Source organism: Arvicola amphibius, chromosome X, assembly GCF_903992535.2.
Source record: "Arvicola amphibius chromosome X, mArvAmp1.2, whole genome shotgun sequence".
NCBI classification, from domain to species: domain Eukaryota; kingdom Metazoa; phylum Chordata; class Mammalia; order Rodentia; family Cricetidae; genus Arvicola; species Arvicola amphibius.
The window spans coordinates 85705034-85777122 of record NC_052065.1 but is presented as its reverse complement, the minus strand read 5'-3'; the positions used below and the strand labels follow the sequence as shown (position 1 = coordinate 85777122).

Below are 72089 nucleotides of genomic sequence, written 5' to 3'. Positions count from 1 at the left end.
AGGTTTCTAAAAATTTACTGCACAAGTGGTGGTCGCTTATACAGTAGTTGAATATTCATGTTTACTTCAAAAGTGAATAATATATCAATTTACATTTCATCAATGTTTGGGTAAAGCCTTTTCTAGCATTTGGCATTGTCAGTATTTTCTTTAACTTTATTCATTTTTCTATAAATTTATGCAAATTATATATAATTTAATAGATATGTATATATGCAGGATGATATTTCTGCCTACGTGTTTATGTGCATGTGTGCCTGTGAGTGCATGTACATGTCTTTGTGGGTGTATATGGAGGCCAGAGGTCAACACTAGTTATTGTCCTCAGCAAATCTCTGTCCTATTATTTAAGATAAGGGCTGTCATCTAACCTGGAACTCACCCTTCTACTACTCTCAACCTCTTTAACATATCTTGTTCCTGATCTCAAAAGAAATTAGTCATTGTTTTATTTTACATGTATGAATGTTTTTCTTCACATGTGTCAATGTACTACCATGCATAGTGTCCCAAAAAAGGGTGTTGGATGTCCTCAGGACCAGAGCTACACAGAGTTATGAGGGACCATATAGGTGCCTGGAACTGAACTCTGGTCCTCTGGAAGAGCAACAACACCCAAACAACAACCTCAACCCTTAGGAAATGAACTTGTGAAGGATTCTGAAGTTATAATATAGTAATTCCAAATCTTGATTGTTTATCATAATTATCCAATTAATTTAAAATATGCACTGAGGCTAGAGAGATGGCTCACAGTTCAAGAGCATTCATTGCTCTTGCAGAAGATCTGGGTTGGACTGCTAGCACTCATATGGGGGTTCACAACCATCTGCAGTTCCAGTTCCAGAGGATGTAATATTCCCCTCTGACTTCCACCAGTACCGGTAAATCACACACATGGTACACATACATACATGCAGACAAAAAAATCCATATGCATAAAATAAATAAATCATTAAAAATGTGTATGGAAGCTGAGAATGGTGGCAACATTAAAAAATTAGAAGGAACCTATCTACCTACCTACCTACCTATCTATTATTTATCTATCCATCCATCTATCTATCTATCTATCTATCTATCTATCTATCTATCTATCTATCTATCTATTATTTATTTATATGGATGTTTTGTTTGCATGTATATATGTGCATCAATGTATGCAATATGCATGCAATGCCTGTAGAGATCAGAAAAAGGTGTAGTGTGCCTTTGGACTAGACTTACAGACAATTGTGAACAACTATGTAGGTGCTAGGAATCAAACCCAAGTCTTGTGTAAGAATAGAAAGTGCTCTTAAGTTCTGTGACATCTCTCCAAGCTCTCCTCTCAACTTCTTATTTTTCTCTTGCTTTTTTTAAAATTGATTTTATTGAGCTCTACATTTTTCTTTGCTCCGCTCCCTCCTTCTCTCCTCCCCTTCTATCCTCACCCATGGTCCCCATACTCCCAATTTACTCAGGAGATCTTGTCTTTTTCTACTTCCCATGTAGATTAGATCTATGTATATCTCTCTTAGGGTCCTCATTGTTGTCTAGGTTAGGTTCTCTGGGATTGTGATTTATAGGCTGGTTTTCTTTGTTTTATGTTTAAAAACCACTTATGATTGAGTAAAAATGGTAATAGTCTTTCTGTTTTGGCTTACCTCACTCAATATGATGTTTTCTAGCTTGATCAATTTGCCTGCAAAATTCAAGATGTTGTTATTTTTTTCCTGCTGTGTAGTACTCCATTTTGTAAATTTACCACATTTTCCTTATCCATTCTTCAGTCAAGGGGCATTTAGGTTGTTTCCAGGTTCTGTCTATGACAAACAATGCTGCTATGAACATAGTTGAGCACATGTTCTTGTGGCATGATTGAATATCCTTTGGATATATACCCAAAAGTGGTATTATTGGGTCTGGAGGTAGATTGTTTTCTAATTTTCGCAGAAATCGCCATACTGATATTCAAAGTGGCTGTACCAGCTTACATTCCCACCAGCAAAGCAGAAGAGTTCTCTTTACCCCACAACCTCTTCAGCATAAGTTGTCATCAGTGTTTTTGATCTTGGCCATTCTTTCAGGTGTAAGATGGAATCTCAGAGTTGTTTTGATTTTAATTTCTCTGATGACTAAGGATGTTGAGCATTTCCTTAAGTGTCTTTCAGCTATTTTAGATTCCTCTGTTGAGAATTCTCTGTTTAGGTCTGTACTCCATTATTTTTTTTTATTGGATTGTGTTCTTTTAGTGACCAATTTCTTGAGTTCATTGTATATTTTGGAGATCAGACCCGTGTCTGATGTGGGGTTGGTGAAGATCTTCTCCCATTCTGTAGGCTGTTTTTTTTTTTTTTTTTTTTTTTTGTCTTGTTGAGTGTGTCCTTTGCTTTACAGAAGCTTTTCAGTTTCAGGAGGTCCTATTTATTAATTGTTTCTCTCAGTGTTTGTTCTGCTGGGGTTATATTGAGGAAGTGGTCTCCTGTGTCAATATGTTCAAGTGTACTTCCCACTTTCTCTTCTATGAGGTTCAATGTGGCTGGCTTTGTGTTGAGGTCTTTGATCCATCTGGACTTGAGTTTTGTGCATGATGATAGATATGGATCTATTTCCATCACCCTTTTCAATAGCCACAAATAGTAGAAAATATCTTGGAGTAACTCTAATCAAACAAGTGGAAGGTTTGTAAGACAAAAACTTTAAATATTTGATGAAAGAAATTAAAGAAGACACCAGAAAGTGGAAAGATCTCTCAATCTCTTGGGTAGGTATAATTAGCATAGTAAAAATGGCAATCTTAGCAAAAGCAATCTACAGATTCAATGCAATGCCCCCCAAAATCCCAGATTTTTCTTTCCAGACCTCGAAAGAATGGTGCTCAATTTCATATGGAAAATCAAAATCCTAGGCTAGCCAAAACAATCCTGTACAATAGAAGAACTTCTGGAGGCATCACAATCCCTGACTTCAAACTCCACTATAGAGTAACAGTACTGAAAACAGCCTGCTGTTTGCATAAAAACAGACTGGAGGAGCAATGGAACTGAATCAAAGACCCAGATATTAATCCATACACTTTGAACACCTGATTTTTGACAAAGAAGGAAAAAATATCAAATGGAAAAAAGAAAGCATATTTAACAAATAGTGCTGGCATAACTGGATATCAAGTTCTTGTTCTTTAAAGAAAAATAATCTGAGTACAATTAATGTTGCCCACATGCACATGTGTTTGGGGCCATCTGCTGGGGTCATGGGCAATCTACTAGGGGCCATGCCCTCAAAGAAAACTGACTTTGCCTCCTTCAGGAGCCATCAAGTACTAATAACTCCTGTGCTAGCGGGAGGGCCTCAATAGACCCTCCCTGCTCCATGCTAGAATTTTAAATGGCTTCGTGTTGTGCAGACTACCACTGCTGCAGTGAATTCTGATGTGTCATGTCCCATAAGGCAGCATTTCATTTTGTTATTCCTTTACACATGCTTATCTAATTGTCCCATTACTATTATATCATTTGTTACTTGCCAGACTTTCTTCTATTGACTGTCTTTTGCATTTTTGTGATAAATCAGTTGAGCATGTTTGTGGGGCTCATTTCTGGATTCTCCATATACTTCTGTGAATTGCTCCTTGTTTTGATTACTTTATTGATGAGGGAAGCCTGAACAGCAGGAAGAGTGATTTTTTTTTGCCTTTAAACATTTTTAAGAAAAATTCTATTTTTCACTCTTTTTTTTTCTTATTCCAATCAAGGGGAAACTCATCAGCAATTTTCTTCCTAGTAGTCTGGCTCTGGCTGAGAGTTCATTCCTTCTCCCATGAATGAATAGAGTGCTTTTTGAGAGTGGGCAGAAGAGGTGATGTGATATTGGGAACTGCCACAGGCACAGCTTACCTTCCCCTCAGGGAAGAGAATTAGTCAAAGGGAAGGTATATTCCGATTGTTTCAAGTCTAACTCTTCAGAATATACTTCCAAGCACCTCAGCCCAGAGCCACAAACAATTTAACAAACTAAAAGAGATGCCTCGTTTGGATAGTCCTCTCTATGGCTCTTATTGAGAAGAGTCCCCAAAAAGATCTGTCTGATTTTTGCCTATTTTAAAGTTCATCAACTGGAAACTAAAGACAACAGGGGTCAAGCCATAGGCCTAATTAAAAAAATCAAAATAGTTACCCACCAATAATGATATCTTTATCTTTATGACAGTGTCCAGTGAAAAGTCAAAGGAATAATTACTTCCTGTTGATAAAGCAGAATCTAGGGAGTACTAAAAGGCGAATATGGTCCCTAGTGTTTTCCCGCAATCATTAACCTTAAGTGTAAATTGCTTAAATCCTTTTAACATGCAGGCATCCCTTGGAGGGATAATACTTCTAAGATTTTTTTGATGGTTTATATTTGTGAATACATATATTTCATCAATTGTTGAGTTTATATTTTTAAATAAGGATAGGAAGGAAAGAGAGCCCATGAAGATCCAGGTCACTGAAAGCTTGAGAGGGCTAAAGGCTTGCGTAGAATGCAGAGGTCAGTGGTTCTGGGAACGAACTTTGTCTTGTTTACTGTGCTTTCGAATAGAAACTTCACCTTAACATAATCTCTTGTGGGTTTTTTGTCTGTTTTGTACCAGTGACATAATTACAATTTGTATTTACATGGTTATCATTATAAAGACAAACTACTAGCCCATTAATTGTTTTTCATGTATGCTGAATTGTATCGATCATGCATTTATTCTCAGTTTGTCTGAGGAAGTTGAAAGAGGACACTTGGAAAGCTGCCATGTATACAAAAGGAAAGTCCCAGTTTAATAAATCCAAAAGAATTGAATTCTATTCATTTCCATTTTATTACATGCCACTTAGTTCAACTCAGTTCAATTTAATCCACCATTTATTGCTAGTTAAGCAAATGCTAGACTCTGAGCTCTGGTGCTAAGTGTGTGTGTTAAGACAGAACAGAATCACTTCTGTGATATGGCACTGGCTTCTGAGTTAGTCACTCTATTCATAACAAGCCAGGAAGCTGTGCTTTAAAAATAAAGACAAAGGCAGGAAAATGATCAAATGAGGATGAACAGGAGATAGCTGAGTGAAATACATCTTTTTTTGCATCAAACTTCTACATGTTCCCTTGATGGCAAGACCATAATTTCCTGGCTGTTCCTTGTCTGACATGTCAGCAGTGGATCAGAGGGCTGCAGAGAGAAAGAGTGGGCTGAGACATGATAGTCAGACTAAGATTGTATGATAATTGCACATTCAGCCTCGGAGTAAGCATCTATTAGAGGGATTTATTCCTGAGGATGACTGCAGGCTGATGCCTCCATTATAAGCCTCATACTCTTGGTTTCAGTGAGCTATATAACAGAATGCCCATTATGTTTTAAAAGAGATGTGAGCTTGTGCCTACTCAGTGTCAAGCTGGGTACGTGAAAATGGGCCGGAATCTTAAAACACCTTTGGTGGCTTTTCCTGTCATGTTGAGCTATTGTGTTGCCTGGCTACCACAACAGTGGCCTTGCTTCAGAAAATGATGCTGCTTGGCTCTTGGATCCAATTAAACTTTGAAAAGTAAGCAAGGCAAATCTAGATCAAGCAGAAGTAAATTTCCGCTTCATATGCCCAACATCTTCAAGCCCCTCCTGAACTTATTCTCAGAAGTCACTCCCCTTTAAAACCAGCAATAATTAAGACAAAGTTACCTCCTTCATTCATGCGCATGTGTGGCTGGGCTTGACGGGCCACCACTGTGACAAACCTGCCTGGTTGACGTCTAAAACTTCCTAGGGACTGGCTTGGTATGTCTCAGACTAAATAGGTGGAAACTCATGGAGCGATTGGCAAGGTCTCTTCCCTCATTTTTACTTTTCTTTTTTTTTTGTTTTTTTTTTGGTTTTTCGAGACAGGGTTTCCCTCTTCCCTCATTTTTAAAGCATAGACATTTACTCAGGATAAGCTACACATCTCCACTCCCCCAGTCGTGGCAGAATGGTTAGGCAGGGAGGTCAACCTAAATCACACTTCCGGACATGACACTGACGACTGTGTGGGTGTGATTCAAGTGAGGTGAGAGGCAGGTGTGAGACATGTCAACTAGAAGCAACAAGACTTATAGTATATCTTGCATTCCTTGTAAATCATGAGGGTTCTCAGTGGTAAAAAAAAAAAAAAAGCTAAAAGCAAACACGATGACTTATTTAAGTGACTGTTAATCAAGATCTTCAAAGTTGAGGTTTCCAAAGCAGGCATTTCTTGGGTGTTCTTTAATCAGCCGCTTATAGGCTGTGTTTGTGAAAGCCAGAGGCAATGGAAAAGTACTTCACTCTCTTCTCTCCCAGATGTAGTTCAGTCAGTAACTGAAGTGTTTATGGAGTATGGACTTAGAAGCAAGCATCACTGTGGGAAGAACCTCTGGTCAAATATTCGGATAGTCAAATTATTTAGGTGCCAACTTAGACCTCCAAAGCTTTTCTTGAGTATTGTTTTGGCTTCCTTTTTCTGAATAGAAGCAAGTAGAATGTGAATTATTAAGATCTACAATATGACAGCATCTCTGATCAAAAGATTCAGTGGGAACACATGGAAAAAATAAGCTTCTTTGATAATCAAAGAAATGAACATTAGAGTATTAGAATCTCAAGATCCAGCCCCGACTAAAACAGCAGAGAAGAGAAAATGAAAATATGTAGAGCTTGGTGAGAGCATGATGAAATAGGCACATTCACATGTTGTGGGTGGGGCTATAAATTGGAAAAACATTGGCAGTGTTCATAACTTTTGATGTAATAATTCAGCTTCTGCATATCCCCAGGGGATTGTATTAACTCCATAAAGGTTTCAGAATATATATACTCTTTTCGACTTATTTACTTTAGCTAAATATCAGACAAAACCAAAATGCATTAGTGTGGGAATACATTTAAGTACATTATGGTTTCTACAGATTATTTGCTACAAGGCAGTCATTAAAAATGTGTTTGCAACGAGATTTTAATAACATGGGAAAATACTTACATTGCAACTTTAAATGGAGAAAATAAAGAACACAAGTCTCTATATACAGGGCAAACACAATTAAATCAAAATATACATATATAGTAAAACAGATGGAAGGAAATCAGTGATTCTTTGAGTTCATTGGTTGGGTATGGGTATTATATTTCACTTTACATTTTGGGGGGATTTTCCCCTAATTTTTTTTACACAGAATAAGGATCATTATTTTTGAGTTAGAATCTCAGATATTTTATTCTCCTCTTGAATTTACAATGTACCTTGAATTTCAGATACCCTGTCTCCACCGATCCAGTCCTGGGATTATAGGCATGTGCTACCATGTCCAGTTCATGAAGTGTTCAGGATTAAGGCCCAGCTTCATTCATTTTAGGCAAATATCCTACAACTGAACTACATCCTAAGCTCCATACAACTGTTATATTTGGGAAAAATTTTTAATTACATACATACAGGAAAGAATAGTTAGAAACTGAAACTATTCAAGATGTCATTGAACTGGCCTTGTCCTGTAGTCAGACTGATCTTGAATATCACCATAAAACCTCCGTCCAGCGACAGATGGAGATAGAGACAGGGACCCACATCGGAGCATTGGACTGAGCTCCCAAGGTCCAGTTGAAGAGCAGAAGGAGGGGGAAGAAGAGCAAGGACGTCAGGACCAGGAGGGTTTGGTCCACCCACTGAGACAGTGCCTGATCTAATGGGAGCTCACTAAAGCCAGATGGACTGGGACTAAACAAGCATGAGATCAAACTGGACCATCTGAATGTGGCTGACAATTGGTGCAAACTGAGAAGCCAATGATCATGGCACTGGGATTTGTCTCTACTGCATGTACTGGCTTTTTGGGATCCTATTCTATTTGGATGCATACTTTCCTAAGCCTGGATAGAGGGGGGAGGACCTTGGACTTCCCACAGGGCAGGGTACCCTGCCCTCTCTTAGGACTGGAGGGGGAGGGGAGGAGGATGAGTGGGGGAGCAGGAGGGAATGGGAGGAGGGGAGGAAGTGGAAATTTTGAATGGTATTATTTATAAAGCAATGAAAAAAGAAATTGAAATTATTAAAGAAAATAAATTTGGTAAATTACAGGGGTTTTGTTTAACTATGTACTTCCTATTACTCTCATCCCAGGAGTTAAAAAGTAATTATATTTGAGTTTCTGGCAAAGTGACCCTGTCAACACATTCTATCGACTTTTTCCAACTTTGTGTATAGCTTCCCCAGGATATACATAGAGAAATGAAAAATATCCACTAATAGTTGCCTTCTATTTACCATTTACTGAGTGCTCAGAATTAGGCTATGTACTTAAGATTCATTGTTTCATTTAATCCTCACAGTACTTTAAAAGAGCTTGTGCAATTATGATCATTCTATAGACCTGAAAACAGCCATAGAGAAGTTAGACAACAATCTCAAACACATGGCTAGTCAGCAGTAAACTGGAAATTCAGGCCAAAGTCTACCTTAATTATTGTAAATTTAATACGTTTTTGCTTTCAGTAAGTAGGTGAATAATGAGACCTGTGAAAAATGTTTCAGATTGGATACTTTAGCTTGATGGTGCTAAGCATGGAAATAGGTAATTTTCACATTATAATGTTTGGGGACTGGGTTGCCATACCTGAGAGTCTTTTATGCTGCAGTTTCATGGTGGCTGAAAATAAATTAAGCATTGTTGTCTTGTTTGCAAATGCTCTAAACAGGATGATAGTCAGGAGGTCATATTGTGCAGTATCTTCTTATCATTATGGTTAAAAATCTTTCATTGAAGTCTCTACTACACATTTCTTCTTATGGTTCTCTTAGGAAGCAATGTTCCCGTGGCCTTTCCCATTTCAATGTGTCTTATGAACAAAGATGATGATGCTTTTATGCTGGAATATTTTCACTAATTTTTGTTTAATTAAATAGCTTAGAAAGTAGAAGAAATTTCTTCCAGTACAAATGTCAGGCATGGTTGCTGTTTCTTATGAAGGATTTGAGTTTCCTATACTCAGAGTTCTCTCATGCTACAAAACACTGTATGCCAAGTGCCATGTGTCTTTGTATCAACTTTTGAATTTTAGGATCTAGAGCACATGTTCAAGAAAATCTTGATATGTTGGTTATTGCTGTTGTTATGAGAAATAATGTCCTTTGCTTCTGTTCAAAGAGTTATATCTTCTGCTAACATTCAGAACATGATGACAAATTAATTCACTAGTTTGTTAGTAGGATAAAGTCTAAGACACTTCACAATTCTCTAGTCTCATTGATCAAATATCACCATTCCTGTCTGTAATGGAGGATGTCATATAAATTGTAGAGCAAAAATGGAATATTTGACTTACAACATACTGCTCTGTAAGACTGGGCTTCTCCTTTAGTTGAGGCTTCTTTTTTGACTGATTTTGTTCTTTGACAATTTTATTCATGCATGCAGTACATTCAGATTACTGTCCCACTAACCCTCTTAAATCTCCAGCCCTATTACCCCACCTTCTTCCCTACAGAGCACCTTTCTCCCATTCATGTCTTCTTATCTTGTTCTGTGACTCGCTGAGTTTAACCAGTGCCATATTTGTTACCATGGATTTGGAGCTAGCAAGTGCAGAAAATTGGTGAATAGGTAATCAACAGGGCTTGTCACAACAAGTGCCATAGTAACAGGGAGAAGTTGACAATTACTTGCATACAGTTTCAGCTGAAGACTCTTAGCTTAAGAGAAAGCATCATTTTATTTGAGTGCTTGGTATTAGATATGACTTGTGCCTCAAAAGTCAGAATTTTGTTAGATAATAGTGGGTATGGCTTAACTGATTGGAAGATATCATAGGCAAAAGAATAATACATTTCAAGAGATCATGTAAAGAGATTAACATGTATGAATACTGGTTGCAATCCTGAGCACCACAAATTAAAAAAGATATAGTAAATAGTGTGAGAAATTCCAGCATATTTAGGGAGCAGTAAAGATGGCCTAATTTTTCTATCGTGTCTAACCTTCTCGTAGCTCATACAGCAGAGATACATTATTGGAATTTATAATGAACTCTGTGGATTTGGAAAAGGAATTTCATCAAAGTCCTACAATTGTACAACATGCTGCATGTCAAAATAAGATGTGCTGCTTAATTTATTGTCATGGTATATAATTATATAGTGACTCATGAATAACATGGAAGTAAAATGGTTCAAATATATTATAATACATTGTGTGAAAAATGTTTCAAAATTGAAAAAATATATCATTACTACAAATTTTGTGGTTAAGAGAGCAAATCAGCTGAGAACTCTCTCCAGTTGCTGCCCTATACTGCAGAGAGATGAGCTACACAATCAAAAAAACCAGTGGCATCTGTTTGAGAACCGAGGTACTAAGAACCATTTTTGCATTTGAAAAGAATCCAACATGTGCTATTCCTTTGAGGCCATGATTGTCAAAGTTGGCTTTTCTTTTTTCAATTCTATTGACCACTAGAACAGTAGAAATTTGATGTGAATAGTCACTGAATACATTTGTCTCATTGGCCTACTTTGAAAAAGTGATTTTCTTTTCCAATTACGTTTAAAACTATGCCATATCGTTCTGGTAAAGTGTTACTTAATATGCAAGATGCATTGTTATTTATAAAGTATGTTTCTTAAAAAAAAAGTCTAAACAAAAAAGTGAAAAAAAAAGAACTGGTACACTCCGTTATGCATTTTCTCATTTCTGGAGGATTTTGAACTTGATGTTTGTTTCTAGGGTTTCTACATCTGATACATCATTAGCCACAATAGTTACCTCCAATCATATATAAAGTATCTTGCTTTGATCACTGCTTTCTTCTTCCATTTAACACACATGCATACCACATACAGGCAATATGATGTACAGATAGGCTAAGACAAAAACTTCGACCCTGCTTATATTTTCATGTTAAACTTACAAAGTTAACTTTTAGTTTACCTCTTGTATGTGCCGAGTCACTCTTTGGGGGACGAGGATGGAAACAGGAATCAATATGTAACTAGAAATCAAAGATTTTAGTTTTAGAACTGGCATTTTGCTCAATAACTGTCAGATTATTTCCTTATTCTATGAATTCCATTAGGGTGAATTTTTATTTCTAGAATTTTTCCCTATCTTCCCTTTTAATGGCCTATCAAATGCATTATCCATTTGTGTGACCTGAGATTGCTCCTTTACTCAGCTCACAGAGGCACGAGCTGAGCGTGAGACCAACTGCAGAGAAAACTCCAAGTTGTCAGCTTTCATTTCGGGGCTAGTCTTTGTCAAGTCCTTCACCATTCTGTCACTGAGGAGTGTTACCGCAGTGCAAAAGGGTGGGATGAAACCCAGTCTATTTAGAGCCTGTCACTCTTTATGTCTTCCTTTGTGATAGACAGAAAATAGTAGTAGGCAAAGAATCCTGTTCTGAAATCCTAGTAAGGGAAATGCATCGAGGACAGAAGTGGAGACCCTGGTGGAGGTTCTTTTATCTTGAAAAATACTGCACTCCACATCTCATATAAGTTTTAATAACCTCAGAAATTAGCAATGCAAGTCATAATGCCTCTGCTATACTGTGTATCTATCGGTTTGAGGCACACAAGATGAGGCGTAAGGATAAAACACTTGGTCAGGAGAAGTTTGCTATGCCATTCACAAAAGGAGTATTTTAGGGGTTGACAAGTGACTTTCAATATCATTTGCAAAATAACCTACAAGTGAGTGCAAGTTCACGTGGTGCAGCTGGACTAGAGAAAGCCCAGGGAAGCCCAGAGTGCAGTGTTCTGCTTGACATCTCACTTGCATGTCTCCCTGGCTTCTCCAAATTTAAGATCTGATCACAGTGAAGCAGTGTTAATAAGAAAAAAATCTTTTCAGTTTTTTTTTGGATTTCAAGCTAAGTTTTGAATGATGAATGTTCACAACACGTTTACACATTGCTCCTGGTGCCATTTCCTTATTCAGTGAAATATTTGTCTACCATCTGCTGTACTATAGCACTATGCAGGGTGCATTGGGGATGCAAGGAAGGTGCAAAGCTCCAGCTGGGCCTCTTTCCCCAGGACCTTCTGATCTTCTAGGGAGGTTCACTCACTCTCCATTCCTGAGCATGTATGGGCAGGTACAATACAAATATTGGTATACTGTCATGTTCTCTTTAAGCTTCCTGAAAATAGACTTTGGGCAGAGGCCTTCCTTTGTCACCTTTAAAGCCTCCTATTCAGTATCAGGCTATCTCCCTGGTTCCACAATGGGGAAAGGAGGAAAGAGCAAACAGCTAAGAGTTCTAAAAGCATTGCACCCTTAAAAGGAGCTAGATTAAAAAATTCATATTCAACAGGGGTACTGTTGTTTATTCCATGGCATAAAAGACCTACAGTAAGAACAGAAAGGAGGAATCTCATCCATGAAGAAACCCAACTGGGAACTGTAGATGACAGTATCAACTTCCCTGGTTAATTTCCGCGGGATGTTTGCAAACTCCCGATTTAATAATGTTATTTTTTTTCCAGTTATTCTCTTATCCAGGCTACTCTAGTGGTCTTTGCTAAATATCAAAAACTGCCGATTTGATGGTTTTCCATTCATCTGCTGTTTATGTCTGCCTTCCATTTGCTATTTGAGTTTTTACTTTTATTTGCTATATACTTAATAAACTCACTCAGTTAAAACCCCAAGTATAGCTATTGGAGTTTGGTTTTGTTTTTGTTTTCTTTTCCACAGCAAGTGATATTCGGCTGAACTTTCTAGCTTCCATTTGAAATCTTGTTGGCTGTTTTTCAGGGAAAATAACATACATTCTGGTCTGTTCTTGAATGCCTAAATCTTCTCGGAAGGTGTAAATAGTCACATGGGGAGGCCTCTTACCTTTTAGTTACATTTATTAATGGTAATTCTATTAAGAACTGGGGTTAGAAATTAGGTAACATACCTAAGCTATGTCGCTGACCCTAGGTTTTAGCATTAATTAGTTAATTCAGGTATACTGGTAGTAGTGTTTATTAGGCAGCTGCCTGAGAATTCAGAGGAGAGCTATTCAGCTTCCTTATCACTAGCCTGCTAAGAAGTGTTCCACAAGTTCACAGAAAATGTTAAGGAAAGGCAAATATGATAAGTTCCATAAGATGGCTTGGATTCTTAAAAATTTACTTCTTTTTTATTTTATTTTATTTTTTATTTTATTAAAAATTTCTGCCTCCTCCCCGCCTCCCAATTACCCCCTCCTTCCTCCACTTCCCCTCCCTCTCCTGTCCAGAGAGCAGTAAGGGTTCCCTGCCCTGTGGGAAGTCCAAGTTCCTCCCACCTCCATCCAGGTCTAGGAAGGTGAGCATCCAAACAGGCCAGAACCCCCAAAGCCAGTATGTGTAGTAGGGTCCAAATCCAGTGTCATTGTCCTTGGCTTCTCAGCAGCCCTCATTGTCTTCCATGTTCAGGGAGACCGGTTTTATCCCATGCTTTTTCAGTCCCAGTCCAGCTGGGCTTGGTAAGCTCCGAATGGATCAGCCCCACCATCTCAGTGGGTGGGAGCACTCCTCGCAGTCCAGACTTCCTTGCTCATGTTTTCCTTCCTTCTGCTCCTCATTTGGACCTTGGGAGCTCAGTTCGGTGCACCACTGTGTGTCTCTGTCTTTATCTCCATCCATCGCCAGATGAAGGTTCCCTCACGGTCCTGACTTTCTTTCTCATGTTCTCCCTCCTTCTGCTCCTCATCAGGACCTTGGGAACTCAGTCCGACGCTCCAATGTGGGGCTCTGTCTCTAGCTCCATCCATCGGCAGATGAAGATTCGATGGTGATATGCAAGATAATCATCAGTATGGCTATACGATCTGGCCTTTTCCGACTCCCTCTCCTCAGCTGCCCATGGAACTAGCTGGGACCGTCTCACTGGATACCTGGGAACCCCTCTACAAAGCCTGCCTCCAATATAGAGAGGAGGACCTTTTGAGATGTTCAATATTTATAGAACTGCTTTCAAGCTGGTACTATTTCACTTACTTTCAACTATTTCTTGACTTCCTGGTTGTTGACTTTCACTTTTCCTCTCATTTCTGTCTTCTAAGTCTATGACTTTGTATATGAAATTATCCATTTGACATTTTCACTGGAGGACTGCATAGCTTTTTCCAGAGTGGCCAAGATTGAACTATCAAGTCCTTGTTGCTCTAGTCCAACCTGCACTTCTCCCAGTGTTTTTCATCTAAGACATCACTACCATCTATTTATCTTCTCAAGCAAACAGTCTTTGTGTGATCTCTATTTGAATTTTTACTTTGTTATCATTTTTTCTAATTTTTCTACACTGTGCTACTTAGCATGTCTGTCACATAGTGAGGGTTATTAGATATCTGTTGAATAGTATATTCTACTAATTAATCCCAATTCTAGCCTTATGTGGCTAGTTTTATGTGGCTTTGGACAGGAAGGTGTTTTGCTCCTTATTTCTAGTATTATCTTTCCCTCCCTTGTGACTACTCGAGTAACCTGGTCCTGGGATAGTACTGTTAGATTACTGTAAGGATTTAGAGGAAGGGGATAGGATGGGAGAATACAGGAGATTCATGGAAGAAGACCATTTTTTTTTTAAATAGGAGAGGTAGAAACAAAGGAGTGATATTTCTGCCTGAAGAAATGAGCGAGGGAAACTGTAGAGCTAGGAAAGCACTGAGTACTTCGAGAACATGGTAAATAGACATTTCTGAAAAGGGGTGGAATTGAAGCCTCAGCTAGAAAAGTAGGCTACTGGCATTTTGTGGAGAGAAAAAGTTCCTTAAATTCATCTGGGAATTATGGCCGTACTTGGTAAAAGCATGCAATATGAACTCTGCACTAAAACTGTTAAACCGTAAATGAGAGCTGCATAGACAGTATGAAATTAAAATCTGTTCCATTAGGTTATGACCAATTTCCCTGTGAGATGAGTGTGGCTTAATTTTAAAGAATTTCATAGAAACATGCTTCTTTTGACACTGTTAATATTTCTTGTTAAAATTCTTCACATGCTCACCATGCACTTGAATGTACTGTGAAATTCTATAAGTGCAATTACCCTCCTTGTCATATTACCAACATACATGTGTGAGAGTCACCCACTCTGTGAACATAACACTTTGCCCCTAGAGATGAAGGACAAATTCAACCCCAAGGTAGTAGAAATTAGGTGGTGAAAGGGAGGGACTCTGATTTTCCTTGGGTCTTCTCATTTAAGGAGCCTCCTCTGGTTTCAGCATCAGGGAATAATTAGTGTGTGCTAAAGAATATTGTAAATTATTGTTCAGTTCAGGAAGAACAATTACAGAACACTCAGCGGATCCGTGTTCCAAGTTCCTTACTTTAAAGCATTTGTTAGTTGCTCCCTTCTGTAAACTGGGGGCCACCCAGCAAGTTTCTGCGTTTCATAGTGATTATTTCACTAGATGCATCTCTCTCCCTCTCCCTCTCCCTCTCCCCCCCTCTCTCTCTCTCTCTCTCTCTCTCTCTCTCTCTCTCTCTCTCTCTCTCTCTCTCTCTCCCTCTCTCTCTCTCTCTCTCTCTCTCTCTCTCTCTCTCTCTCTCTCTCTCTCCGGATGTGCTTTCCCTTTGGGTGGATTACACTGAATTGGCAATGTTCCTGTAGATACTGAGCCAACACATATTTTCCATGAATCCAGAAGAGGAATGTCATTTTAATTACAGCCGGATTCAGGAAAACTAGAAACTCATGTCCTAGAATGTGAAAGCTCATCGTGTGGGTGAAAGTAAACAGACATTTTCTAGATCTAGGATCTATGGGCTTCTGCACTGAAAGAAGCAGGCTTGAATTTAGCATTAGAGTTATATTAACAACTAGAACTACTGAGCAAGCGGGGGCTTCCGAATCAGGCAATGTCCTTTGTGCTCCTGGAAGTTTTTCTCTTTTCATTTAATTTTTATTCACATGTATCTATTGTACAAAGTGATAGATTTCATAATGATATTTTCATTCAAGTGTATTATGTAATTTAGCCATATTCATTCTCCATCAACTTATCCTGTCCCTTCTTCACTCTTCTCCAAAAGTGTCTCGTCTACTGTCATGTCACATCGACAATGATTTTATATAGATAATATAAAAGCTAGGATATAGATATAAAAGAAAATATGCACCGGTCTTTCTGTGTCTGGCTTATTTTGGATAAGAAGATGCTCAGGGTCTAGGTGCAAAAAATACTATATTCAGGATTCCTCCTAAATGAGTACATTTTAGTTTCTTTTCCCAGAAAAATAAAAAAAAAACGAGTAGCCCTGTGAGATTATGGATATGTTAATTTGCTTCACTGTAGTAACTTTTAAACTGTCTGAATATATCCCACAACATGATGTATATCTTAAATGCTCAATTTAGTATGATCTTCTAAATTACTGCTCCTTGTAAATTAGTTTTACTATCCTTGTTTTTTTGTGTTCCAAAAGTGAAGATGAGAAAAAAAAATCTACTTCTTAGGGTTGTTTCAGGATTGCGTGAGATTGCAAAGTACACAAGACACATTGTGTGCTATATATGTTGCATTTAGAATGTATTTTCATCGTTGTGTATGTGTGCGTGTGTGTGTGATGTGTGTGTGTGTGTGTGTGTGTGTGTGTGTGAGAGAGAGAGAGAGAGAGAGAGAGAGAGAGCGCCTGTGTGGAGGTCAGAGAGAGAACATTTTTACAAACTGTTGTCTTCCTCATTGTGTATACTGATTCCAGGGATTAAAGTCAGGTCACAAGGTTCCAGCCTTGTGTGCTATGTATTTTTACCTGCAGAAGCCACCTCACTGGTCAATAAATGCCACTTTTAAAATGTTTCATCAATGAGGAGATTTGAGAAACTATAAGACAAGTGACAACGTATTCCCTATGCAGTTGTACTTCACATACGTGCAAGATTCACAAGGCAGAGAGTTTATTTTCTTCTCTGATTCCTAGAATAAGAAGTCAAGTAAATGAAAATCAATGTTTGGTATGGGTAAACTTAAACTTTGAGTTTCATGACTTCCTGTATCCTAAAGGGTGGGGATTGTATTGGGCTTAGGATAAAATTCAACAATGACATAAAAGTTAGGAGAGGCTTCCTTTCATTTTTTTGCAAGAAACTGTGTGTGTGTGTGTGTGTGTGTGTGTGTGTGTTCACACAGCTTATGTGTAACTACCCATGTACATGCATGCCACCTATGTCTGGGAACAGCTGTGTTGACACCTTGGACTAAATAATGAAGCCATAAATAATTAGTTTTAACTGTGGAAAACAAACAAGTTCAGTAACGAGGCAAGGACTTGTACAGAAAATGAGATTAGAGATAGATTTTAAAACATGAACAGAATCAAATAGCAAGACTGTATCAATTGCAAATGCAGAGATTGGAAAGAGATCTTTGAAATTAATTTAACTTCCTACCCAATGCATAAATTCTCTCTATCATGTATCACATCCATAACAATTGGCCATCCCATGATCACAAATACTAGTGAGGCTATAGCAGGGGTGAAGAAGTATTATGTGCTTCTGGAATAGATGTAAATTTATCCTATCACTTTGAAATAAGCATGGACTTTCCTTGAAAACCTAAATATAATTTCCAGCCTCAATATGAGAGATTTTCCTTGGAAACCTAAATATAGAATCCAGCCACAATATGATGATGGAGGCGGGTCTTCTATCAATCTGTTGATTTCATTGGTTAATTAATAAAGAAAACTGCTTGGCCTAATAGGTTAGAAAATAGGTGGGTGGAGTAGACAGAACAGGAAGAAGGAAGTGAGGTAGATGGCTCAGACAATTGCCCTGCCTCTACAACCAGTTGCAATGAAGCCAGCCACCAGGTCAGACATGCTGAAACTTTCCGGGTAAGACACCATTCATGGTGTTACATAGATTATTAGATATGTGTTAATCAAGATGTGAGTAAGAGGCAGAAAATGGGCCAGGCAGTGTTTAAAAGAATACAGTTTCCGTGTAATTGTTTTGGGGCATAAGCTAGCCGGCAGCTGGGAGCCTGGCGGGATGAAAAGCAGGCCTGCCTGCCGAGCTCCACACTACAATATGAGAGATTTTGCCTTGTTTTGTAGTGTTTGGTTGTTGTCTCTTGGAGGCCTGGTCTTTTCCGAAGGGAAGTGGAGGGTGAGTGGATGGAGAGAGTGTTTTTGAATAGAATATTTGTTTAACTAAGAAAACATTGTTACACTTGTGTGTATTGCAGGATAATTGTTTAACTATAGAAAGATGTGTTACTTTTGTTTATGCTGCATTTATTTAATTAGGTAAAGATGTGTTGCTGTTTTGCCTTGCCTGGCTAAGGTACCTGATTGGTCTTATAAAAACCTGAATGGCCAACAGATAAATAGAGGGATAAACAGGGCTGGTGGGCAGAGAGTATAAATAGTAGGAGAAATTTAGGCTAAAGAAAGGAAAGAGTGAAGGAGAAAGAGGGGGAAATGCCTGGGGTCAGCTAGCCGTACAGCTGCCAGCCAGACATGGAAGAATTAGGAAAGTAGGACATACAGAATAAAGGAAAAGTAAAAAGCACCAAGGCAAAACATAGGTGATGAAGAGAACCAAGTTGCATTGACTTATAAGAGCTAGTGGGACAAGTATAAGATTCATAACTAATAATAAGTCTCCATGTCATGATTTGGGGAATTGTGATCTGAGAAAGCCTGAAACAGAAGAGAGGATCAGAGGGACCTGGGGAAATTGAAGGGAGATGTATGGTATTAGAGAAGAATCTAATTTCAACAAAAATAAAGTAGTTAAGAAATGAATCATTTTATGATTCAACATTTCCACTTCTGGATATATAGTCAAGGGAAGCTAAGTCAGTATGCTACAGAAATACTTGTTATTGGTGTTATTTACCATACTCTTCACAGTAGCCCAAATATGGTCAGTTTATGTGCCAATCAACTGATGAATTCATAAGGAAAATGTGGTACCTATACACAAGGATGTTTTTCTGTGTCTTGTATGTCACTTAGAATGAGGGTTTTTTTAGGTTCATTCATTTTGGGATGAATACTAGGGTTTATCTCTCTTTTAAGCCTAGATAATCTGTTTCTATTTTCCATACTTTTTAGCATTTATTAATTGACAGTTTGGTTGTTTGAATTTCTTAGTTACTGTGAATAATATATTAAATACGAGGCTACATATGTTTTTGATAGACTGTTTTCATTATTATACATATATACATTTCATTTTATACATACATATATATTCATCAGTATGATTGCTGGGTTATATAATAAATCAGTTTTTAAGTTGTTAAGGGCATTGATACTGTTTTCAATAATGTCTAAACTGATTTACATTCCTACCAGAAGGGTATAATGATTTCCTTTTCTGTCAGTATTTGTTATCTTTTGTCTTTTTAATAATAGTCATTCTTACTGAAGTTAGGTAATATCTCATTGTGATCTTGACTTGCATTTCCTTCATGATTAGCGATATTGAACCCTTTGTTCCTGTCTATTTCTTTGTCTTCTTTGGAGAAATAGCTATTTAGGTATCTGGTTGGCTCTTGAATTGGGCTACTTTTCTACTCTTGAGTTGTATGAATTCTCCATATACTTTGAAACTAAAAATCTTGTAAGTTATAGGGTTTGTAAGCAGTTTCTGATCCATAGATCTGTCATTTAAATTTCTCATTTGTTATGCAGAATCTTTGTTTGATGCAGTCCCATTTCTTTCTTTTTGTTTTGTTGCCTGTACATGTTGTGGCAATGGTCAGGACCAGTGTCAAGGATCTTGTTATCTTCCCTTGTTTTCTTCTAGGCATTCTATGCTCTTTTTTATATTTGCATATTTTATCCATTTCTAGTTCACTTTGATGTAAGGTTTGTATCCATTTCCATTCTTTGATACATGGAATTCAGTGTTCTGAGGAGTACTTATTGAAGAGAGGATTCTTTCCTCATTGTGCCTTTTTGGTGCTCTAATTCAACTATACCAGACTGTATATATTTAGATGTAGTGGTAGTATTTTCCACGCAGGTTTGCCATATTTCAGACTCGTGCTTATTCATTACAATGCTTTCCAGGTGTGCAATTCTTCTTAGTTATCCTGTGACTGTAAATTCTTTGTTAGCTGAAGATTATTTTCTAAAATGAAGTTAACTTTTAAAGTTTCAGCCCTCATACCTTAGGCTTCAGAGAATAACACAAGAGGCTTGAAACAAATGAAGACATGTGAATGAAGGGCCTATGATGTTACTCCGTATTAAAATCTACCCTTAAATAATACTTACTGTACTTAAAAAACCTACATCTCTTTTATTTTTGATAATTTTAATTTCTGTGAGGGTGGGGGTTTTCCCTCATTAAGACACCAAGGACATAGAAGAAAAACAATAGAGAGCCAGGCAGGTCAGGGTCAGTCAAGGCTTCTGGGGAAGCTATGGGAAAACTATACAGAGGGCTCCAGCTTCCAGAAAGATCTCTATTTACGTCTTTCATGTGATGTGCATCCTAGTTACCTTCAAGTGAAAGAATCTCATCAGGAACAGCAGCGCTGGGCTCCTCCACTGGCACCTCACCTTCCTCAGTGCCTAGACCTAGTTTGATCATGTAATAAATTCCATGGCATTGGGTCTTGAGATTCTCAAGGGAGAAGGAAGAGAAGAGCAGTTGCAAACAGCAGCACCTCTAAGTTCTTGATGGCTTTGTCATTTTTGTCCTCCTTGGTGTTCTGCTGCAGGGTCTCCATAGTGGGGTGGTTGGGGTTAGTGTCTAGGAACAGCATGTAGCCTATTGTAGAATTGTTTCAAAATTCGTGCACCTTCATGATCCATTCCATGTTGGCTGTGCAGCCATTGGTGCTTCTCACAATACAATAGGCTGTAGACATGACTGCTGGAGATGGTCACTTTCTCAACCTTCTTATCCAAGATCTCCTCCATGAGCTTACCAAGATTCTCAAACTTTGCCTTGCTCTCTTGCATTTATTTTCTTTTCCTCTTCATTCTCTGGTAGCTCCAGGCTCTCCTTAGTCACCGAGACCAGTTGTTTCCATTAAACTCTTTAAGCTTCTGTACTTAGTGCTAATCAGTAGGCTCAGTCATATCACCACCTCAAAGCTTCACTTCTGCACATGCTCCACAAAGGCAGTTTGATACCTGCTTTTTGCTCTGACCAGTGACGTAGTGGATGGATTCGGTGTCTCCTTAGCGTGAGACACATGGAAGTCATCTCATCTCCAGACTGAGAAGTGTGATGGCGCAGAAGCTCAGGGAGGCATCACAGGTTAGTGGAATCTTCTTGGATTCCAAGCTTCAGATTCTAGTTCTCTTTGTCTTCTGCCACATAAGAGACAAACTCAAGGTATTTCTTCAAAATGTTTTTTTTTTTTGTAGATAACTTTCAAGAGTTTGCTATTCTCAGGAGATTCTCAGGGGTAGGTACTGTAGTCAATCAATCCACAGATACAGTTGAGGTATTCAAGTATCAGCTCATCACAGCTGCCCATGATGAACACAAGATGAATGTAAGAGTGATGTGGTTTTCCCTGTTCTCAAAGAGGCTAAAGGGAGTCTGCTGCAGGATGAAGATCAATGTTTTGAATTCTGACAAATCTACAGAGAAGTATTTGACTTCCAAGTAGTCTTCCCACTTATTGGGAATTCATAATTATATAGAATTCATCATATTCATTCTGAATGAAATCATCAGGGTTTCTGGTCCAAATATGCTTGATTTTATCCAGTTCTTTCTGATCAAGGTATTACTCCTTAATACTCTTGGTTTTCTTTTTCTTTTATTTTTCTTTTCCACTTTCCTCATTCACTCCCATATTTTCAATATTAGGCTTCTCTTAATTCTTATATTTTTCTCCTCTTTCTCACCTTTCTCTTCATCTGCCTCATCAGTACTCGTTTCCTTCCTTTTCCAAATAGAGAATGATGGGATAGCTTATGACCTATGAGTGCTTATCCATCACTCCTTTGACCCTCATATCATATAGGTGTTCTGGTTGGTATTATTTGAGGTGAAGAATAATTTTTGTACCTTGGCCAATAGGTTCGTTGTGGTCTGCATATGTAGGGAAGGATCCACTAGCAGAAGACTCCATGAATACAGCTCATATTTTTGTTTTGTAATCACAACCACTTTCTGTACCACCAGATAGGCAGATACGAATCCAGTCCCAATCATGGACATGTCTGCACTAGTCTGGAGAGTCTCCACAAACATTTTTGTGCCAGGCTTGGCTATCGCTCCCAAGTTAGTTATGAGGTCAGCCTTGGTCATGCCAATGCCAATGTCTATCAAACTCAACTTGTGTTCCTGATGCCTGTGGATATTGTCAATTTCTAGATCTTTACCACTGCTCAACTTGAAAGGGTCCATCAGGTTATCATAGTGAATCTTGATCAAGGTATTGGAAGCATTAGAGATCAACTACTGGAGGAAAATTTCCTTGTTCGAGAAAGTCTAGATGATGAGGAACATGAGCTGAGATGTTTCTGCCTGAAGGAACGATTTCTTCTAGAAAGACAAAGAAAATCTCTACCTTCTCTCCTTCATTGGGCACTTTCTCAGGCATACTGAAGGAAAAACACTAAAGAAGTTCAGAACAGGGTGCGCCAGGACTATGTTTGACTCACATGTAGCAGTTAGCTTGTGAGGTGATGAGGTTGAGAGGTGGTGAGGGGGTGAGGAATGACTTCTGGCTTCACTGTTATGAACCTAACACTATGCTTTTATGAGATTTTTGGCTTGTCCTTGTTTTGCCATTTCTAATGGTTGAAAGTACTTCTGAGTTGGATTATCAGTTAGTGTAGCTATTATTGTCTTCTCCTTTAGTGTCATCTCCAGCACCAGCAGATATAGTTGTTTAAAATTTTTAAGTCACTTGATTGATGTGTTGTTCTTCTCGGGAACACCCGGGAAAGGACAGGCCTTCCCTGTTCTACAGTGATTGCCTCGCTGTCTGCCCAGCCCATATGAAATCAACAAAATTGAACTGTTCCAGTTTCATTTCATAAAGTTGTAAAAATGTAATTAGCAGCTTGTTTTGAGAATATATGTTATGAAAATAATCAATTTGTTGCTTTGTTGTTATTAAACTTAACTAAAGACTTGTTTTTTTCCCCCAATGGATTTACCTTTCTTTCTGTGTAATGCTGTTGCTGTTGCTGTTGCCTGGCATCACTTTTTAAAAGGGGTACGGTGGCAAGGACTTAGTCTTCATAATGTGCTGGCCCCTGGAAGTCTGACTGTGCTCCAGTGAGCATATGAGCAACACAAACTGGACTTGGTGCATTGTTTTTTTTTGGGGGGGGGGAAGAAAGCTCTAGGGTGCGGAGTGGATCTGGGAGGACTGGGAAGTGAGTGTGATCAGGGTGCATTCTGAGAAACTCCCAAATAATCAATAAAAATATTATGGTGTGAAAAAACTGTTCCCTTACTGGGTGGACTGTTGGCAAGAAACATTTTGTGTCTTGGAGCTTAACTGCTGTACCTTTTTTTTCTTTTGATGGTGAAGCTAGATGATTAGGTACCAATAAATATAGGAACAATATAGGAAGCTTGAAACTTGTATGTTCTTCTACTTACCTGCCTTATAAGAGGGGAGATTATACCTCACATGATCTTAATATAGTACTAGGTCTGTGAAAAATAATGGATTATTCATACTTACAGATTATTTATCGTGTTCCTGATAATGCGTTAAATATTTTATGTGTTGTTACTCACTTTGCTTAATTTTTCTAACAGTTTCTCACAGGTTTTCTTGGTCTTTTCATTGTTTCCATTTTATAGATAATGAAAGGGAAGTTGGAACTCAGGAAAGTTAAGCAATATTCTCAAGTGAAAATGTCCACAAAGTCAAAGAGCCTGGGGAGGGGTGGTTCAAACCAGCATGATGACACAACTTTCCTCTTTGTTCTCAACCTGTATGCTATATGCCTTATTGGAACAAATGGGTGGTGTCTCAGCATTTGGGTAAAGATTAGGAATTTACAGGTGCAGCTGGAAGAAAAAGATTTGACTTAATCTTGTCAGATTTTCTCAAAACATATTTTTTTCTACCAGATGTCTGTTTTCTTTCATTTTACATTAATAAACCTGTTCTAAATGTGTGTTTACTTGATAAACAGTTAATGATAATGCTTTCCACCTGTAGTTCTCAGAAAAGACTTTAAAGTTAAAGTGCAATTACGATTAATGTGTATGAAAATGAAAATTGTCAAATTAACCTAGAATATTACAGTGCAGAATGTAATGTGGCAACAGTTTAGCATAAAAAGAAGCCTGAATAATTAGGCACCATCTCTCCACATAGAGGAGCCTATGGCCTCACAGCCATAGAAGCTTGAAATGGACTTGGATCTTAGCATTTCCCTCTCCTTTCTTTTCTGCTTAACACTTAACAAATTCATCACAAAATAACAAGTTTCCTCATCACATTTTAATAATATTCATATTTGGTTGACACTCTGCACCTCCTCATCTCTCTACTCCCTTCTCCGTCCCAGCTGTGCCTTTCTGCTTTCAGTATTTCCCTTTATACTTGCATCTATCATGTGTTCTATTGCCCTTACACCTACCCTTATGGACTCTTTTTTCCCTGTCATTTATTCTTACTATTGCTGTTCTTATTATCAACTACCTTTTGCATTTAAAATGTAACTTTGCTCATGTTTAAAAATTGGATTATTTAAAAAAAGCAAAGGGTTATGCTTTAGTATTAATTATGAACTTGACACTGATTACAGTAGTTTGACAGGAGAATCTCAATTGAAAAGTTACCTGGAATAGATTGGCCTGTGGCCATGTCTGTGGGAGATTATGTTGTTTATTAATAGCTACATGGAGAGCCAACCTGCTGTGGGCAGTATCATCCTTAGGTGATCCTAGGCTCACTAAGAAAGCAAGCTAAATCTGGGCCTGTGAGTGAACTGGAAAGTAGTGTCCCTGTATGGTTTGTACTTCAAGATTCTTCTTGAGTTCCTGCCGTGAAATCCTGTATGGTGTAGGAGGGTCTTCTTTCTATGTGTTACTTTCATTGGTTAAATAAAGAAACTGCTTAGGCCTTTTGATAGAGCAGAACTTAGATAGGCAGGGAAGACAGGACTGGATGCTGGGAGGAAGAAGACAGTGTGGCAGATGCCATGGCTCTCCTCTCCAAGATGAATGCTGGTTAGACTCATGCCGGTAAACCACAGTCAAGTGGCAATACACATTAATAGAGATGGGTCAAACTAATATGTGAGAGTTAGCCAATAAGAGGCTAGATCTAATGGATCAGGGAGTGTTTAAATTAATATAATTTCCTTGTGGTTATTTCAGGGGTTAAGCTAGCCGGGTGGCAGGATACAGCCCGCCACTCCACATTACAATAGAGTGGCTCTCCAGCGTGAGCCTGGATTTTGTATATTGTGTTTTCTTTAAATTTTTTGACTGTAAAGGAGCTAAGTACAGAAAAACATTTTATTGTATGGGCTGCCAAACTAAACCAACATATATGTTCTAAAAATATCATGACTTCAAAATTTGGGTCTAAGGATATGATGCTTTGGAAAAAAAGGTTCTTCTTTTGTTTTCACAGAAGATGAGACCCTGTGGATTCCTTCTAGACCAATATGATATGATAGACCATGTCCTCCTGAAAGGTTGCTGTAAACACCCTCAAAAAATTACTTCACTCAACTGCCAACTGAGATGAATCTAGCACACAGGTTATACCATGAAAGACCTGATTAGCAGCATCCCCATTTAGCACGAAGCAGTTTGGAGAAAAATAACTGTGCCCATATTCCCAAATATTGTTTATAAATGTTCTTTTATATTTAAAGGAGGATATGATATAGATATGAATAGTTTGCATTGGTATAAATCTTGATTTATTGATACAAGTTTAAGGTCAATTTTGTTATATGTATATGTATTTCTGATCTTGATTAAGGTATTGTGATTGTGTAGTTCATTTAAAAATGTAATGTATAAAAAATAAAAAATGTAATGTATAATTAGGAAATATAGGTTGTTAATGGATAATCATCGATAATAGTCAAGCTTGTAGTCATGTTAGTTATATTTTCTAGATGTGCATAGATATATTTCAGATAGGCATTCTTCATATCTTTCAAAGATTACAAAATATGGCATTTAATGTTTTAATAACTTAGAGCTTTTCATGACAACGAGACATGTCTGCTCCTGGCAGCACCAATCTACTTCAAGAGGAAGATGGGCATCGAACAGGCTCCTTATGGAGTTGGTTAGACATTTGGGCAAGAAACTGCTCTTGCCTGGACTGTTACATAAACTGAACACAAAGAACCTGCAGAGAGAGGACTGCTGAACTTGCCTAAATGTGAGAGGTTCCTTCGGGGTTCTTGATTCATGAAAGAGTCTGTGAGAAATTCTGCAGGACACAGAAAAAAGTGACTGAACTGTCTTTGAAACTTCCTGCTTCATGGAAAAGTCTGCTGGATACTATGGGCCTGTAAGCCAAAGATGGATGCCCCAACGGTACAGAAAAAACTTTGGGTGACTGTCCAGGCAGTGAGATGTCTCTGTCATTTCTAGAGTTTTGGAAGTTGCTTATAATGCACTTCCTGTTTACTTAGGTAATATTATATCCTTCTGGAGTCTTTGATGGAGTTGAAGAATAGGTAGATAGTTATTGTTTTCCTTAGTTATGATAAAAGATAAAATAGATATAAATATTGTAACTGTAATTTTTGCTTTTTATATGTAATTTTACTATATTAAAGTGAAAGCCTTTCTTTTTTGTTTAAACAGAAAAAGGGAAAATGGTATAGGAGGATCTTCTTTCTATCTGTTGCTTTCATTGGTCAAATAAAGAAACTGCCTAGGCCTTTTGATAGGGCAGGATTTAGATAGGCGAGGAAGACAGGACTGGATGCTGGGAGGAAGAAGGCAGTGTGGCAGACACCATGGCTCTCTTTTCTGAGATGGACGCTGGTTAGATTCATGCCAGTAAGCCACAGTCAAGTGGCAATACACATTAATGGAGATAGGTTAAACTAATATGTGAGAGTTAGCCAATAAGAGGCTAGTGCTAATGGGCCAGGCAGTGTTCAAATTAATATAATTTCCATGTGGTTATTTCGGGGGTTAACCTATCCGGGTGGCAGGATGCAGCCTGCCACTCCACATTACAACACCTGTAAAAGGAGACTGCTCTTATGTTTCCTGGCTACCCAAACACAGAAACTGTATTAACTACAGCACTGTTTGGCCAATAACTCAAGCATATTCCTAGATAGCTCTTATATCTTAATTAACTAATTTCTATGAATCTATATCGCCATGAGGCTGTGCCTTACTGGTAAGGTTCTAGCGTCCTCTCCTTCGGCAATACATGGCATCTCCCTGACTCTGCTTACTCTCTATCTCTCTATTTCCATTCAGATTTCCTGCCTGGCTTTACTATGCTAAGCCATTTCCCTAAACAAATTTATTCACCAACCAATAAAAGCAACACATGTACAGAAGGACATCCCACATCAAAGTCCCTCAATGATGGACTATGACATGAAAGTGTATGCAAAACAATACTTCCCAAGTTGTTTTTGGTTATAGTTTCTTATCATACCAACGGAAGCTAGAACAGAGGAAAAGTCAAATCTTATTCCTTCATTACCTACTCTAGTTAGGATTCACTGTTTAGGTTCCTATGTATCACTTTAGAAGCTTTCTATGCATATATATTATTTATGCACACACATATACTAATACCTTGATTTTAAAGTGTTCAAACTGTCATAGTCTTTATCAATCTGATAAGTAGAAAATGATATCTTATTGTTTTTGTATTTATTCATTTTGTATTTAAGTATAAGTGAGTTTCAGTATGATCTGTATGTTTATTGGTAATTTGAATTTCTTATTCTATCTTCTACTCATTTGCTGTTTACTTGATTTTCTCACTGAATTTTAATAGCTCTTGAAATATGAAATAATTTTTCTTTTAAATGTAAAACAAATATTTTTTACTCTTTGTCTTATGCATTTTATTAGTAGCTTTAAATTTTTATGTAGCCAAGTTTATCAAAGATTTATCTTTAGATTCTGAGATTTTGTTTGTTTGTTTTACAAGGTAGAGTTTCTATATAGCTTTGGAGTCTGTAGATCAGTCTGACCTTGAACTCACAGAAATTCACCTGCCTCTGCCTCCCAAATGCTGGAATTAAAGGCATGCACCACCACCACCTGGCCAGATTCAGAGTTTTATATTCCCATTTAACAGCCTCTTTTACCCCAGTATAATTTTTAAAATTTTGCTCATGATTTACTTTAGTCTTTTTTATTTATTTTTTTTAGTTTTTTAAAAAAACTATTTTTTTTTCATTTTACACACCAATCCCAGTTCTCACTCCCTCCCCTCCTCCAGTTGCCTCCACCTTCCACCCCACCTCATTCCATCTCCCTTATAGAGGGTAAGGCACATTGTTTTGAGGAAGGACCAAGGCTGTCCCTACAATATTTAGGCTGAGCAAGGTATCCCTCCAAAGAGAATTGGTTCCAAAAAGCCAGTACAAGCAGTAGGGATAAATCCTGGTGCCGCTGCCAGTGGCCCCAGCCATACAACTGTCACCCACATTCAGAGGGCCTACTTTGCTCCTATGCTGGCTGGTTCCTTCCCTGTCTGGACAGAGCTGGTGTGCTCCCATTAGCTTAGGTAGGCTGTTTCAATGTGTATCCCCATCATGGTCTTGACCTCTTTGCTCATATTCTCACTCCTCCCATTCTTGAACTGGACTCTGGCAGCTCAGACCAGTACTCTGCTGTGGCTCTATGCATATGTCTCCATCAGTTGCTGTTTAAAGTTTCTATGGTTACATTTATGATAGAACTCAATCTGATTACAGGGCAAGAACAGTTCTAACACCCTCTCTACCATTGCTTAGGGTCTTAGCTGGGGTCATCCTTGTGGATTCCTGGGAATTTGTCTAGTGCCAGGTGTTTTGTTGGCCTCATAATGGCTCCTTCAATCAAGATATCTCTATCCTTGCCCTCCATCTCTATCCTTCCCCTATTTCAACTATCTCATTCCCTCAAGTTCTCTTTCCCCCTTCCCTTCTCACCTCCTCCTTCCCTCCTGCCTTCCCTTCTCTCCCCACCTCTATGCTCCCAATTTTGTCAGGAGATTTTGTCAATTTCTCCTTCCCAGGGGTTCTATATGTGTTTCTCTTAGAATTATCCTTGCTACTTAGCTTATCTGGGGTCATGGACTATATTCATCATCCTTTGCTTTACAGCTAGTATCCACTTATGAGTGAGTACATACCATGCTCATCTTTCTGTGTCTGTGTTAGCTCACTCAAGATGGCTTTTTCTAGTTCCACCAATTTACATGCAAATTTCAAGATGTCATTGTTTTTTTTAACCACTTGAGTAATACTACATTGTGTAAATGAAGTACATTTTCTTTATTCATTTTTGTTTTTTTTATATTTATTTATTTATTATGTATACAATATTCTGTCTGCGTGTATGCCTGCAGGCCAGAAGAGGGCACCAGACGTCATTACAGATGGTTGTGAGCCACCATGTGGTTGCTGGGAATTGAACTCAGGACCTCTGGAAGAGCAGGCAATGCTCTTAACCTCTGAGCCATCTCTCCAGCCCCTCTTTATTCATTTTTGGATTGAGGGTCATCTAGGTTGTTTCTAGGTTCTGGCTATTACAAATAATACTGCTATGAACATAGTTGAACAAATTCCCTTGTATGATTGAGCATTCTTTAGGTATATGCCCAAGATTGGTATTGTTGTGTCCTGAGGTAGGTTGTTTCCCAATTTTCTGAGAAAATGCCATACTGATTTCCAAAGTGGTTGTACACGTTTATATTCACACCAGCAATGGAGGAGTGTTCCCTTACTATGCATCCTCTTCAGCATAAGCTATCATTGGTGTTTTTCGTCTTAGACATTCTTACTGGTGTAATATGGTATTGCAGAGTCTTTTGATTTGCATTTTCCAGATGGCTAAGGATGCTGAAGATTTCCTTAAGTGTCTTTCAGCCATTTGAGATTCTTCTGTTGAGAATTCTCTGTTTAGATATTACCCTATTTTTAATTGGATTATTTGGTATTTTGATGTCTAATTTCTTGAGTTCTTTATTTGATTTTTTTCTCATTTTTTCATTAAAAATTTCCATCTCCTCCCCTTCTCCTCCCCCTTCCCTCCCCTCCCTTCCACCCATACCCCCACTCCCTCCCTCTCCAAGCCAAAGAGCCATCAGGGTTCCCTTCACTATGTTAAGTCCAAGGTCCTCCCAACTCCCCCTAAGTCCAGGAAGGTGAGCAACCAAACTGACAAGGCTCACAGTGAGCCCGTCCATGGTGTAGAGTTCATGCTCATCACCATTGTCCTTGGTTTCTCAGTCCTCCTCCACCGTCAGCCACATTCAGAGAGTCCGGTTTGGTCCCCTGTTCCATCAGTCCCATTCCAACTGGACTTGGTGGTCTCCCGTTAGATCTGTCCCACCGTCTCAATGGGTAAACACACCCCTCACGGTCCTGACTTCCTTGCTCATGATCTCCCTCCTTTTGCTCCTCATCAGGACCTTGGGAGCTCAGTCTGGTGCTCCTATATGGGGCTCTGTCATTTTCTCCATCCAATGCCAGGTGAAGGTTCTATGGTGATATGCAAGATATTCATTAGTATGATCAACCTACCACAGGACCCAGCAATCCCACTGTTGGGAATTTACCCAAGAGATGCCCAATCATATTACAAAAGCATTTGTTCAACTATGTTTATAGCAGCATTATTTGTAATAGCCAGAACCTGGAAACAACCTAGATCCCCTTCAGTGCAAGAATGGATGAAGAAAGTGTGGAATATATACATATTAGAGTACTACTCGGCAGTAAAAAATAATGACATCTTGAATTTTGCATGCAAATGGATGGAAATAGAAAACACCATCCTGAGTGAGGTAACCCAGGCCCAAAAAGATGAACATGGGATGTACTCACTCATAATTGGTTTCTAGCCATAAATAAAGGACATCGAGCCTATAATTTGTAAAAAAATCCTAGAGAAGCTAAATGAGAAGGTGAATCCAAAGAAAAACAAATAGTTATCCTCTTGAGTTCTTTATATATTTTGGAGATCAGTCCTCTGTCTGATGTGGGATTGGTGACCTTTTCCCATTCAGTAGGCTGCTGTTTTGTCTTATTGACTGTGTCCTTTGCTTTACAGAAGCTTCTCACTTTCAGGAGGTCCAATTTCTTTATTGTAGCTCTCAGTGTCTGTGCTACTGGTGTTACATTTAGGAAGTGGTCCCCTGTGCCTATGCATTGAAGGCTACTTCCCATTTTCTCTTCTATCAGGTTCAGTGTGGTTGGATTTATATTGAAGTCTTTAATCCATTTGGACTTGAGTTTTGTGCATAGGGATAGATATGGATATATTTTCATTCTTCTATATGTTGACATCAGGTTATGCCAGCACCATTTGTTGAAGATGCTTTCTTTTTCCAGTCTACCATTTTATCTTCTTTGCCAAAAATCAGGTGTTCATAATGTGTGGATTAATATCCGTGTTTTTGATTTGTTTTCATTGGCCAACCTGTTTGCCTTTATGTAAATACCAGGCTGTTTTCATTACTGTAGTTCCATAATAGAGCTTGATGTTAGAGATGGTGATACCTCTGAATGTTCCTTTAGTGTACAGGATTGTTTTGGCTGGCTGAGATTTTTCTTTTTCCATATGAAGTTGATTATTGCTCTTTTGAGGTTTGTGAATAATTGTGTAGTGATTTTGATGGGGATATCATCAAATCTATAGATTGCTTTTGGTAAGATTGCCAATTTTGTTATGTTGATCTTACCTATCCAAGGGCATGGGAAATCTTTCTACTTTCTGGTATCTTCTTCAATTTCCTTCTTCAACCACTTAAAGTTCTTGTCAAACAAATCTTTCACTTCTTTGGTTAGTGTTACCCTAAGATATTTTATACTATTGGTGGCTAATGTAAAGGGTGCTATTTCTCTGATTTCTTTTTCATTTTCTTTATCATTTGTGTGTAGGAGGTCTACTGATTTTTTTTAATTGATCTTGTATCTTTGTTAAGGAGGGAAAATTTGTAATTCTCTTTCTTGCTTGTGTCTGTGTGGTTTCGGGATCAGGGTAACTAGCCTCATAAAAAGAGTTTGGCAATGTCCCCTGTGTTTCTATTATGTGGAACAATTTGAGGAGTATAGTTATTAGTTCTTCTTTGAAGTTCTGGTAGAATTCTGCAAGGAAATCATCTGACTCTGGGCTTTTTTTTGGTTGGGAGGCTTTTGATGACTATTTCTATTTCATTACAGGTTATAGGTCTATTTAAATTGTTCACCTGGTTGTGATTTAATTTTGTTATGTGGTGTTTCCAATTTTCTGGAGTACAAGTTTTTGTAGTATAAACTAATAACTCTCTGGATTTCCTCCTTGTCTGTTGTTATGTTCCCCTTTTCATTTCTATTTTCTTAATTTAGATGTTCTCTCTCTACCTTTTGAATAGTTTGGATAAGGGTTTGCCTATCTTGTTGATTTTTAAAAGAACCAGTTCTTAGTTTCATTGTTTCTTTGTATTGTTTTCTTTGTTTATATTTTATTGATTTCAGCCCTTAACTTGATTATTTTCTGTAGTATACATCTCCTGGGTGAGTCTGCTTCTTTTTGTTCTAGAGCTCTTAAGTCACGGGTGTGAGATTTCTCCACTTTCTTCATATAGGCACTTAGTGTTATGAACTTTCCTCTTAGCACTGCTCTCATAGTGTCCCATAGGTTTGGGCACATTATGCCTTCGTTTTCATTCAATTCTAGGAAGTATTTAATTTCTTTCTCTATTTCTTCCTTGACCCAGGGGTGATTCAGTTGAGCACCATTCAATTTCCATCAGTTTGTAGACTTTCTGCCAATAGTGTTGTTGTTAAATTTTAACTTTAAACTATGGTGATCCTACAAGATACAGGGGATTATTCCATTTTTTTTTATCTGTTGAGGTTTGCTTTGTTACCCAGTATGTGATCAATTTTCGAGAAGGTTCCAGGTGGCTCTGAGAAGAAGATATATTCTTTTGTGTTTGGGTGAAATGATCTATAGATATCTATTTGAGTCATAACATCTGTTACTTCTCTTATTCTCTGTTAAGTTTCTGTCTGGATGACCTTTCCATTGGGGAGAGTGGGGTGTTGAAGTTTCCTATTAGTGGTGTGTGCGGTTTGATGTGTGATTTAAGCTTTAGTAATTTTTTTTTTACATATGTCTGTGCTCTTGTATTTGGGGCATAGATGTTCAGTATTAAGGCTTCATCCTGATGGATTTTTCCTGTAATATATATGAAGTGTCCTTTTCCAACCTTTCTGATAGATTTTCATTTGAAGTCTATTTTGTTAGATACTAGGTTCATTTGATTGGAAAATCTTTTCCCAACCCTTTATTCTGAGAGAGTGTCTGTCTTTGAGGTTGAGGTGTGTTTCTTGTTTACAGCAGAAGGATGGATCCTGCTTTTGTATCCATTCTGTTAGCCTATGTCTTTTTATAGGTGAATTGAGTCCATTGATGTTAAGAGATATTAATGACCACTGATTGTTAATTCCTGTTATTTTTTTGGTGGTAGTGTTTGTGTGCTTCCCTTCTTTGGGGTTTGCTAGTGGGAGGTTATCTTTTGCCTGAGCTTTTTTATTTTTTTTGGTTTATTTTTTTATATTTAAAAATTTCCATCTCCTCCCCCTTCCCTCCCCTCCTCTCCACCCATACCTCCCTCCCTCCCTCTCCATTGCCTGAGCTTTTGTGGGTGCATGTAGCTTACTTGGGTTAGAGTTTCCCTTCCAGTACTTTCTTTAGGGCTTGATTTGTGGATAAGCATTGCTTAAATCTGGTTTTGTCATGGAATATCTTATTTTCTCCATAGATGGTGATTGAAAGCTTTGCTGGGTATAGTAGTCTGGGTTTATATCTGTGGTCTTAATGTCTACAGGACATCTGTCCTGGACCTTCTGGCTCTCATGGTTTTCATTGAGAAGTCAGGTGTAATTGCCTTCATATGTGATTTGGCCTTTTTCCTTTTCATCTCATAATATTCTTTGTTTATTTTCTGTATGTTTTGCATTTTGATTATTATATGGTGATAAAACTTTTTTTGGTTCAGTTTATTTGGTGTTCTGTAAGCTTCTTACACCTTCATACGGATATCCTTCTTTGTTGGGGAAGTTTTCTTCTATGATTTTGTTAAATGTATTTTCTGTGCCTTTGAGCTGGAGTTCCTTTCCTTCTATCCCTATTATTCTTAGGTTTGGTCTTTACATGGTGTCCCAGATTTCCTGGATGTTTTGTGTTAAGAATTTGTTGGTTTTAACATTTTCTTTGACTGATGAATCTATTTCCTCTATAATATCTTCAACACCTGAGATTCTCCCTTCCATCTGTTGTATTCTGTTGGTACATTCGTTCCCATCCATTTTCCCAGATTTTCCATATCCAGAATTCCCTTGGTTTGTGTTTTTTTTATTGCCTGTTTTTCAGTGTTCAAGTCTTGAACTCTTTGCTTCACCTGTTTGTTTTTTCTTGGGTTTCTTAAAGAGATTTATTGATTTCTTCCAATTTTTTTGTTTGTCTTTTCCTCCATTTCTTTAAGGAAAAATTCCATTTCCTCTTTAATGGTCTCCAACATTCTCATAATGTTACATTTAAAATTGTTTTCTTCTGTTTCTTCTGAGTTAGGATGTTCAAATATTCCTGTTGTATGACCACTGGGTTTTGATGTTGCTATGTTGCTTTTTAGGTTTTTGAATGAATTATTGCATTGGCACCTACACATCTCCTCCGACAATTGGTGCTGGCAGTGTCTTTGCCTCTTTGTCCAATCCTTGAAGTTTCTATCTGTGTCTTTGGGAACTGTTCTTGGTCTGCTCTGTCCTGTCACTGTCTGTGTCTTGGGGAGTCGCTGAGGACTCTCTTGTCTGACTCTCTTGGTCCACTCTCTTGGTCTCCTCTGTGCAATAGCAGCTTGTGTTTCAGAGATTTTTTTCTTGGTCCTCTTTGTGCAGTTGCAGCCTGTGCTTCAGAGTTTCTCTGAAGTCGCTGGGGGTGATATATTGGAGGGTTTTGGGGTGGAGTTGGGCTCATATCTTACAGGGCCCCATCCACAGAGTGGGTGTTTTGGTACAGTCTACCTCTAGGAAGCTTGCCTGATGGCTGGCTAGAGAAGCTGAAGCAGGTGGGGGAGGGGCCTTGGGTTTTGCCCTGGTACTGAGGGCCTAGAGAGTGGGGTGCCCTGCTGTGCAGATCATCACTCACTTCTTGTTTTTTTTTTTTTTTTTTTTTTTTTTTTTGCAATCGCTGTCTGTGCTTCAGAGTTCCTCTGAGGCTGTGGGGGATAGGAGGGTTTGGGGGCAGAGTGCAACTTATAGTTTACAGGGTCTGATTGATGGAGTGAGGGTGTTGGAGCAACCTATCTGTAGAAAGTTTGCCTGTTGGCTGGCTAGAGTAGCTGATGTAGGTAGGGGAGGGGCCCGGGGCCTTGCCCTGCTACTGAGGGCCTAAAGATTGAAGTGCCCTGCTATGTGAGTGATCACTCACTTCTTGGTCCTCTCTGTGCAGTCACAGCCTGTACTTCAGCTGTATTTCAGAGTTTCTCTGAGGTGGCAGGAGATCTAGTTCTTCTTTTAAAACACATTTTAAGTTTTTATTTAGAAAGAAATACTGAATGACTTAATATAAACCAGATGCCCTGAGTGTTCATGAGGCTGTATATGTGTTAAGTAAATTATAAGAAACAATCTACTAAATATATAATGTGACTCTTTTTATTTTTTATGTATTTTTTTTCTCATTTTTTTATTAAAAATTTCAATCTCTTCCCCTCCTCCTCCCCCTTCCCTCCCCTCCCTTCCACCCATACCCCCACTCCCTCCCTCTCCAAGCCAAAGAGCCATCAGGGTTCCCTTCACTATGTTAAGTCCAAGGTCCTCCCAACTCCCCCTAAGTCCAGGAAGGTGAGCAACCAAACTGACAAGGCTCACAGTGAGCCCGTCCATGCTGTAGAGTTCATGCTCATTGCCGTTGTCCTTGGATTCTCAGTCCTCCTCCACCGTCAGCCACATTCAGAGAGTCCGGTTTGGTCCCCTGTTCCATCAGTCCCATTCCAACTGGACTTGGTGGTCTCCCGTTAGATCTGTCCCACCGTCTCAATGGGTAAACGCACTCCTCACGGTCCTGACTTCCTTGCTCATGATCTCCCTCCTTTTGCTCCTCATCAGGACCTTGGGAGCTCAGTCTGGTGCTCCTATGTGGAGCTCTGTCATTTTCTCCATCCAATGCCAGGTGAAGGTTCTATGGTGATATGCAAGATATTCATGAGTATGGCAATAGGATCTGGACATTTCTGGCACCCTCTCCTCAGCTGCCCAAGGAACAAGCTGGGGGCGTCTTCCTGGACACCTGGGAACCCATCTAGAGTCAAGTCTCTGCCAACCCTAGAATGGCTCCCTTAATTAAGATATATAATTCCTTGTTCCCATATTCACCCTTCCTATATCCCAACCATCCTATTACCCCCAAGCTCTTCCCATCCTCCACTTCACACTTTTCTCTCCCCATCCCCCCATCCCCCCATCCCACCCCACCCCCAGGTTCCCATTTTTTGTCCGGCAATCTTGTCTACTTCCAATATCCAGGAGGATAACTATATGTTTTTCTTTGGGTTCACCTTCTTATATAGCTTCTCTAGGATTTTTTACAAATTATAGGCTCGATGTCCTTTATTTATGGCTAGAAACCAATTATGAGTGAGTACATCCCGTGTTCATCTTTTTGGGCCTGGGTTACCTCACTCAGGATGGTGTTTTCTATTTCCATCCATTTGCATGCAAAATTCAAGATGTCATTGTTTTTTACCGCCGAGTAGTACTCTAATATGTATATATTCCACACTTTCTTCATCCATTCTTGCACTGAAGGGGATCTAGGTTGTTTCCAGGTTCTGGCTATTACAAATAATGCTGCTATAAACATAGTTGAACAAATGCTTTTGTAATATGATTGGGCATCTCTTGGGTAAATTCCCAACAGTGGGATTGCTGGGTCCTGGGGTAGGTTGATCCCGAATTTCCTGAGAAACCTCCACACTGCTTTCCAAAGCGGTTGTACAAGTTTGCATTCCCACCAGCAATGGATGAGTATACCCCTTACTCCACATCCTCTCCAGCAAAGGCTATCATTGGTGTTTTTGATTTTAGCCAGTCTGACAGGTGTAAGATGGTATCTCAACGTTGTTTTGATTTGCATTTCCCTGATTGCTAATGTGACTCTTAAAGCCCAAAATATATTTATAGATTTGAGAAACAAAGAGAGAACTGAAAGTTGGAACACATATTACATAATTTAGATGCTCTAGATATAGATAGAATCTGTGGTGTCTGGTAACTATTTACTCCATAAAGCATGGTCATTGATGGGTTCTACTCTCTTTGGGCAGCTCTTCACTGAATGATTGGGGTCATAGCAAATGTCTGATGGAGGCAGATTCTGAAGTTGTGTGTGTTAATGGTGCTAAGGTGTCTACTCCTGATCCAAAGGGCAGTGATGTTAATGAAACCCCAATTCTCCCAGTCCTGATGGTGTATAGCACCTATCTCTAGTGACATTATACTTTTGTCTCACCATTGATGAGATGTAAGTTTGGAATTCTCTTCCATGATTACTACTTACTTTTTTTTGTAGCCCCTGGAGCCCATCCATAAATTTTCTTGTAATCTGAAAGCAAAGAATATTCCATCTTAAGAATTTAAATTATGATATATTTTGAGTAAATATACATAAATTTTCTCTACATACAGTAAGATAAGAAGTGGTGTCCATGTATCTTTCAGAAGGATATTGAATCATGCAAGTGGTTAAAGAAGCTTCATTAGTAATTTGAGATTGTTGCATGGAATTTCTGGGGTAAGCACAGTTTTATCATTGTTTTTATGTTATAAAATTTCCAAATTTTGCATAAGCAATTCATTTATTAGAATTAAAAAATTTAAATAGATATTGCCTATGTATTTGTCCAATTTTAATGATACTTCAAAAGTGTTTGTGTTAAGTGGATACACCTAAATATTATGATGATTAAATCTAGAACAGCCTGGTAGTACATAGGCCAGTCTGGGTTATTTAGCAAGATCTCATTCTTAAGCTAAAACAGCAAAATATAATTTGACAGAAAACAGTGTGGTATTTTGAATAAGAAATGTCCCCCATGTATTTGAATACTTGGTCCAGGGAGGTGGTACTGTTTGGCAGGAAGTAGGGCCTTGCTGGAGGAAGTATGTCTTAGGGGGGCTGGCTTTGACAGTTTATAGTCATGCCTAACTTCCACTTCCAAGTTGTCTGCTTGTGTCTTGATGGACATGTGTTAACTTTCTCATTTGGTCATCTGCTGCCATGCCTCCTCTGCCATCAAAGACTATTGCTCTCAAATTATAAATCCAAATAAACTCTTACTTCTTTAAGTTACCTTGTTCATGGTATTTATCATAGTGAGTTTTGAGAAAATTTACCAGGCATAATTATTCTACCTAATACTACACACATCCACATCCATATACCCACACAACCAGTTTACAATGGAATTACATTCCAATAATAGGCACCATAAATGGAAGATATCACAAACATTCATTTTGACGGAAAAAATATCAGATGAACAGAAAGGTGAATTGCCTTTTCCAGTATCATACAATTAATAAGCAGTAACACTACCATCCAAACTGGGTACCATCTAACAAATGCTCTTAATCTACTATGGGATGCTGTCCTTTTCACCTTTATTTAAGCTGTGTCTGTGTCAGGCACTATGCAATTGTGAAAAAGGTTAGTCACATAGATGGAATTTCTCCTGATCAAAGTTGACATAGACTATTAGAACCTGAAGTGCTATAATTTAAGTCCAGTTGTTTATTGCAGAGGGAAAAAACTGGCAATAGAGGAAATTTCTCAACAAAAGCAGAGGAGATACTAAAAAGAGGAGAATTTTAATGTCTGTTCAGGAGATTTTAAATCTTAATTCTAACAAGGCTACTTCTTTTCCAACATCTTATAAGGAATGTTATCTGCTGAAATCCTCTTTGAAAATACAGAGAAGTAACATATTAATGTTGAATTCATCAGAAATTTTATCATCTTAGTATAGCATCAGAATACTCAATAACTCCTATAGCCATAATGATGAATATCTTGCATATCACCATAGAACCTTCATCTGGCGATGGATGGAGACAGAGACAGAGACCCACATTGGAGCACTGGACTGAGCTCCCAAGGTCCAAATGAGGAGCAGAAGGAGGGAGAACATGAGCAAGGAAGTCAGGACTGCAATGGGTGCATCCACCCACTGAGATGGTGGGGCTGATCTAATGGGAGCTCACTAAGGCCAGCTGGACTGGGACTGAAAAAGCATGGGATAAAATTGGACTCTCTGAACATGGAGGACAACGAGGGCTGCTGAGAAGCCAAGGACAGTGGCACTGGGTTTTGATCCTACTGCATGTACTGGCTTTGTGGGAGCCTAGCCTGGTTGGATGCACACCTTCCTAGACCTGGATGGAATGGGGAGGACCTTGGATTTCCCACAGGGCATGGAACCCTGACTGCTCTTAGGACTGGAAAGGGAGGGGGGAGGAGGAAGGGGGAGGAAAATGGGAGGCAGAGAGGAGGCAGAAATTTTTTAATAATAATAAAATAATAATAATACTCAATAACTGTAGTATTTAGCATGGAGAATTAACAAGCAGCATAAAATTAGTCAGGAACTGGCTTATATGTAAGGTTATGAACGACTGATGTTTAAGCCAGCTTTTAATTACTCAGGAATAATCATCCAGACTTTGACTTGCCAGACCACACCTCCCTTCTGCTGTGTGCCTTCTGGGTATTTTTCTGGTACTTTGATAGCTGCTTGATGTATGGTAAAAGCGTTGGTAGGAGAGAAGATTATAATGATTGGCTCAATACAGGTCTTGTTGCCATCTGTGGATGTATTCTTTCCCCATTAGTTTGGCTAGTGAAGAAAGGGCCATTTGGTGCTTTGCCGAGAAGATACATGCTATAAGGGTAATTTAAGGATTCTCTTTGCCAATAATCTTCTTCATAACATAGAACTGGGAATTTTTACTGGGCTTTCAGATCTAGGTGCAGTTTTCTATATTCTCAAGTTGTGTTGGCTTTGAGCAACATAATTATTTGATGTCAACAAACAAGGAAACTGCTCTTTGTCAGAGGAATCTGGGATATCCACTTCTAACTTAGTTGAAGCTGTTCAGAGTCCAGCTGTTTGGGACCCAACTTTGAAATGATTCTAAGTGGCTGCTGGTTAGTCAAGTGCCCTTTTCTGGCTGATATTGTGATGAAGTCTACTGACATGCTTCTTTTCTAAGCCCACTGAGATTACTAGGAAAGTGGGTACTGCATCACCAGTTTGTAAGGATGGTTTCTTTTTCAGAATGATTTCTTTTGGAAATATTATGAGAGAGGGTGAGATTATGGATCCCTAATTGTGGATGGATTCATTGAATCTTTTGGTTTCTTACATGGTGATTTGGAAGGGCTCAGCATCCAACTGTAACAATTAAGTTGTACCCAAAGATATGGTTTATGACCATTCATCAGGGGCTGTTTGTATTTTGCTATAGGTTCCCTTACCTACAGTGAGTGAGTTGTTTGCTATGGTTCCTGGGGTAGGATGAGAAACAAGTGTTTTCTTCTCTTGAGATCATTGAACCGTCAATGAAAAGTTTTGCCTGCTGCACACCCTTTGTAATATAATATGCAGTTGAACTGTTTACATATTTTTTATTCAGTGCTGTGACAGTTGTCTTTCTTAATCAGTGGTTTTACATAATTAAAACATTAGAAACCTAAAATTAGAGACAAATTCAGACATCCTTGACTTCTCCTTGGAGAACATCTGGCTATCCTTAAACAATCACCTGACCTCTTCCCAAGTCAGGCAGAAATCATCAACTTGGACTTTCTTTTGTCTGCAGACAGAATATCAAATTCTCTTTCTGGTGATCAATGTCTGGGATTAAATTAACTACCCAACAAAGAAACCCTGTCTCCAACCCCCCCCCCCCAATTAACTGCCCAAATACTCTTTTTCCTGACTAAAAGGGTCAGACATGCTGGCTTTCCTGAAGATAGGAGAAGTTCATGTCTTCTATCATAGGGTAACTGCTAGTAACTGCCATTTCTGTATGCTAAATCTTAATCCTACCTTCTATTTATACACTCTGACAATGACTAAGCAGTCATTGAATGCCATGCACTGTGTTGCTATGTGGGGACTACCTTATAGCTTATGGTGTTCCTTTGCTTTGTTATATAGTAGAAAGAAGCAAAGAATTAGGTTAGAATCACTTGAAGAAAGCTTACTACTCAATATTCAGATACTATACACTATATTGAAAGATAATAATTAATAAAACATCATTATTTTTCTAATAGTGTTTCCATACTGAAGTGCAATTTTAAGCTTAAAGACTTTCACTTGAGGAAATACCTCATTATTTCAAATATCTTTGAATCTGGATAAGAGAGATAAAGGGATAAGAGTCCCTTTCTTAGATTTTATTATCCACAATACCTATTCAGATGAAATAAATGTTTTATGTTTTTATTATTTTATGTGTATGAGTGTTTTTCCCTATAAGCATTTGTGTGTACTATGTGCAGGATCGGCTGGCAGAGGTAAGAAAAGTGAATTGGATCTCCAAAAACTAGAGTTATATGGATGGTTGTGAGCCATCAGGTGGGTGTTAGGAATCGAATACAAGTCCCTGCGAGAGCAGCATGTGCTCTTAACACTGTGTCATGTCTGCAAGCCCCAATCCAGATTTTTGACACCCCTTTCACTTGAAAAACTTACTGCTTTCAGCTATGAGACAAATTATGTATACCTTATAGAATTTATCTATATAGATAAATTTATTTATAGAATTTATCAGTGAAGTGTTTGTAAAACATCATAACCACACTCAGTGTAGTCAATCAATGTTTGACTTAAAATAGATGTAAATGTAGAATTCCATACCTACATACAATGTGCTTTGCTCATATTCACTCCTCCATTCCTGTGCCTGACTCCTCCAAGATCACCCTCCCCACAACCCTCCTAACTTCATGTCTCTGAATGTTTTCTAACAATGCACTCAGTCCAATGTTCTCATCCAATAAGAACAATTGCCCATAGTCTCCTGGGTGTGGGTTCACCTACTGGAGTTTGATCTTGACCTACCAGAAACCACATTTTTAAGGCAAACTAACTCTCCTTCTCCTAGTATCCATTAATGACAACAACTCTTCAGCCAGGAGTGGGGGCTCATGGACCTCTCACTAATCCATGCTTGAATGTTGACTGACTCGATCTCGTGAGTCTTCAATAGACAACCATGGGTGCTGTGAGCTCTTGATTACAACGTTCTATCATTTCTAGAAGATACATTTGTGCCTAAACCTTTCCTGACCTCCAGCTCTTATGATATTTTCATCCTCTCTTCCATGATGGCCTCTGAGCTTTAGGGTAAGAGACAATGTAGTATAGATGTACCGTTTAATGGTGAGCATGGAGAAGTATATTATAAAAATAAATGCACGTATTCATAAGCATGTGATCACACACCCAAACAAAAACTATGAAAGATCCTTTGAGGGGCTGCTTCTAAAAGTAAGCTGGCCATTTTCTTCCTAAAACAAAGGTATTTAAAATTTGAATAATATAGCCTATTTTTAGGACAGTGGTTATTCTGACTTATACACTATTATATGCTAGTGCTATTTCTTGTTTGGGAAGCCCAACTTGCTTAGGAAAATTCAAATAAGAAAAATATAGCCTGTGATTGAAGCCCCTGACTCTACAGAGACCAGGCCAACACCCTGAACCCCAGTTAAAACCTCCCTCACCCTTTGTGTGACTGCCCAATATAACCCCAATTGCCTCTCCTCTCCTTGCCACCATTTCCCAGCCCATACCTCTGTCAGAAGCCTCCTCTTCCTCCAGAGGCCAGGCCAGTATCCTGAATCCCAGGTAAGACCACTTCCCACCATGCCCACACTTGCAGAGCACAACTCCAACTACTCTTCTTCTTCTTCTTATCACCATATCCTGGACCACACCTCCCATGGAAGCCACTCCCATTGTCCCACCCATGTCTGCTGAATATAACCCCAATCTCTTGTCCCCTTCTTGTCACCATGCCCAGACCCACACCTCTGACAGAAGCCTCCTCTTCTACCAGAAGCCAGAACAGTTTCTTGGGGGTAATACAGACCCCCCCAGTCTGCCCCTGCTTGCCCAGTATAACTCCAATTGCTCCTTTACTTCTCATCATCATATCCTGTCCCATACTCCTGGCAGAAGCCTTCCACTCTATCAAAGGCCAGATAAGAATCCTGATTCTCAGAAGACAGACCAGCATCCTGAACTTTAGAGATCAGGCTTATTTGCTGAAAACCAAGCAGCAAGCTTCTCTCCCAGCAGAATCCAGGCCAGTATCTGATCTCCAGAGAAACCCAGGCCAGACTAGAGGACACATACATACATAGCCAAAACTCCAGCCTCAAACTTGGGCAGCAATGTGGGTAGAGACCCTCTACCTAATCATAGGCTGTAGGATCCTGAAGACCAGAGAGGAATCAGAAACTAAAAAATAAAATACCCATTCAATGAAAGCAAGTCCAGAAATTTGCACCTAGACCTATATCACTCCAAATCCATATGCCAAAATAAGTATAAGAACCCAAATAACAGTAGACAGAGCAATGTGTCACCACTACAGCAAGCCCTAAATATTTCAACACAGCTGAAGCACAAGAATACCATCTTAAAATCAGCTTGATGATGATGATAGAAGTCCTTAAAGAAGAAATAGATAAATCAATGAAGAAATCAAGGAAAAAACAACCAAAAAATTGGAGAAAATCAATAAATATCATAAAGGATGTCAAGAAAATCAAGAAAAATTAGTCGATGGAAATGAATAGAACAGTTCAAGACCTAAAAATGTAAACAGAAACAAGAAAGAAAACACAAAACAATGGAATTCTGGAAATGGAAAATCTAGGTAAGCCAACAGAAATCAAAAGATGGGGAAGCACACTAGATACTCATCCCAGAAATGCAGAAATGGTTCAACATATGAAAATCCGTCAATATAGCCTACCATATATACAAACTAAAAAAAAAAACTCATATGATCATCTCAATAAATACTGAAAAAGCATTTGACAAAATCCAACACCTCTTCATGCTAAAATTCTTGAACAGATCAGGGATACAAGGAACATAAATACATAATAAAGCATTATACAGCAAGCCTATAGCCAACATCAAATTAAATGGAGAGAAACTCAAAGCAATTCCACTAAAATCAGGAACAAGACAAGGCTGTCCACTCTCTCCATATAATTTCAATATAGTATTCAATGTTCTAGCTGGAACAACAGACAGCCAAAGGAAATCAAGAGTATACAAACAACAAAGAAAGAAGTTAAAGTAGCATTCTTCACAGATGATATGATAGTATATATAAGTGACCACAAAAACTCTACCAGTGAAATACAGCTTATAAACAACTTTAGTGAAGTGGGTAGATATAAGATTAACTAACAAAACAAAACAGTAGCCCTGCTATATACATACAACAAATGGACTGAGAAAGAAATTATGGAAACAATACCCTTCACATTAGCTAAAAATAACATTAAATATCTTGTGTGTGTGTGTATGTGGGGGTGGGGGTAACTCTAACCAAACAAGTGAAAGACCTGTTTTATAAGAACTTAAAATTTTTGAAGAAAGCAATTAGAGAAGATATCAGAGGATGGAAAGGTCTCTCATGCTTATGGATTAGTAGGATTAACAGTAAAAATGGCCATTTTACCAAAAATAATATATAGATTCAGTGCAATCCCCATTAGAATCCCAACAAAATTCTTTACAGATATTGAAAGAACAATACTCAACTTCATATGGAAAAAATAAAAAAAAAACACAGGATAGCTAAAACAATCCTGTACAATAAAAGAACTGGAAGTATCAACACCTCTGATTTCAAACTTTACTACATAGCTATAGAAATAAAAATCACATGGAGGCCAGGTGGGCAGAGACAGGTGGATCTTTGTGAGTTCAAGGCCAGCTTACAAAATGAGTTCCAGGACATTTATTGCTACACAGAGAAACCCTGTCTTGAAAAAAGAACTAAAATAAGCAAGCAAACAAAACAAACAAAATCCCCCCAAAAGCAGCATGGGGTTTGCATTGAATTGTATACCCTATAAAAAATTCAAGTCCAAGTGGATAGAAGATTTCAACATAAATCCAGCCACATTGACCCTCATAGAAGAGGAAGTGGGAAGTAGCTTTGGATGCATGGGCAAAGGAGACCACTTTCTAACTATAACACCAGCAGCACAGACACTGAGAGTGAAAATTAATAAATGGGACCTCCTGAAACTGAGAAGCTTCTGTAAAGCAAAGGACATGGTCAACAAGACAAAACGACAGCCTATAGGATGGGAAAAGATCTTCACCAACCACTCATCGGACAGAGGGATGATCTCCAAATAGACAAAGAACTCAAGAAACTAGACATAAAAAAGAACCCAAACAATCCATTTAAAAATGGAGTACAGATCTAAACAGGGAAGTCTCAACAGAAGAATCTTGAATGACTGAGAAACACTTAAAGAAATGTTCAACTTCCTTAGCCATCAGAGAATTGCAAATCAAGATGACTGTATCTTACACCTGTCAGAATGTCTGAGATCAAAAGCATAAGTGACAACACCTGTTAGAATGGCTAAGCTCAAAACCACAAATGACAGCTCATGCTGACAAGGATGAGAATCAAGTGGAACACTGCGCTATTGCTGGAGAGAATACAAACTTGTACACCCCTTTTGGAAATCAATATGATAATTTCTCAGAAAATTGGCAATTGATATATCTCAAGGCCCAGTTATATCACTCTGGGGCATGGACCCAAAGGACACTAATATCTTACCACAAGAACACTTGCTCAACTAGGTACATTTGTAATATCCAGAAACTGGAAACAACCTAGATGTCCCTCAACAACAACAACAACAACAAAAAAAAAACCCTGATAGACAAAAGTGATATATTTATACATTGGAGTATTCCTTGGCTGTTTAAAAAATAACATGAAATTTGCAGGTGGATGGATGGAACTAGAAAAATCCTCAGTGAAGCAACCCAGATCCAGAAATACAAATATGTTATGTATTCACTTATAAGTGAATATTAGCTGTAAAATAAAAGATAAAAATGCTACAATCCACATACCCTGAGATGCTAAGTATCAGGGAAGTCTCAAGTGGAGGGGGACACTTGTATCATTCTGGGAAGAGGAAATAAAAGAGATTTTATGGGTGGACTGGGGGTGAGTGGGAATGGGAAAATGAGGGATCAACTGGGGGTGAGGAAGGGGAGGAGAGTACAGGAAGAGCCCACTGGAAAGGGAGTCATTTTAGGGTCATGTAGAAACTTAGGTAAGGGAAACTCTCAAGAATTTACAAGTTGACCCCACCTAAGACTCCTAAAAATAGTGAATACTACATAGACTGAACTGGCCAACTCCTGTGACCAGGCAGGACTTCCAGTGGAGGAATTGGAAAACCAACCCAGGCACATAAGCTTCAACCTACAGTTTGTCTTGCCTAAGGGATGTGCTGGAGTGAGGGTGGCACAGAGATTGTGGGAGTGGATAGCCATTGTGGAATATAAGTTGATGATGTGTTACATTTGTTTATGCTGTAAAACATTTGTTCAATGATGCAAGGATGTATTGCATTCTTTTACGGTACATTTGTTTAACTCTGTAAATCTGTGTTACTATACCTGTCTAAAAGACCTGATTGGTCTAGAAAGGAGCTGAACGCCCATAGCAGGATAGGCTGGACTGGCAGGCAGAGAGAATAAATAGGAAGAGTTGGAGGAGGGAATCAAGGATCAGGATAAGGAGGAAAACTCCAGGGGCCAGCCACCCAGTTACACAGAAAGTCAAGGAGTGAGAAGTAAAGAAAGGTATACAGAAATAGAGAATGGTAAAATGTCAGAGGCAAAACATAGATGGGATAAATTAAGAAAAGTTGACAAGAAACAAGCCAAGCTATGGTCAGGCATTTATAAAAAAGATCAAGCCTTGCGGGATGGTGGTGGCACATGTCATGCCTTTAAACCCAACACTCATGAGGCAGAGGCAGGCAGATCTCTGTCTTGAAAACCAAAAAAAAAGAAAAAAAGAACAAACCTCTATGTATTTATTTGGCAGCCCCCCAAAGAGCCAAGAGGGTTTTAAAAAACAACAACTACACCAACCAATGACAGTTTCAACCTGATACCCATGCATCTAGAATGATTCTATCCCTGACACAGCCTGGAGCACCAGGACCCAGAGGCTGGGTGGCTCAGAGACCTAGGATAGAACCAAACATGTCTTGGGGAAAATGTTAATGTAATAATGCCTAACGATATTCTGCTATACTCATGGATTGATGATTACCCCAGTTGTCATCAGAGACCCTTCATCCGATAACTGATGGAAACAGATGCAGACCCACAGCCAAACATTAGGCTGAGTTCAGGAAATCCTGCTGAAGAGAGGAAGGAAGGACTGTAGCAGCCAGAAAGATTAAGGACGCCATAAGAAAATCCCCAGAATCAACTAACCTGGGATCATAGGGGCTCACAAAGGCTGAATTGAGAACCAGGGAGCCTGCATAGAACTAACCTAGGCCCTCTGCATGTATGTTACAGGTGTGTAGCTTGGTCTTCTTGTGGGATTCCTAACAGTGGGAGCAGTGGCTGTCTCTGGCTTTTTTTCTAGCTTTTGGAACCTTATTCCTCATACAGGGTTGCCTTGCCCAACCTTCATACAAGAAAGTTGCTTAGTGTTACCGCAACTTAATATGCTATATTTTGTTGATACCCATGGAAAGAAAGCCTGCCCTTTTCTGAATAGAAATGGAGTAGGAGTAGAGGAGTGGATAGGGAAGGGCAGAGAGAAGGGAGGGAAGGACTGGGAGGAGAGGAGGTAGGGGAAACTGTGGTAGGAATACAAAATAAATAAAAATAAAAAATAAGAATACTATAAAGAAAACAAAAGAAAATATTGAAATATTTCTAAGAACCATACAGCATTGTATTTATATGAGATAGTAGTACCATTGTGTATTAAAAAGTGGGTTTTCCCACTGTAATGCAGACAAGGTTGGTATATTCTAAAACTGAATGTTTATCACTGAGAGGAGGCTTGTTGATTTGTTTAAATTATATACTATTGAGAGCCTCAAATCTTCAGGTATATGAAATCAAGAATCTTTATCTGTCTTTGTCCCTTCATGTGTGTGTGTGTGTGTGTGTATGTGTGTGTGTGTGAGAGAGAGAGAGAGAGAGAGAGAGAGAGAGAGAGAGAGAGAGAGAGAGAGAGAGAGAGAGAAAGGGAGGGAGAGAGAGAGAGGGAGAGAGAGAGGGGGGTCATAAGCCATAGTTGAGTCTTTCAATTTGAGAGGTAACCAATATTCAGGCAGGTGGATTAGAGCTTATTAAAATTTGAAATGATTTGGTTAAAGAAAACTCATAAGATATTTTAGAATTTATTTAATCGCCTGAGAATTGTATGTAAACATAGAATACGTTTTGACAAAATCTACCCCATTCCCTTTCCTTGAATGCCCCCATCACTACCACTTTCCATTTCAGTTTAATTGTACATATCTTTTTGTAGATGCTTCTAGAATAAATGCTTGGAATGGCAGTTCAGTTCTTAAAGACCAAATATTTAAATGTTAATTCTAAAAATGAGGAAAAATGGATAATAAATAATTATAGGATGCCTAATCCAGTGTATTTGAGAGCTAGAGAACATCTTAGAAAACATCTGGTATAGGAGGATCTTCTGTCTATGTGTTACTTTCATTGGTTAAATAAAGAGACTGCCTTGGCCTTTTGATAGGACAGCAGTTTAGATAGGTGGAGTAGACAGAACAGAATTCTGGGAAGAAGGGAAGTGTGGCAAATGCCATGGCTCTCCTTTCCAAGATGGACGCTAGTTAGGCTCATGCCGGTAAGCCACAGTGAAGTGGCAATACACATTAATGGAGGTGGGTTAAGCAAATATATAAGAGTTAGCTAATAAGAGGTTATAACTAATGGGCCAGACAGTATTTAAGTGAATACAATTTGTGTGTTGTTATTTTGGGTTATAAGCTAACCAGGATGGGAGCCAGGCCGGGAACGCAGCCCGCTGCTCCTTTGACAACAAACATCTAAGTTAATTTTCATTTATTTATTTATTTGTTTATTTATTTGTTTATTTATTTATTTATAAGACAGGGTATTGCTATGTTGGGTAAACATGCATTGAACTTGTTAGACTCATCTTGCCTCTGCATCTCAAATGCTGGAATTATAGGCCTGAACCACAGTCTCAGTGTAGGAAGTTAAGGCCTACTAGGCCTACCTGGAGCTATCAGAGGTCCTGACTTTGCCTAGCCAATAAGGAGTGACCAAGTGGTGTTTCCTGAGAACTGTCAGAATTCCTGATAGTGCCTAGCCAATGAGGGATGAGCATGAAATGTCAACTGACAATGGATCAGACCACCAGGGTACTGATAGAGTTGATAAGTTTTCTCCCTTTTATAAATAAAGAAGTCTGATGTAAGCCTTCTACTTGACTCCCAGGGTCTGAGTTTGTTGACATTGAACATTTTCACCCCCTCCCACAAAGAAAACCTTAGGGCCCAGCAACATCTTAGTTTCCTTCCTATTGATGTCATAAAATAGCCTGACAAAATACCTAAAGGGGGAAAGGTTTATTTCATTTCACAGTTTAAGGTTACAGTCCAGGTTTTCAAAAGTCATTGGCAGGTATTTGAGGTGGCTAGTCACATTATGTTTGCAGTGAAAAATTAGGAGCCCTTCTTCACTTAATACCATCCAGAGCCCAGGAAGGGAATGGTGCCACCCACAGTGGGCAGTTTCTTGTAGCTAAATTAGGGCAACTAGGACAATCCTACCATGCTCTACAGCCATTAGCCTCATCCCTGATGCTACCCCAGACTCTTCCATTTGACAGTTGGTCACAAGGATCATAGTCACCATTCTCCACCTTAATTACCTTTTTAACTGTAATAAAGCAAAACAAAGTCAATACATGAAAAATAATATAGTCTTGCCAATGTTTTTCTTTTGTCCCTAGTGAAGTTAATAAACAATTATTAGTATTTCTATTACCACTATATAAAAATAATGAGCACTTTTGTCCAATATAAAAAGCTAGACATTCAGAATTTAAAAAACTGAATATTTTAGCTCAGTTAAAATTTTGTTGTATTTTCTTCATCTTGTTTTTTGTTTAGAGAGTATTGACTTTTTGTCACAGACTAATGTCTATGGATCATAGTATAGAAACAATTGGTTTAGTACAACTGCATTCATTTTCAGTTGAATCAAGGGAAGCCTAGAGAGGAAAAATGGTTTCTAAGGAATCTACAACTTGGTAGAAACAGAGATGAGGCTAGAAATTTGGTCTTATGAGCCGGGAACATGATTCTCTGTAGTGCTAGTATTGATTATGAAGCAAGAAGGAATCTATTTTTTTCTATAAGACTCTATATATTATGATAAACTTAATAAAAAACGATTCTTTTCTTTACATAGGGCAGATGCCACTATAAACACCATTTTGATAAATTTATCTTGAGCAATCTATGCAAGGTCAAGGCTGTATCTACCTGGATAAGGAGATGATTTGTGATACATAGCTGATTGGTTGTGTTGATTTAATTTATTCTTCTATTATCTAGTTGTCTTTTGCAAGAGTAAGTGCAGGGAGAATTTAAATATAAAGAATGAATTTTTAAGTCAAAAGGTTGCAAAAATGTCTAAATTATTTTACTGCCTAAATATAAAATTTTGCCAAGGGCTTTAGCACATGTTTTTAATCTGCAATATCTTGGAGAGACTGCTTTTTCATACCAATTTAAATATTTGTGTTGCTTTAGAATTAATGCATCACATTGCTTCAAATATATAAATTTTAATCACATAATGAATAACTACATGTGCCATATTTAGATCAGAAAATCATAAGGAAGAAGAATTGAAAGGGCACATGTCCTCTCTTTCTTATCAGTATTCAGACCACAATCTACAGACGGCTGGTGTCTCAGTATTCTCAGTTATTAAATTTTTCAAATCCAAAAGTAGCTTATGTAGCTAACCATGGATGCTTAGATACAGACTAGAAGAAGGCTGAGTTCAAAGAGTAGAATACAGAGAATTTTTTTTCCTAATAGTCAGTCTATACCAATGTTGCTTATATGATATTATATGAAGGATTCCAGAAAGAGCTACATCACAAATAATGGTAAGCCTCTCCTTTACTACTTTATTCCTCTGGGATAAGAAAGCATTTGTTCCTTATCATTTGATAACTCCTAAGGAAAAAGGAGTAAGGCAGATTCAATGTTTAACAACTAGTCTAGCCTGTGAAATTTTTTTCTCAGTCTCTCTAAGAAACAGTTTTTTTAGGAGAAAACCAAAATAATTCAGTTATTAAACCCCGGAGGAAGGAAACAAAGATTCCCCAAGAGATTTTCTGAGGAAAGGAAGACTCCCTGGTGTTGTGATCGCTCTCATGATCAGCATGATTATAGTAGGAAGGAATGTGGATCCTTGCTAGTACTTGTGAGGATGACAGGGAGGAATCTAAACAGAAAGACCACTAAGCTGTACAGGGAGCCCAAATTTTTACACCACCAAATTGTTTCCTTTCTTTTGACAAACTGTTAAGAAATTCCTTGTTCTCACATTTATAAGCAAGGAGAGAATAAAGTGTTACATGTCTTGAGCTCCTGGAGGAGTACATATTGTTTGAGTGGTGTGGGGATGGGTAGAATGGGGGTATTTCTAACACAGATGACACCAGAAATCTGCCACAGAGGTTGTCTGTTCTTTAGTCATAGGGCAATAAGTTGAGTAATATCTAGGGTTTGGCAGTTTATGACACTCTGGGCATTTGAAAGAGAATACCCCATAGGCTCTTATAGTTTCATTATTGGTCCCCAGTTAGTGGAACTGTTTGGGAAGGATTAGAAGGTTTGTCCTTGTTGGAGGAAGTATGTCACTGGGGGTTCAGCTTTGAGCTTTCAAAAATCCATGGTATGCCCAGTCTATCTCTGTCTACTACCTACATGGTGTAGATAAAGCCCTAATACTGATCCAGTACCATGCCTCTCTGTTTCCCGCCATGATAATCATGGACTAACTCTCTAAAACTGTAAGCAAGTCTCCAATAAAATGCCTTCATTAATAGAAGTTGCCTCAGTCATGATGCCTTCACATAGCAATAGAATGACTCAGACAGAAACATTCTTAAAGCATGTAGTAAGCCTCTCCATTTAATGATATTAGCCAAGACTGATATTATTCTTATTTTATAGATAAAATTTGGATATTAATCAGTTTTAAAATACTTGTCCTAAGTACAAAGACTATAAGTGGTTAAACTGGACACAGAACTTAGGTTTTCCTAATCAAAATCTAGTCTTTTTTCCATACCCTTAACATTCAGGTTTCTGAAGTCTCTTAATTTAAAATATAAATCAAGGGCTCATTTATTCACAACTTCTGTGGTCTTCCTCTACATTAAAATGGGTATAGAATCTTCCCTTTAGACTAGCCAGATTTTGCTGTCATGGAGTTTGTAAATACTGTATGAATATACTGATGTTAATTGCCAGAGGAATATGATTCCATGGATGATTTATGGATTCAAGGATATAGAGAGACATAGAATCACATCTTTGTAATAAGTTGTCTTCTTTAACATCTGGCTTTAAAATCTATTTTCTTTTTGACAGTCCTAGAAGAAAACAATTTTTGTTTAAATATTGCCAGTGATCAAAGGGCCTTTCTGCCTTATAAGGCAGTCTCTCCAATTGTTATAGTAATTCAAGAATAATAATATTGTGATATTATTTCTAGAATTACCCTCATATAGTATTCATCTAGTTAGTTTAATTGAACTTCCTTAAGAATTCAGTCATGTATTCCTTCATATGGAACTTCTCAGAGTTTCCCTGTCTTTCACTATACTTTCTGTTTCCTTTCCCTTTTTCAGAGGCAGTATTACATTATCCAATCAAACAATTTTTATTGTAAAGGACCCCCCATGTCTTTCAGCTACTTAACATAAATTATGTTTTCTGTATTTCCTTACCATTTTGGTCTATCTGTTCTGAAGCTACTATACTTTGTAGATGTTTTTCTTAAACCATTGAAAAAACATCACAGATATAGTTGGACTGAAACAGGGTATTGGCAGATGATTGCTTTTTTTGTAAAATTGGAAAACTTAGACTGTACTGGCATCTTTAACAGTGACATCTCACTACTGGCTCATATTGATCTTGAGGCCAACTAAAATCCCCAGGTATATTTCCCACAAATAGTTATCAAATCTGGTCTCTCCCTATGCTGTACTTGTGAAATTGATATTTTGAAGCCAAGTGCTAGAGTTAGGGCATATTTCTGTTGAATTGAATACTTGCAGTTTAAGAGTTTTATCCTGGCTTATTGAAATCACTGTTAATCTTGATTTGGCCCATCTATCTTATTGACATTTTGCTCTAAGTTTTTCAAAATAGTCACATTTTATGTATTTGCCCTCTTTTTTTCATTCAGAATAATATAGAACTTCTTGCCTGTGGGAAAAGGTAACTGTAATTAGAGATAGCATCATGGAGAAGGGAAATTTGGCCTTGGGTTTTGATGGAAATAACATTTTCCTCTACAAACATAAGCTTTTTCTGAGGAACAATAATAGTTTCTCACTTACTAATCAATCAATCAATCAATCAATCAATCAATTTTTGTTGAGTTGAGACAGTGTTTTGCTGTGTAGACCCAGCAGGCCTTGAATTGATAGCAATTCTCCTGCCCCAGTTTCCCAAGTGGTGGGGTTACAAGTGTGTATCATCACAGCTGGCTTCATTTACTGAGAAATTCAGTGAATATCGATTGTCTTCTTAGCATGACTTCTAAACTGTTAAATATGTTAAGGACATAGTAGTAATCTTAATCATTATGGTAACTGCGATGTGAAGCCTCACTTTGGATGACTAATTTTAAAAAGTACTTCATACATTTATATGTTGAAAGAAAGTTTATTTCCCAATCATAAATATTTTTTGTTATCCCTCATGCTTCAAGTTTAGTTGAATTCAATAGAGCAAATATTTACTTACCAAGCATTTCAATGGACACTGAGACATGATTGTGTAAAAGAAATATTTTGCTAGTTGGGCAGTGGTGTTGCATGCCTTTAATCCTAGAATTCAGGAGGTAGGCAGATCTCTGTGAGTTCAAGGCCTTTATGATCTACAGAGTGAGTTCCAGGACAGCCACTGCTACACAAAGAAACCCTGTTCCCCCCCCCAAAAAAAAACAAAAAAGAAAAGAAAATAGAAAGAAAGAAGGAAAATATGTTTTCTCTCCTATAGTAAGTTTCCTGTTTGCTGTGGATGAGTGGTTAGTCAAGTGGGCAATTACACTAGTGTGTGTCATCAACTGGGCTCTGAACTGTATCCATTTTGATCACTGATAGCAATATCTACTACTTCACAATGAAGAAAGGGGTGGCCAGGAAAAGCTTTTGGACATAGAGTTTGTCATAGAGTGACATTTTAGAGAGATAAGAAGGATAAATGAGAATAAAACAGGTAAAGTGGCAGAGTTGGAATATTTTAGGGGGAACTAATAGTCCATGTGAAGACCTGAAGGAAAGACAAAAGATGGCATATTGGAACAACTAGAAGTAATTCTACAGGCTATAGCAGAGAGTGGGAGGCTGGGAATTGCTGGAGATACCAATTTGGTTTTCCTTTTGTGTTTGAAGTACTAAGTTCTCATCATACTCTTTCCCTTTATGAAGCTGCTTTAGGAGACACTGCTACTTTCACACTGTGATACTGACTTTAGGGCAGGGATCTCCTTGCCCTAAGCACTTAGTGTAAATGGTTGCCAACACAACAAAATTTTGCAATAATCTTTCTTCTTCCAAATTTCAATTTCCGAATTCCAATGTTTTCTTTAGTATATAGGATAAATTTTTAATTATCTTTTTTCGTACAATATATTTTGGTCATATTCTTTCCCTTCCATCAACTTCTCCCAGATATCCCTTACTTCCCTACCTATCCTACTTCATATTCTTCTTTTCACTCTCTCTAAAATAAAAGCAAAAAACAGAAACATTTTTTGTTTGTTATGGAATATTTTCTTAAACACAGTTTTATAAATTGGATACTTCAATGTTTCTAAGCTGTTTGACCTTGGGAACGAGGCTCATTCTTTATGAGCCTTGATTCTGCTTACCTTGTTGAAATAAAGTGTGTACAATTGCTTTATAGCAAAAAGCAACAATATTGTAATTAAAAACATATAACAGGAATAGCTGTGTTGTGCATTAAAACTAAATATTTTAGTGTGAAGGCTAAGGATTTGGCTTTTATAGTGAATGGTGCAAGTTAACCTTAGAATCTGGCTCTTTGCAAAGGATTTGAAAGAGTGCAGATTTTTATAGTGTCAATGAGACAGGATATTGCTAAAAAAGACTTAAACTGTCTGTGTGAGATATGACCTAATGACTAGGTTTTCAGGGAACATAACTACAAGGAAAGATTCTGAAATGTGAATAGATGCCTAAGGCAGATGCATTGAAGGACTCATTCTGTGGATTGTGTTATTTGGGGAGAACACTCTTATGTTCAGTTTAAAACTCTGAGATCTTTTTTTCTCTAAGGTTTTTATTTCCTCTGATGTAGTAGTTCTTTGAGGGTCTGAAGCCCTGTTAAAGCCGGTAAGCACTGTAGCTAGAACGTAGTTTTCAGGGCTGCTAGGGGGTAGATACTACAGTTGCATTTGTTCTAGAGTTCTAAGCCATGTATGTCAAGAAGACAGAGAAATTCTTTATTTTACATGACAACCTATTATAGAATATACTAATAATCATAGCTAAGTTTTGTCGAACACTTAGTGTATGCCAGATATGTTACATCTGTGATGTCACTAAACTTGTTCTTGAATTTAATAGACTATCTACTATAATTAACAGCCCCATTTTAGAGGTGAAAGAATTAAGACTGACAGATGACCATCTGATCTAAGATTCTACAACTAAGAAGTGTCAATGCTAGGGATTTTCCAGCCCTCTTTGATATTAAATTTACTATTAGTAATCATGCCAGCAGAATGGGTATTGGGGAACTGTAAAAACCTCTGTCAAGAAATCAAGAAAATCCCGCTGAAAGTGATCATTTCTTTTCTTCACAGCACGTCACACTTGAAAGGGCATAGACTTTACATCCAAACAGACCATGTCCACTCTATGATGGATAATTTAGAAAGCTTGTGACCTGGGGGTAAATTCTTAATGCCCCTGACATCCAGTTGACAAATCTATAAACTTAAGGTCATGTCTAGTACTTTGTAAAGTTCTTGTGAGGATTAAATGCAACAAGCTAAACAAAATGTCTAATAGAGAGTCCAACAGATCGCATGGACTGAATAATGGTGCCTGCTTTGGTAATTAGAAATGGTCCAATTAGATTATTGAGTTGTCAATTGTTCTGGGGATAGGATTAAAACAACTGCAGGTGGTTCTTTAAGCAGGCCTAACACAGTGTGTGGCTTCCACCCTTTTCTGCCTCAGACTGCTATATCCAATAGCTTAGCCTTAATGGAGGCAATAGAAATTGATATTTTCTGAATTGTAGTATCAACCTAAACTCAATTAAAGTGCCACATAGTATTACTGCTCCCCCCCAAAGTGTTTGGACACTGCTGGACCAGATGACAGCTTCCATGGCTTTCTTTCAAAGCATCTTACTCTACACATAGACATAGAGATGTGGCGCAGAGGGAGCTAGGGGAAGTTGCTTACATATAGACTCAGAGAGAAAAGTGTACCCTTAATTTATATCCTATTCACAACACATCACTATATGTTCAGTAAAAAAAAAAATCCCTGCTGCATTTACACTGTAGATTATTTGCCGGAAACTTGAACTACAGAGAGAAGCCGAGTTCAATTTCTTTGAATTCAATAGTGGCAAACCCACTATTTTCATCCTTTTGTCTGGGAAAGAAAATTCTTTAGTAAAGTGCATTTTCCACACAACCAGGGTTTGTTGGTTGTGTTTCAGTGTTGAATTTTCATCTCCTCACTTTTCATCAGAAGCAATTATAAAGCCACAATCATGAAAATAATGAGAACAGGTACATGGTTCAACATGTCTGCATTATGAGTTGTCAGCCATTCAAACAAAGCTTCAGGGTTAATTTCTTTACTCACAATTTTCTGAGAACCACTATTGTCACACAGTCCCGCATCGCATGCCTCACACGTCCTCTGAGGTTTGAATATGATGAATGAAAGAAAAGAGGGAGAGAAAGAGCCAAGGGTAAAAGTTCCGGAGGAAAGACTCTCAAGGTGATTCATGTAGCTGAGCCCTGGAGGAAGAATCTGGCTCTCACATGCACAAATATCCACAATTACTTGGAAAAAAAAGTCACTGAGTCAAGGATATCTGAAAAAGGGGGTGAGGAAACTTACATTCCTACTAGCCAATAAAGGAGAAAGGAACAATGTGAAATTGTTTCCCCCATTGAAATTGGTCCCCAATAAGCTATGTGTCTCATTCCTCAGTCAGGAGTTCGTTCCTGAAAACATCAAATCTATTATCTAACATAAAAAGTAGTTCATTTGTGAGACTTGAAGGAGATAATGCATTTGAGCACCTCACTGTTGTAAGGAGGCCGTTTCCCAGCTGCCCAAACTCCCGTAATAATCCCACAGAAATTATATTATTTAAATCACTACTTGGCCCATTAGCTCTAGCTTCTTATTGGCTAACTCTTTACATATTAATTTAACCCATTTCTAGTAATCTGTGTATCTCCACATGGCAGTGGTTTACCGGGTAAAGTCCTATCTGGCTCGGGTGGGGCTACATGGCTTCTCTCTGACTCCACCCTTCTTTCTCCCAGCCTTCACTTTAGTTTCCCCCACCTAAGTCTTTCTGCCCTGCTCTGCTATAGGCTCAAAGCTGTCCTTTATTAACCAATGCTATTCACAGTATACAGAGGCAATCCCACATCACCTCACCTAATACTGGACCAAGTATACGCTCAATAAGGCTAGGGATCTAATTAATGAGACCATTTTACAGGAATAACATTATGTTAAAGGCTTTATTAAGAAGCTTAGGATATGATTTTGGTCCTTAAAGTTTTTCCTGCACTGGTTGATCATGAGACCCACCAATGGAGAAATAAGTTTCAGTATTAAAAACTATAAGAAAATGTCAAATGATGAACATAATCAATAAGGAAATAAGCTGGCTGTCCTTGCTCTGTATGTATGTATGTCATGTAGCAATTACATAAAGATGATGCTACAAAAGTCCCCATTTTACACATGGGGAAAGAACAGATGCAGAGTGACTTTGTCCTAGATACAGAATCTAGAATTTTTCCTCTCTGTTCCAAAGTTTATATTTTTATGGTACACACTATACTTTGTTTTATGGACAAACATTGGGAGAAACCCTTCATCTCTCTGCCTCATTCATGATTTTCTGTGTTTCTTATTACATTTTTACATACAATATATCATTATAGTATAGAGGTTAAAGGTCAAGGACTGTGGTTACTAGGTTTCTGAAGTTCATTTTGTTCCTCTCCATCAGTTGATTACCTTTTGCAAATTCACTAACCTCTCTGTTTCTCCAGAACAACTCAATGAATCTATATAGCTAACTTACAGAACTGTCTAGTATACTGCAAATACATGTGGTTGCTATTTATTTAAGTTTTAATCCTTATAAATCCCTATGAAGGAAGGAGTATGTACAGATAGGTATGTTCACTTTAACAATGAGGGGAGCCTTTGAAAGATGAAATTTCTGTAAAGTTGCCTGGATTGTAAATTCAAGAGCTGGCATTCAAGTCTAGGCTTGACTGACTTTTAACTTGGCTTTTTGTCCTTATTGTGCACTTTGCTTGCCTACATGTGGCAGTTGTTCATGAAAGGGAAAGGTCTGTGTCATCTGTGTCAGCTGAGGTGAGGTGATTGGAGAAGTTTTTTTTTTTTAATCAGGAAAGGAAAATGTGAAGAAGAATATGTGTAAGAAGCCTGGCTAAAGGAAGACGGAGTGTGTTCAGAGGCTGAGGGAGACGCAGACTCCTCTGAATCTGAAGGTGTGAAGAAATCCATCTCTCCATTAGTGACAGGAAAGCCAGTGCAGTCTTGTTCAAAGGAACTGGCTTTCTGGAGCTACCACAGTGGCCTGGAGGGCAGAAGGCAGCCCTCACCTTCCCCAGAAGAAGTCTGAGGAGAACTGCAAATGCATATGAAAGTAATCTCCCGGAGAAAAGTGCCTGGAATCTGAAACCCAGTGGCCAGCGAGCAGGTCAGGTTTGTTCCTAGGTGGTTCCTCTGGTCACACACTTAACAGACAGGGTGGTATCCCAGAGACAAACTGGCACTTGAAGCACCAAATTAGGAAGAAATGAATCCAGTGACTTAATTGAAAATTTATAAAAATATGTGCAATTATAAGTTCATTACACTGTGAGGCACAATGTCCCCCTCCCAGAATGATCTAGCTGCCACCAGCTTCCTTCCCTGCTCAGTGGAGTCTCCACGGGGCCATTGTTTTAGCAGTTTGGCTATCTCTGCTGCTACTGCAACTTCTCATTTGCCTCCATTCCCGAGTCTCCAGTGGTGTGACTTGGGAAGCCAACCATGTCTTTTCTATAAAGCCTGCCAATTTGCCTATGTGGCTGGTAAGCGTTGCTGATTTATGCCTGGGAGTCTGTTTAACTGGGGTTTCTGCCTGCCTGCCTGAAGCTTCCAGTGGTAATAGCCCTCCTAATTAACTGTTATTCTTTACCCTTCCTCTTCAGAGCTTCCTTTGAAACTCTCCCAACTTCAGATGACTCAGATTTTAGAGAGGCGTTTTTTTTTTTTTTTGTCTGTTTGTTTTGCTTTGTTTTTTTGTTTTTTTTTGTTTTGTTTTTCCCAGTGAGGAATTTTCCTTTAGGCTTGGTCCAGCCCTGCATGTCTCACATCAGCACCTCCACTACATGCACTTTGTACTGAATCCCAGTGTTCCTGTAGAGAATTGTCTCCATGTATCACAATTACACACATTCTTGAGTTAAATGACTTTAGAAGAACCCACTGAGAAAACTCGTTGGTGCAAGAGCTTATAAATGGACTTAATTTACCCTGCCTAAAGTAAGTGTACCTGTGCCTGTTAACTCTTAAATGGGTGGTATGCTGAGCTAAAGCAATGAGATGCAGAAAGAATTCCCCGAGAACCAAAGGGGGAAATTCAGAGCTGGCTTGGCAAAGGAAATCCTTTCTTGCATTTGTGAGATGCAGTTGGGAGCTGTTTTGACATAAGTTAAGAGATGGCAATTATTTATACTGGCTTCTCCAGGCATGATTCATTAGCCGTGTGCAACTGTGTGCATCATTTATGGATGGGAAGGAATGCTGCTAAGTTCAGGATTCTCTATGCTCATATGGCAGGAGGCAACATAGATCTTCATGTATGTTTGCCAGGATATTTTCCCAGGATTCCTGGTTAGTGACTGGATGAAGTGGGCTCAGTCAATTGTAATGAAAATACCAGGAGAAACTAGGTAAAGTGCCTTTTTTGGACTTTGGGAACATGGAAGAGTGAGACAAAATTGGTTTCCAAGCAGAAAAAGTCTGCACTGATTCATTATGGTTTAGTGTTTCTAGTCTGCTTGCTTTTTCTTAACATGACTCTTGTCAATCTATGTGCTAATAACATGAACCAAATGTCTTTTTATTCTTTGTTTTACACTCTTTACATTAATTTGTTGTTTTGATTCATTGCCATATATGCAGAAATATTTCAAATGTTTATGTACTCTGGCTTAGTCATATCTTTTCTTTTGGTTTTGATTGGAAGCTCAGCAAAATGCATGTTTATTGGCAGGAGTCATATTGTATCTAGTAGAAGAATTAAATGAGGAGATGCAAAAAGAAAATATCCCAACCATTGTCCACTTTTTAAATAAACTTCATTATGAAACAAGGACATTTGCAGGAATTGCTGGGTGTCTTTGGAGGTAACTTAAATTGGAGACCGTGGTTTCTCATAACACCAAACACATTTGTACGATTTTCACGTCTAGTCGTGGTCTATTGTCTGAACGTTGGAATACAGAAAGTAAGGGGTTAAAATGAATAATGACTAAAGAATCACAAGATTGTTCTGGTAAAATAAGCAACATATTTGAAAGTAAAAGAATGTTTAAACAACGGATCATTGACTTGAGACTTGGGAGGAAGGAAAATAAAACCAGAAATGGATCAATTGATTGACTGCTGTGGTTTAAATGTGAAATTTCTCATATAAGCTCATGCATTTGAACACTTGGCCCGTAGTTAGTGGTGCTATTTGGGGTATTACAGAAATTTTAGAAATTGTAGCCTTATCAAAGGAAGTACATCACTGGGGATGAACTTTGAGGTCTTATGGTCTTAGCCCACTTCTTACTCTTCTCTGCTGTCTATAGGAGGACAAAATGTTATCAACCAGAGTCCTGCTGGATGAGAGACTGACAGTGTGGTTCCAAAGAGCAAGGGTATGTGTGAGTGACATAGAGCCTGAGAGAAGACAGTGATGAAGAATAATAGAAAAACTATTGTTATCCCTAAGAGAGGAGCGTCATCTCCTCTAAGAGAGTTTGAAGCAGTACTAAAAAGGTTAGCATAATTATTTTAAAAATAGTCACCTATTTTAATGTCCCATATGTAGACTTCCATATGCAGCCAATGTGACATAGGAAAGTGATTTCATAGTTTGTGAGAGCCTCATTGGAAAAACACTAGTTCCATATTCATTCTATAAACTAATACAATCATTATCATTGCAGTCGTGAATGTAGAGTGAAAGAGCAGAGGGATTTTTGTGATGGTTTTGCATACTATTCATGTGGGATAAGGAAATTCAATCATTACCATTTGCAAAGAAGGGAAGAGACAATGGTTCTGTGGTCAGAATTAACGCAAAGTTATTGATTTTGTTCTTTTTAATTGCCTATCACTTTCTAATTGGATGATGATGTACAAGCTACTTGAATATCTCCAGGGTATTTCCAGGAATCCAGACTGCATAGTAGCGATAAATGATAACTTGAATAACCTTGCTTCCCTGCTGAGGGCAATCATTGGTCAACTCTATAGGCTAAGTGGACTTTTCATATTTGTTTCAGCTAAGAACTTTCTGATATTTTCAACATTATTGATTTTGATTATTAGAACACACCAAAATATAATTTATATTTAATTTTAACTCATTTTAAGCCAAATATACTGTGAATGCAAGTTCTTGAATGATGTTCATTTATATTTGATTTGTATATAATAGTGTTTTCCATTCTGTTTATTTTTCTATCTTTAAAATATGATGTTTCCTCATTTTGAATTTGTCAATATTCCTTAATGGTATCTAGGTAGACTTTTTTGTTTCCACATTTCACTAAGGATTTGATAACCAGTCAAAGATTCAAACACTGATAGGATCAAACTATTTTGGAACAATAGTAAGCAGCCTTGGTGTACTTAGGATACTGATATGTTTATGAAGAATGCTGGGATACAATGTTCCCTGTAAAGGTTTATCTGTGCCTGGCAATGAGTAATGGTTATTATTATTATTTTATTATTATTAATAATAATAATATATAATATAATAATATAATAATAATAATAATCTTCTTGTCCTGCTCCATTTCCAAGAATATTTTGTTTTCATTTCTCTTTTAACTTGGTAGTACTTTAGATGAAAAGACAAACCTCACAGAACAGTTGTTAATTTCCTTTGTAGTCGGATGATTTAAAGCTACCAGGAATGAGTATTGTTAAGACACTAAGCATGGTACAAGAGTAGGATTTTGCTTCTGGTATGGTCTCATCATATAGCAGGCACTGTCTTGCATGGCTGATTTGAACAAGTAAAAACAAGGCCAATGAGAATGTGGCTGCTGCTCTCCACTGCAGTGGTTTTGTTGCTATAAAGATTAGGCTTGGTCTGCACTCAGCACTATAAGCAATCCTATTTGACAGATGCATCTTGACACTCCACCATTTTAGAGGAGTTAATAGTTGAAGGAAGACAATAAAATCCATCAAACAATATCTTATTTGCTCCTTTTCCCCATTTTCTGGCAGTTAATGTCCTAGGAGTTTGTGGGATGGTAGTTTTTATTCTTAATTTTTTCCTCTTCAATAAGTAGCAAGAATCCCTCAGGTGTGCCTTGAAGGTTCTACTCCCCAGTTCCCTGAAGGGAGTCTCAAATGTGACTGTGACAGATGCCCACAGAAGGCTCAGAAAGGGGAAGATGCCTCTTCACACCTTTCTGTAGTTTCTCACTTGCTTAGGGATGCTTCCTTGAACACCCGCAGCCCATCTGTTCTTCCACCAGCCCCATAAAACAGTTAGCATTATTAATAGCATGTTTCTCCTACATTTTCTTCGTGAGAAATCAGTTTAAAATTGATGACTTCTCTTTCTCAGGTGTATTATGTGAACAGTAGAAACATAATATAAACATTGTTTCCTGTGGAATTCCATCTTGGTGATACATTCCGTGACAGTGCTACTCTTTGCTTCCAGCAGATGGCATATGTGGTGGATGGAAAACAGTAATGAAAACTCTTGTGTCGTTCACATGCAGAAGGTAAGCCTTGGAGTGTATTTGATGGGTCTGAGCCATTGTCAGTAAGTTGTACTCTGGAAGAACAGAGGTATCTCCAGCTATACAAGTATGGTGGAGTCCCCGGAGGCTGATGGCTTGAGTCCGAATTAGGGGCTTTAATGACCACAGAGATTTAATGGATCCCTAGGCCTTTAGAGCTGTAATTTGGTCCTTTTACCAGAACTCAAACTGATGGTGAATTTTACCATTAATTATCTGTTTCAATCATCCTGTACTTATAAGTCAAGTTAGAAAGTCTAAAGTGTCAGTTCCTATGCCTTTTGACCCTTCAATGACAGCTATTGGCTATTTTTTTTCTGTCTTGATTCCTCATCAATGTTCCCATTTCCATAGATCCCAGGGGAGTTTCACTTTTCTTCTACAATACCCAGTTACACTCAGTCCTTTATTTCTTGGATTTATTTTATTTGAATTTCTAAAAAGAATAAAGAATATTTTAAATATAGTAATTGTCTCAAAATTACTTTCTTTGATAAATTGACATTTTCCTCAACCACAGACTGCTACAGTTACTTGTACCACTTTACTAAAAGCTCCCAAAAGGAATGTGTGCTTTTTTATCTTCTTATTTAACTCCTCATTGTCATTCATTCACCATGCTACTTCTTTACCTGGTGCAGAACCATGTCAGCCCTGTGCTTGCTGTTTCAGTCTCTTTGAGATCATCTGGGTCCTGATTGGTTTAAAGTCTATTTTGTCAAATATTAAAATGGCAATACCATCTTGCTTCTTAAGTCTTAATATCTTTTTCCAATCCTTTAACCTGAGATGATGTCTATCACTGATGTTGAAGAATTTTTCCTCAGATGCAGCAGAAAGATGGATCCTGTTTTCACATCTATCCTGTTATCCTGTCTTTTTATTGGGAAATTAAGATCACTGAAATTGAGAGATATCAATGACCAATGATTACTGCTTCCTGTTATTTTATTGTTGTTGGTGGTGTTTGTGAGTGAGTGAGTGAATGAGTGTGTGTGTGTGTGTGTGTGTGTGTGTGTCTGTAGGGTTGGATTTGTAAGTATATATTGTTCAAATTTCACTTAATCATGAACTATCTTATTTTCTTAATCTACATTGCTAGAAACTTTTACTGGATATAGTCACCTGAGCTGTCATCTTTGGTCTTTTAGAGTCTTAGGGACATTGTTCAGGCTCTTCTGGCTCTTAGAGTCTTCATTGAGAAGCCAAGTGTAATTCTAATAGGTCTGCTTTTACATATTACATGGTCTTTTCCCTTTGAAGCTTTTAATATTGTTTCCTTGTTCTGTATGTTTAGTGTTTTGATTATTATGCAGTAAGTAAGAGTACTTTCTTTTCCGGTCCAATCTATTTGTTCTGTATGCTTCTTGCATTTTTATAAGCATCTTTTTTCTTCAGGTTAAGAAAATTTTCTTCTATGATTTTATTGAAAGTATTTTCTGGGTCTTTAAACTAGTATTTTTTTCCTTCCTGTATTTCTATTATTCTTATGTTGGCCTTTCCATAGTGTCCCAGATACCCTGGATGTTTGTGTTAGGAATTTTTTTTAGATTAAACATTTTTGACCAAAGTATTCATTTATTCTATTGTATCTTCAACACCTAAGATTCTCTCTTCCATCTGTTGTGTTTTGTTGGTAAAGCTTGCCTCAGTAGTTTCTGTTCAAATTCCTAGATTTTCCATTTCCAGAATTCCCTCAGTTAGTGCTTTCTTTATCGCTTCTCTTTCTGTTTTCAGGTCTTGAACAGTTTTATTTCTTTCCTTCAACTGTTTGTGCTTTCTTTAAAGGATTTATTCATTTCCTCCAAATGTTTGTGCTTCCCTGTCTTTCTTTGACGAATCTATTAATGTCTTCTTTAAAAACTTCTTTCAATTTCATATAGTTGATTTAAAAGTCTTTTTATTGTGCTTCAGCTATGTTGGACTATTCAGCTCCTGCTGCATTAGGATACCTGGCTCTAGTGGAGACATTTTGCCCTGGATGATGCTGATTTTGTTTTTATATTGGTGTCTCAGCCTGGGTTTGGGATGATTATATTTCTAGGTGCTGATTTCTGCATTTGCTTTTGTTGGGTGGGTCTTTTTTTTTCTGGTCTTCTGTTTCCTCTCTGGATTTTCGGCAAGTGGGATGGCTGTGTGTTGCCTGTTTTCCTGGCTTCTCAGCTGGTGTATTCACAGGGAGTGCTGCTGGTGTTAGAGGCTGGGATACTGTGATGAGTTGGGGGAAGAAAGGTTGGAGGAGATGGGTGTTTGAGATCCACTGGGAATGGTGTCAGAGAGGAAAGGGAGACCACAGCAGGTTTCCTGCTAAAGAGCTGGGTATGAGACTGAGGGATTTGATCTCATGAGCAGTAGGAGAGCTGAGGGTCTGTCTTCAACCTACTTGTTCCCCTGGAAGGAGGAGGCGCTCAGGTTAGCAAGGGTGTCTTCTAGTGTTGGAGTCTGGGAAAAAGCAACAAATTGGGGGAGGAAGATAGGAAGGGGGAATATTTGTGGGATCCACAGAAGAGTGGGGGTTGGGAAGGCTGCCAGGGTGTTCTGTTGCAGAGCTGGGGGACTGGGTCTTGTAGACAGAGAAAGAGAAGATCTGAGGGTAGCCTACCTGATTTTCTTATAGATGTGGCCTGTGGTTGAGCAAGGGCTGCCTTTTGTAGTTGGGGGTTGGGATAAAGTGACCAAGCTGGGAAGGTCAGGAGGGAATGGTCTGTGGGATGCAGAGGAGATGTAGGCAGAGGGAAAAAAAGCCTACAGGTGGTGTTCTGTTGCAGTACTAGGGATGAGACTAGAGAACTGGATTTAGAGGGAAATGGTGAATGGTGAGGGTCTTCAGTTAGCTCACCTATCTCCCTCTTCTGCTTAGCTGTTGTCTTCCCAGGGAATGAGATTCTTCCTTTTTTTTTTTGGATCCAAATCAGCTCCTAAGTGTTTTTTTAATTCTATTTGGTGTGTGTGTGTGTGTGTGTGTGTGTGTGTGCATGTGTGTGGATTATCTATCATCTATCTATTTGTCTGTCTATCTTATTTCTGTCCATCTCTTCTATATTATGCTGCAACAGAATGTCTCTCAAATCCTCATGTGCATGTCATGGCCTGTGTATTAGGCTCTGCATTTCGGAAAATACCAGGTTATTCTGACATTGCAGTTTAATAGATCAGGGTGTCAGAGTATAACAGATTATGGTGGTGACCCATCTATTTTTCTCGACCTTTGACTTTCTATAATTTCCTATCTATGTGAAGTACTTTTTTGTCAGGGGAAGGGGTTGATATTGAAAAGGCTGAAAGTATATAAGCACATGTGTGCTACATAAGTATTCTATATTGTGAGATGCATCTGTGATGATTTTTTAGATCCTCATAGAGGAACAGTAGACTTCAATGCAAATAAAACGTATTGACATGGGAACCAAAGTTACAACTCAGATTTCAATAGGTGTGTGTTTGTTTTGGATGCAGTACCAGCCTGAAGTGTCCAAGCAATAATGCTCCTTGAACCATCCTTAGACTTATATCTGAAAGGAATTTTGTGCTATGAAATTTTCTAGACTTCCACAACAATATTGAGTTTCCCTTATCATCTTGTGCTAGCTGTTTTTTTTTTTAATTCTTTCATCACCCTTTTGCTTTTTAAACGAGTGTTTCCCAGGGGCCACTTCTTGATCTTTTTTCCTCAGGATATGCTTCTGCAGAATTCAAACTAAGAACTTTGCTAGAGATGGTTTTCTTATTTTATCAGCCTTGTTAATTAGGAGATACAATCTTTACCTTAAATACTAGTGTATTTGACTTGATTTGACATATCATGTTAATTGATGATTCACAAGTTTTATTTTAATATGACTGAAGATAAGTCACCATACGAAGAAGCATAAGAGATCTGTGAATTGAGTTTATTAGTTGTAGCAGTTTCAAACAGTGACTTCCAGTATGGCTATATTTTTAATTAGCTTCAGAGTTTACTTCATGCAGAATTGTTTGTGAAGATGTTTAAGTGCAAAGGAATGATTAATTTCACATGCCTAAATTCTGTATGCTTTGTGCCGACAAGGGTACTCATGAGTTGAGCACATTGCATATATTTATTAGAAAAATAAAATGCTAAATGTGCCTTTAGGGTTAACCCTTGGCTAACTGGACTGTCAAGCACAAAGGTGACCTTTGTATTAAAAACCCCCTTTGAGTCCCAATTTAGTACTCAGTTGTCACTAAAGTCACTAACAGTATAACTGTATGGCATCTTCTTTGAACAGCTTCTTTGGACTAATGGGAGTTCCATAATTAAACATTAGTATTCTGCAGAGGCTGTCTCTCACTTTGCCTGCATCTGGAGCTCATTGAGACTTAATCTTGTGTTTGGGGTTGAGAGTGGTAGATTACCATGTTTTGAATGGACGACCACACTTTTTTTTAAAACTAAGGGTGACATGTAAAGGTCAGTGCTCAGGTTCTCGTTTGACTATCAAGACTGATGTAGTAAAATTGTGTGTATACAAGCCTTAAGACTGTCTTTGTTTCTCAAAGTTCTCATGTTAAGACTGTGCTTTATATGATACTTCTCCAGTTTGTAAGGAGTATTTTTATGTTATGTAAAGTGCTTTTATATTTTAAATGAACAATTTAAATTAATTGAATTGTGAAGTTAATAAGGAACATGTGTTTGTCTGGCTTCTATAACAAAATACCACAAACTGTATAACATAACCAAGAGCTGTGCAATACAATATTGAAACACTAGCAGATTCTAACTCTGTTGGGGCCCTCTTTCTGGCTCCAAAGCACTACCTTCTTACTGCATCCTCATGCATTTGAAGGGGCAAGAGAGCTCTCTGGGCGTCTTTTACAAAGGCACCAATCTCACCCATGGAGCTCTGACCTTATGACCTTTCAAGGGTCGCTACCTCCTAATACAATACCTTCTGTTGTTAGGATTTGAACATATGAATAGGGGTGTGATGTCACACTCAGACCACAGTAAAATGAATGAAGGATTTGAAGAAGTGTCTATCCTCCACATAACCCTGTAAATTAAGCCTTGGAGCAGCAAGATTAATAATATCAGATTCAAAGTCAAGGGCCATTTAGTCTTCTTTTCTGGTTATTATACATCTAATTTTACAAACAGCAGGCTTACAATCTCTAGAGAGTTTATTAAGAGTTTATCTCCAAACTCACTCTTTTATTCTAGCTGCCAAACAGGACAAAGTAAGGGGCAATTATTTGGGTTGGGAAGACTTGCCTTAAAGCTTTAGCAAGATAGTCTTTTAAGTACTTAAGTTGTGTGTTACATATCAATTTCTTCAATATTCCAAAATATTAATTCCAACAATAAGAAACTATCTTATTATCTATTCTAATTTGGAGTGTCTTGGAAAAATATTTCCCAAGCTACCTTTTTAGTGACCTCATGATCAACCTCAAACCTTGATTAATTTGCCAGAAGCTGTGTTACATTACCAATTCATATGTGGATGGACAAGGTTGCTAATCCCTTGATTTTTGCCTCATGTGAAACCTGCTGCTGCTGCTATTCGTTGAGTGATTGTGTTAACACCCTACCAGGCATACATCCCCCCGGTCTCCTTTTTCATCAGTTTAGATTTTTTGGTTGAAAGGAACAGCTTTCAAAAGACTATTCAGAGTCTCCCTGTTTCTTGTGTTCTTAGGCTGGCTCGCTGTTAAGCTTTTCATAAAAGCACACAATTTTCAGAAAGCCCATAAAGGAGCTTCTTCCTGGTTCATGTGCAGGCATTCCTTACATCAGGATTTGATGACTATTGTGTGAATTGAAATGAGAGGCATGTCTTTCTTTCATTGATTTTTAGGACACATTGAACAGAGGCCAATTACCTAAGGAGAATGGCTGTCCAATTGGCTTGTTACCTAGGACAAATGCTTAAATTTATTTGGAATACCAGTATATAGGCTTAAATTTATTTGGAATACCAGTATATAGAATACTATTTCCCACTATATTGGAAACAGCACTCTCTGTGCAGGGAATAATATTGCTAAATAAGAGTTATAGAAATTCCACTTTTTATATCTCTATGATATACACATCTAATGCATGGCTTATGTGAGAATTATGATTTCAAATTTCTTCACTGTGAAACTATACCATAGAAATTTGATATACAGTTAAGTAATGGGTCTGGGGCTTTCCCTATTGTTTTATATAGATGAAGGAAAAAGGATTAAGGAAGGTTCTTTAGGGAAAATTATTAAAAGATCAACTTATTGAGCACACAGTTGGAGATTAATAGCTACTTCCCGAAATCACAGAATTTACTTTTAGCTTGTTCTTAATATTACTAAATATACCATTTTTAACCTATCTTACCCCTTATAGGTCTATCTGTTATCAGACACATTTGGAAGAATACCTATTTGTTTTAAATTACTTTTAAAACACTCAACAAAAAATTCCATGAACAACACATAAGACATAGTTCTGCTCTTTCTTATACCACAGACCCTGCCCCCAGCCCTCCTTGTAGGTCACTGTGGCCTCCAATAATAAGAAGCTATTGATTGGCTATGGTACAAAGAATAGAAGCAGAAAAGTAGTGCTGAATAGAATTGAGAGAAGGCGATTGAAAGAAAGCTGTCTCTTGCTAGAATGCCGGTAATAAACAATATGGTCACTGTTTTTGAAAGAGTTCAGATCAAATAAGAGAAGAGCATGATCTGGGGCAGTGACCCTTCGTGAATGCCAAGAAATGTTTCTAAAGATGATGAATTACCATGATTTTATATAACACCATGGACTTGTCAGAATTTGATCATTTTACTGCTCTAAGACTCAAAGTAACTACTACCACAACAAATTGCCTTTTTCCGTGTGTAAGGATGCGCTCAGCAATATGAACAGGTGCAATGAAGGCAAGGCCTTTAGGTAGCTTCATTTTTTATAGTGACCACACAGATGTATTACCTAACCAAGATTTTGTTTTTCCATACTATTCTAATCAGATGCAGCTCTCATTAATAACAGGGATAGTTCCACTCTTAACACTTTCATGGAGCCTTGTCAGTAATATGGTAAGGACACAGTTCTGCTGAGGAAAAGCAAGTCAATAGCTTTGGATGCCTTTTTTCATAGTATGGCCAATATTCTTTCAAAATATAAAGAGAAGAAATAAAAAACCCAAATCCAGAAACAGAATTATGATTAATGAAACAAGAAATACAGCAAAGAGGGAAGAGTTAAACACTGTAGACTGTTTACTTTTTAAAAGTCAAGGGGGTTGATGAGGAGGATTTTAGGACATGATTAACAGCTTAGCAATGGCAGAGAAGTACCTTTATTTACATTTCCCTATGTTGTGGGACTAAGAGAATGTTTTCTGAAATTAAATAGCAATTAAATAATGAAAAGAAAAGGAAAAAAAAAGCTCAAAGCTGATCTTTTCCCATGTGTCACATGAAATAAATGAGGGCTTTTATGTTACCAGACATGTCAACACATTTTTCCCGTTGGTAAATTTTTGTTAGGTAAATTAAATGTTCTGAGTGGGTACAATTTCAGGGCAAAACTTACCAAGGCCATTAATCTTCATGCTTCAAGGTGGTCAATTTGTTGTTGAAGTGGTTAAACTGGAACATTTCCCCAGTGGATTCATGCCTTTCCAGAAACATTTCTCTTCTCTTTGGAAATCGCAACAATGGGACACTGCCGCATTTTCTTTATCCCTTGTTTACTGGCTAGAATTAAACATTCATTTGTTTACTTGTTTATTGCTCTTATTAATGACACTGCTAGCCCTTCTAAGTTGTGAATCACATCACTGATGTCCACTCTTGACTCCCCAGAACACAGCCACTAAATACTTTTTCACTGAGTATGTTAGCGTGTGACCACTACATGTATTGGCACAAGACTGGCATTACGTTTTGCTCCAGTAAAATTTAGCGAGTTTTTTCTTTATCACCTCTTGTGCACATCTGTTCAAAATATCTTGAAGTCTTTTAGTAGGAGGCATAAAAAGTACTTAACACCTACAGAAGTGCATCCTGGAATTAATGAAGTATGGTGAGAGAGCTGTCATCACGCCTCTTACCTTCATATTTTCACCTGTCTTGTGTGTCGGCAACCAGAGGATCCTAGGCAGTGTTCTCCCATAAAGAAAATTCCTTGACATCAAATTTGCTTTGGAAAATCTGTTTTGCACCTTTAAAAATATTTTAAGAGAAGACACACATAAGCATTGGTTCATTCAGCTATAATTCTTTTTCACTGGGTCAGGTTCAACAAAAGGGTAAGAGGGAG

At 38.1% G+C, this 72089-nt stretch overlaps 1 pseudogene; it reads right to left on the bottom strand.

Annotated features, from left to right (window-relative positions):
• Nucleotides 1-21892: 21892 nt before the first annotated feature.
• LOC119804351 lies at nucleotides 21893-43138 on the bottom strand (annotated as a pseudogene).
• Between the last annotated feature and the right edge of the window lie 28951 nt (nucleotides 43139-72089).